This window comes from Castanea sativa, chromosome 3 (assembly GCF_040712315.1).
Source record: "Castanea sativa cultivar Marrone di Chiusa Pesio chromosome 3, ASM4071231v1".
NCBI classification, from domain to species: domain Eukaryota; kingdom Viridiplantae; phylum Streptophyta; class Magnoliopsida; order Fagales; family Fagaceae; genus Castanea; species Castanea sativa.
This window is the reverse complement of record NC_134015.1, coordinates 15,044,120-15,114,826: the sequence shown is the minus strand read 5'-3', so window position 1 is coordinate 15,114,826 and position 70,707 is coordinate 15,044,120. Positions and strand designations below refer to the sequence as shown.

Genomic DNA, 70,707 nt, shown 5'->3' with positions numbered 1-70,707 from the left:
TGCAAGTTACACCTTGTTCCCCACGTTCAACGGTGAGATGAACATCCAACGGTCCTCATTACCTCCTGAAAATTTGGGCGGGAAGAATCCAATTTCGAGGCCGCCTCCCGCACGTCATGACGTTTGGAAATCTGCGCCTTCATTCATTTCTTCAGGATTCAATCACATCAGAGCGTCAATCATCATCTTTTCACTCCAGAAACCCGTGAAAACTAGCATAACTACAAACTTGTAAGTCCTTACTTTCTCTACTTTTTTCTTGGATTCTGTCCTCAGCTTCCTTTTTAACCACATTCTTTCTTAAAACTTGCCCTTTCCTTTCTCTTAGATGGGTAGATTTAAGTGTTTAGTTGATACTGCCGCTGGGATGGAAGGCTTTAGAGCCAAATACCATATTCCCAGTGACGTGGGTTTGAAATACTGTCCGGCAGAAGCCGTAGGTGATTCTAGGAAAACGGGAGAGGTCATTATCCCCATGATTGCCTTCATAGAAGGTGGGATGACCCTCCCTATGAGAAGCGTAACTAGGGAATACCTTCGCAATCACAGGTTGTGGCCAGACCAGTGCGCACCCAATGTATTTAGGGTTTTAGGAAGTGTCGACACTTTAAATGAGCAGTGAGCTTGAACCTCACCTGGCATGATGTCGTCTTCATGTATGAGTGTCACAAACTTACAAAAGTAGGTTACTACATTAAATCCCGGTCTAGTGTAGTTAGGCTGATTTCCTGTCTGTCCAAGTCTAATAAAGGCATGAAGGACGACTACCTCATCGCCTCAGGCAACTGGTATGATGGCCCTCACTGCCCAGTCGTATGGGGAGACTCAGGTGTGACTCTTTAGGAGTTAATTTCTCTACCCCGAACTTCAATCTTAAAATCTTCTATTGTTTATTTCCTTTTACACATTGTCCATTTCGATTTCTCATATGCATTGCAGATCTGACCATACTTGGCTTTTTTGGTATTCTTTCTTGCAGATAAACAACTCGTGCACCCCCGTTTGAGCCACTGCAACGTTGTTGATCTGAACCGCATACTGTGCTTAGAAGTATTTGTGAGTGAAGACCTGCAACTTAGAGCGGCTCACTTAATACTAGGGTACGACCCAATATCCTCGGATTTCCAGGAGATAGAGAACGCGATTATCGCGGGGGATAGGAGGCGTAAGAGGATAAACGTAGCAAGGCTGCACTTTCTTGCCGACCACGACATCCCCGACAACCCCAACACCATCCTATACACGCAACCTATCGCGGCGATCCCTCTCTCGACGCACTCTCTTGTAACTGCTATTCCGGAGGAGCAAGTATCCTCTTCGCACACGTTGGACGACGAGATAGACCGGTTTCAGCTCGAGGACATTGAAAGACCCCGAGGGAACCAGTTTGTCGTGCTATCTGACGAGGAAGAAGAGCCTGCCAAGGCCTCCGGAATTGTAGGCTTAATAGTTGCCCATCCCGACGACGATTCCGAGGAGGAGGAAATGGACGTGCTCAGCGGCCTTCTAACTAAGAGAGGCGAGAGAGTCACCCAAAAAAGAGCGGGAAGGTCCCAAGTTCCCCCGACCTTGCCACCTCCCCCTTCTCCAGCTGATCCTAAACCTCCAGTTGAGGAGCCCAAGAAGAAAAGGAAGGGGGAGGCCGAGGAGGCTGGTGGCGAAAAACAGAAGAAGCCAAGACAGCAGCCACAACAAGCCCAGTAGCAGAAACTGGACAAGGGCAAGGGACGTGCCCGTTCAGTTGAAAATGGGGAAATTAGGGATATGGCCGAAGTGTGCCGAGCACCGGCTACCTGGTCTCCTGACTTGAGATTGGACGGAGCACCAATCTCTTGCCAGTCCAGCATTAGGGCACTCTAGCAAGGCCACACCCACCATCTGGCCGAGGCGTTGGAACGTCCCCTTCTGCTGCCCAAGGATATGGATGCCTTGGAAAAGATGAGCTAGCCTCAGTTGTTCCTTTCTTTAAAAAGGGACTTAGCCCTGGTATGTTTCTCTCCGTGCGTATACTTCGTTCTTTATAATATCTGGCTATTTGTAAATGTTTTACTACTCCTAACCCTTTAATACTTTGTCACAGGCCGTTCAAGAGGTCTTTGCTGCTGAGAAGTTCGTGGAGGATTCTCGGAAGAGGGCTGGAATGGAGCAGGAGATTCGTCTGGAGACTGAGAAGTCCTTAGGCCAGGCCCTAACAGAAAACGAAAGACTCTCCTCTTAGTTGGCCAACTTAAAAAGAGAAAGAGACGGCGCCGAGGCCAATCTGAGAACGATGAGGACTCAAGTGGAGGGGCAGCGCAAGCTTCTTCATCAAAAGGATGATGAGCTCTCCTAAGCCCAGAAGGAACGCTCGGACTTGGAGAAGGAGCTTGCGCGAATGAAGGAGGAAGCTAGCACCTTTAAGCATTCTTTAGAGGCTGCGAAGTAGGCAAGTTACAAGGAAGGGGTAGCTGCAACGGAAGACCAGCTGACAGAGGCTTTCGAGGCCGTGTGCCGAGAATACTGTCAGCAGGTCTGGGGGGAAGCCCTAAACGTAGCAGGAGTTCCTTCAGCCTTCGAGCTGAGGAAGTCCGAGAACATTTGGCTTCCCTTGGACATATAGGAGATAGAAGAGGCTCCTGCTGCTGCTCTTGCCCTTGAGGCAGTTCCTCCTGCTCTTCCTCCTGTGATCCCAGCGCTCATTCCGGATCTTACAGAACCTTCAGGTTCCAATAAAGAGAAGGAAGGGAGTGGGGGTGCCGAGAAGGGCCTAAGCCAAAGTGTGGAACCTATCATCCCTCCAACCACTACAACAGACAAAGGAAAACAAGTTCTGTCTTCCTTTGAGTTGGAATTAAAAGACGCTGAGGCTACCAGCACTTCTCAGCAAGATCCTCCTCCTCAAGCTTAGGGTCATGCATAGGACTTCTTTTTCTCTGTACTTAGAATTTTCCATGTAATGATGTATATCGACATAATTAATGAAAGACAGTTTTATTTGATTTTGATCTGAGTTGTGTTTATTTCATCTTTTCATCTTTATGCTTACCATAAAAGTTCTTATTAGCACACAGCGAAAGAAAGACTGAGATAAATAAGTCCACTTTTAGTAGTTAAACAATTAAAACTTTAAACAGCAATACACATATTTGCCTTGTGAAGTAAAGCGTTCAAGAACCTAACAAAGACTAACCTGGTTTAGCTGGTAAGCAGAGCCTTATTTTGCAAACCCATGTGATACTTAGGACTTGTAATCTGAAATGCTAATTTTAGTAAAGTGTGGGGTCCAAGGATCCTACCTTATCAAATTTCTGCCTGACATTTAAAGATATATAACTTAAGACTCCATTTTAACCACGATTTTATTCAACAAACAATCAGATATCAATCTTAACAAGGTGTGGGGTCCAAGGACCATACTTAACCAAGTTTCTGTTTGATATTTAGTAATATATCAATTTCCACTAAGTATGTGATCCGAGGACCATGCATAACCAAGTTTCTGTTTAACATTTTAGAACAGTAACTTAAGATGTTAATTCCCCCAAAGTAGAAAGTCCGAGGACCCGGCATAACTAAGGTTCTGTTTAACAAATAATAAGATATCAATTTCCACTAGATATGTAGTCCGAGGACCATACATAACCAAGTTTCTGTTTGACATTCCAGAACAGTAACTTAAGATGTTAATTTTCCCAAAGTAGAAGGCCCGAGGACCCGGCATAACTAAGGTTCTATTTAACAAATAATAAGATATCAATTTCCACTAGGTATGTAGTCCGAGGACCATACATAACCAAGTTTCTATTTGACATTTCAGAACAGTAACTTAAGATGTTAATTTCCCCAAAGTAGAAGGCCCGAGGACCCGGCATAACTAATGTTCTGTTTAACAAATAATAAGATATCAATTTCCACTAGGTATGTAGTCCGATGACCATACATAACCAAGTTTCTGTTTGACATTTCAGAACAGTAACTTAAGATGTTAATTTTTCCAAAGTAGAAGGCCCGAGGACCCGGCATAACTAAGGTTCTGTTTAACAAATAATAAGATATCAATTTCCACTAGGTATGTAGTCCGAGGACCATACATAACCATGTTTCTGTTTGACATTCCAGAACAATAACTTAAGATGTTAATTTCCCCAAAGTAGAAGGCCCGAGGACCCGGCATAACTAAGGTTCTGTTTAACAAATAATAAGATATCAATTTCCACTAGGTATGTAGTCCGAGGACCATACATAACCAAGTTTCTGTTTGACATTTCAGAACAGTAACTTAAGATGTTAATTTTCCCAAAGTAGAAGGCCCGAGGACCCGGCATAACTAAGGTTCTGTTTAACAAATAATAAGATATCAATTTCCACTAGGTATGTAGTCCGAGGACCATACATAACCAAGTTTTTGTTTGACATTTCAGAATAGTAACTTAAGATGTTAATTTCCCCAAAGTAGAAGACTCGAGGACCCGGCATAACTAAGGTTCTGTTTAACAAATAATAAGATATCAATTTCCACTAGGTATGTAGTCCGAGGACCATACATAACCAAGTTTCTGTTTGACATTTCGAGAGTTGTAATTGATAAGTCCATATACATTTATAATTTTAACCACAAATGACAAAAGTGCCTTTTATTAATAATAATACCTTCGAAGGTTGTTTACATTCCATGGGCGTTGTACAACTTTTTCATCTAAATCAGCTAGTCGGTCCTAGTTTTCCTCAAGCTGGGTTTCTTGCAGTACCTACAACCTTTCTCAGAACCAGATCCCCAGGCGTGAGTGGTCTGAGCTTCACATGGGCATCATACCCTCGTTTAAGCTTCTGCTGATAATAAGCCATTTGGACCATAGCTGTCTCTCGCCGTTCCTCAACTAAATCTAGGCTCTTCTCCAGGAGGCCGTTGTTATTTTCTGGGCTAAAAGTACTCGTCCTCAATGTGGGGAAGCCAAACTCTAAAGGTATCACCGCCTCGGCCCCATAAGTCATAGAGAATGGCGTTTCTCCTGTGGATCTGCGCGGCGTAGTTCGATACGTCCATAGAACGTGTGGTAGTTCTTCTACCCATTTGCCCTTCGCATCGTCCAGCCTTTTCTTGAGTCCACTAACTATAACCTTGTTAACGGCCTCGGCTTGCCCGTTTCCCTGAGGATAAGCTGGAGTGGAGTATCTATTTATGATGCCCATGTCACCACAATATTTCCTAAAAGCTCTACTATCAAATTGAACGCCATTGTCCGAAATGAGTGTATGTGGTACACCAAATCTAGTGATGATGTTTTTTCAGATGAACTTCTTGGAATCGATATCCCTAATATTTGCCAAGGCCTCAGCCTCTACCCATTTGGTGAAGTAGTCGGTTCCCACAAGCAACCACCTTTTGTTTCCCACAGCCCTCGGGAATGGTCCTACTATGTCCAATCCTCATTGAGCGAAAGGCCAAGGACTGGAGAGAAGGTTAAGGACTCCTCCAGGTTGATGGATGTTAGGAGCGAACCTCTGGCATTGGTCACACTTTCTTGCATAGTCCTGAGCTTCCCTCTATATTGGGCCACCAATATCCTTGAGTTAGTGCCCTGTGAGCTAGGGACCTTCCCCCAGTATGGCTCCCACAAATTCCCTCATGCAGTTCTTCCAAAAGTGCCTCCGTTGATCGGGGGTGCACGCATAACAAATATGGTCCGGAGAAGGACCGTTTATACAATTTCTGATCCTTGGACAACCAGAAACGCGGTGCCTTTCGACGGATCTTGTCTGCTTCAGACTTGTCATCGGGAAGAATGTTGTTTTTCAGAAAAGATATCATAGAATCAATCCAATTAGGTCCAGGCCTTATCAAATGGATCCGGGCTGCCCCAACAGTGGTAAGAGCTAGCGCTAGCAAATCTTCGACAAGGATAATCCTAGGCAAACCCTGAGCCGAGGATGTCGCTAAGGTAGCTAAAGAGTCTGCATGTGTATTCCCACTTCTAGAAACGTGAGACAAGATAAAGGAATCAAATTTGGATTGTAAACGTTTGACCTCAGTCAAGTATTCTTGCATCCTGGGGTCCCTAGCCTCCATGGTCCCTGTCACCTGGCCGACCACTAATTGAGAATCCGAGAGCATGTGAACTTCCTTTCCGCCCATCCTATGTACCATGTTCATGCCGACCAAGACTGCTTCGTACTCAGCCTCATTATTAGTAGCCGAGAACGCCAACCTTAAGGATTTTTCGAAGACAATCCCTTCGGGGGATATTAGGACGAGTCCGATGCCAAACCCTCTCTGGTTAGCTGCCCTATCAACGAATACGTTCCAAGTCAAAGGTCTTTCGTTTGTAATCATGCCAACTGATTTCTCATCCATGTGTGATTCCTTCAAAGTTTCTTCCAACAATGGTTCAATAAACTTTGCCACCAAATCTGCAAGAACCTGGCCCTTTACCGAGGTACGTGGCCTGTATTTGATGTCAAAGGCTCCCAAAATAGTTCCCCATTTAGCCACCCTTCCAGAGTAGTCGGCACTACGCAACACTGACTTAAGAGGCAGTTGGGTCAAAACTACAACGGTGTGGGACTGGAAATAATGAGGAAGCCTCTGCGTGGCATGAACTACGGCTAGAAGTGCTTTCTCCAAAAGCAGATAACGCACCTCGGCATCATTCAGCGTCTTGCTGACGTAGTAGACCGGTCTTTGCACCCCACCATCGTTCCTTATGAGGACCAGGCTGACCGCATGGACTGCTATTGCCAGATACGCAAATAGGACCTCATCTACCTCAGGCCGAGACATAATGGGTGGCCGGGAAAGATATTCCTTAAGTTGTTGGAAGGCTACAACGCACTCTTCGGACCATTGGAACCCCTTCCACTTATTCAACAGTTGGAAGAAAGGCCTGCATCGATTAGCTGACCGGGAGATGAACAGGCTGAGAGCGGCGATCATTCCGGTTAATTTCTGAACTTCCTTTGGATTCGGAGGTGGCTGTAAGGTTTGAATGGCTCTGACCTGTGCCGGATTCACCTCTATCCCTCTATGAGTGACCATATAACCTAAGAACTTCCCAGAACTCACACCAAAAGAACACTTCGAGGCATTAAGACGCAACCTGTACTTTCTAAGTACTTGAAAAGTGTCGTCCAAATCTTTCATGTGCGCAGATATCGCCTTGCTCTTCACTACCATGTCATCCACATATATTTCAATGGTCTTTCCGAGTTGCAATTCAAACATCCTGGTCATCATCCTTTGGTAAGTAGCCCCGGCATTCTTCAACCCGAACGGCATCACCTTATAGTGATAATTCCCTGTTAGAGTAATAAAGGCAGTTTTCTCCTGATCTTCTGCCGCTAGTGGAATTTGGTGATAACCCTGGAAGGCATCCAAAAAACTCATCCGAGGATGTCCGACTGTGGCGTCCACTAGCTGGTCAATGCAGGGCATCGGGAATGAGTCCTTTGGGCAGGCTCTATTCAAATCTGTGAAGGCTACACATACTCGCCATTTTCGATTCTTCTTTTTGACCACGACCGTATGCGCCAACCACTCTGGATAAAAAACTTCCTTGATAGCCCCAACCTTCTTGAGCTTGAGCACCTCCTCTTTAACGACTTCGGAATGCTCCTTCGAGGAACGCCGAGGGGGCTGCCTTCTAGGAGGAATAGCAAGATTGACGTTCAAATGATGACAAATGAAGATTGGGTCAACACCCGGAGCCTCATAGGGGTCCCAGGCAAAAACATCGATGTTGTTCTTTAGAAACTCCACTAATTTCATCTTCTCCTGGTGTGGTAAACATATCCCAACCTGGAAGAACCTTTCGAGATCATCGGATATTAAAAACTTCTCAAGGTCTTCGTATACGGCCTCCTCTGCTGTCACCACGTCGGGCGCATCCAGAGTCGTTAATTGCTATAGGTCTTTCACAGCCGAGGTCGAGGACTGCGCTTCGGTCTGATGCAACACTGCAGCCGATATGCATTGCCTGGGCATTAGTTGGCTGCCGAGAATCTCTTCAATGCACTCCCTCGAAGGGAACTTCACCTTAACATGCAAGGTGGAGGAAACGGCCCCCAAAGCGTGCAGCCAGGGCCGGGCAAGGATGGTTGTATATGGGGAGTATGCATCGACTACAATAAAATCAACCTCAACCGTCTCCGAGCCAGATTGCACTGGCAACCGAATCTGTCCCTTTGGTATAACGGCCTTCCCCTCAAAACTTATCAACGGTGAGTCGTAAGGGGTGAGGTCCTCTAATTTCAACTTCAACCCCTTGAACAAGTCAGGATACATGATATTCGCGCCACTGCCTTGATCAATCATCACCCTTTTTACATCATAATTCCCTATCCTCAGGGTGACCACTAGGGCGTCGTCATGGGGTTGGATGGTTCCAGCCTTATCTTCCTCTGAAAATCCCAAGACAGGCACATTCAACTTCGATCTCTTGGGCTTGGAGCCCCACCCCTCGGCTTGGGAGTGTAAAACTGCCATCACCCTAGTGGGACATGAGTCAGTCCTGCCAGGCGTAGCGAAGATAACGTTGATTGTTCCCAAAGGAGGCCGAGATGAATTATTCCTCTGATTATTCGAGCCAGACTGACTGCCCTGTCCGCTAGGTTGGTACAGGTGCTGCTTTAATTTTCCTTCGCTGACGAGCTGCTCCAAGTGGTTCTAGAGGGTTTGGCAGTTCTCGGTAGTATGACCCACGTCTTGATGGTACTAACAAAAGAGATTCTGATTCCTTCTGGCAGGATCCCCCGCCATCTTACTGGGCCATCTGAAGTAGGGTTCCTTACGGACCTTCTCTAGTAGCTGGTGCACCGGTTCTCGGAATACAGTATTAACGGTCTGAGGTGCCGTCGAGCCAGACTGACCGGAGTAATCTCTTCTCGGCTTGTTGTTGTGATATCTGTCCGACCTGAAATCCCTTCTCTCCTGCGTGATAACCTTCGCCTTACCCTTCCCCTGCTGTTGGTCTTCCTCGACCTTTTTGTATTTGTCAATACGGTCCATGAGGCGACGTACACTCCGTACGGGTTTCTTGGTCAGGGACTTCCTCAAGTCATGATCGGTTGGAAGACCTACTTTAAAAGTATTGATCGCCACCTCATCAAAATCACCGTCTATCTCGTTAAACATCTCCCAATACCTGTCGGAGTATGCTTTCAACGTCTCGCCCTCCTTCATAGCCATAGACAACAGCGAGTCCAACGGTCGAGGAACTCTACTGCATATAATAAACTGTGACGCGAATGCTCTAGTCAGTTCCCTGAACGAACCTATAGACCCTGATTTGAGACCGTTGAACCACCTCATAGCAACAGGTCCCAAGCTAGAAGGGAAGACTTTGCACATCAAGGTCTCATTGTGAGAATGCATAGCCATTCTCTAGTTAAAGTGGCTCACATGTTCCACCGGGTCGGTCCGGCCGTTATAGATGGTGAAGGTGGGCTGGGTGAACCTCTTGGGGAGCCTCCCATTCTCAATTCTGCGTGAGAATGGCGATTTGGAGAGCTGGTGCAATGCCCGACTCATGGCATCATTCCCCAAGCCCCTGGAGGGGAGCTTCCTGCTCTTATGACCTGATAGGCCATCCTCTTCGCAAGAGGATGTTCTGCTGGGGGGCGACCATGATCTCGAACTGTAACTACTTCCCCGGGATTTCCCGGAAGAGGTACTGGATGAGGGTGAAGCACGCCTCCGCCTGACGTGACGCAGCTTCTTCTTAAGGTGATCAATCTCCTTCTGCATGGCTTTAGCACCATCTTCATGGGCGGTACTGTCCCCTCCACTGTGAGTATGATTCGTTCTAGGATACTCGGTGTGAACGCTACCCTCTCGATCCCTCCAGCGCTCAAGACGCTCGAAAAGGTCCTCAGGTTGCGATCCTTGAGATTCTGCATGGTGTGAGCCTAAGCCTGCCATGGTGTTCGAGTTCTCCCACGCTAGATTCCCCACAAACGGCGCCAATTGTAAGTGCACAATTGCACCTGGACCCAAAAACACACGTGGGCTCAGGCCCAATGAGCCTTAAACAATGAAATTTGTAGAGTGTGGGCTCACAATCTAGTTTAGTGATATTCGAAACTCGATGAACAGGCTAAAATATTATAGTGTTTGCAAATAAAAGACAAACGGGACAAAATAAACCTCCTCGGACGTTAGCCGAGGACAAATTATATATTATTTCTCTTTTTTCCCTCAAAGATCACAGTTCTTAATATTTGTCTCCCCTTTTCTTTGCCCTCTTTCCTCCTTAAATACTTCTTCTTCTTCCCTCTTTATCCACGTGTCACACAAATCAGCCTATTAGACACCTGTCCCATCCACCACCCTCTGAATGTCTTTAAATTATAGCAAGAAGACTGAAATCTACTATTCAGGGGTCACTCCCCCATTAATGCGGCCAGAGAGGTAGGTGCAGGGTCTTTAATGTGGAGGTAGTAGCCTTTTTCTAAGATATTTCCCTCACATCGTTGCGTTTGGAGGGTGCTTAAACCCCCCTCTTAACCAACGGTTTTTTCGGAACTCTGCCTTGATCTTTTTGGCGAATCCCAGGGTCATCGTGGGTCTGTCCGAGGAGCTATTCGTCCTCGGATGAATCTTTGGACTCTCGACTCATGGGCCAAGCTACAGTTCTAAGAGACTTTTAGTCTAAAACAAACTAGCGTCCATCAACAAAGCCCGAGGCCCAAATACTTACTTAGGTCCTTTTAGTCCCCATAGATTTATTTAAAGGGCTAGGTTAAGAAGTTGTTTGTTTTTGTGAAATTGATTTATTGGGTTTTTTTTTTTTTAGCTTTGCTATTGATAATTTTTTCTTGTTAGGCAAATTTTTTGGGGCTTGTATATTTAGATTTTAGATCTATAACTTTTTTTTTTATGGCCTTTTAAATTAGGAAAAGTGCTAGACTTATACACTTTTTTACAAATTTATTGATGTGGTAAGTAGTTATTGGTAAGTAAAATTTGTGACTATAACTGTGGGGGGTAAAAATGCTTAAATAAAACGTTTGGGTTGTGGGCCTGGTTAGTTGATACAAGTCTGTCCAATCAGAGTCCTCTAGGCCCACAGGTCAGTCCGCACTATAATGGTCCGAGGAGTTGTCCGCAGAGGAGTATCTCCTCGGACAGACCCAGTAAAGGCCATGGGACTTGCTAAATGGTTTAGAGACAGAATTTTGAAAGATCTGTTGGGTAAAGGTGTAATGCAAGCACCCGTTAGAAGCAGGAATGAGTGAGAAATATCTGAGGAAAAAGCTGCTACCACCGCATTAAAGGCCCTGCATCTACCTCCCTGGCCGCATTAATGGAGAAATGACCTCTGAACAGTAGTATTCAGCCTTCCACCTATCGTTTGAAGACTTTAAGAAGGTGGTGGATGTGACAAGTATTTGGGAAAAAGATTTGTGGTACACGTGGATGAAACATGGAAGAAGAAGAAGGATGTAAGAAGATGAGAGAGGAAAGAAAAAAGGAGGCCCTCTCTTTTGGAAGCTAAAATATTGTAATCTTTTGCTTAGAGAAAGAAAGGCTATACAAATTGTCCTCGGCTTACGTCCGAGGAGGGTTTTTTGTTACGTTCATCTATTACTTGCATAGACTGCGGCATTCTAGCCTGTTTATCAAACTTTCCAATATCCCTAATCTAGGTTTCAAACTCATACTCTACAAATTTCATTGTATAAGGCTCTTTGGGCCTGAGCCCATCACTCGTTTGGGTCCGGGTACAAATTGTGCACTTACAATAACAATACTCTTAAAAGAATTAATGGTATTTTTAAAGGGGGCAAAGTTTAATTTTATAGAACAAAAATTGCTAAAATTTGTACTACATATTTACTAATATTTTAAAAAAAAAATGTGGGGGAGGGGGCATTCCCCCCCACCTCCCCCAAAGCCCATGAGTGGCTTCATCCCAGTTTATGCTAGTTGCAAACCTATGTAATGCATAGAAATAGATAATTATTTTTTAATTGTGGTAAAATATATAATTTGTTCTCTAAAATGTTTTGAAGATAATTTGTTCTCCCTAAAAATTAAACAATCTTTAAAGTTATTTTCTATCTTTCTATCTCTACCAATATATCATTTTATAGGTATAAGTTCTTGTTGAATTGGGGGACAAGTGTCGAGATTCAAATTTCCAAAAGAGAGTTTCATATACATACACTTAGATTAAGGTATAATAGATTTCTATCTTAAATAAAAAATAAAAAAAATAAAAAACTTCCGGTTCTTATATAGTTTGAAGTTAGGTGAACACTTTACACTTTAGCTGTAATTTTTTTTTTCAATAAAATTTGATAAGAGATACACATACAAATGAAAATAATAAATCATTTTTATATAATACTTTTGAACATTATTAGTTATTTTAATTGTTATCTTTCCATTGTACAATTTCATTATCTACCATGTCTTTTTGATGAATTGCTCTTTGATTTATGAGATTTTATATTAATTTTCTATGATATATTTTTAATTTCCTAGTAATAACTTTATCAAGAAATCTTATTTGAAAATATGTTTTTTTTACTCCTCTCTTTTTTTCCTTAAGATTTTCATATCCAAATTTTTATTTTTGGTTTTATTGTTAAAGATATTTACAAATAAAAGAAATATCATCTACAATATAAAATTATAATATGACAAGAATAAAATAAAATTTAACATGTAGCACAACAGAATCTAAGTAGCAAACTCACTATTGTGACTTCACTTAATCATTAAATCACCCATCACCATCAATCAACAAAAAAAAAAAAAAAAGTGGGATTTAACACATAATTTGATGAATTAATATTGACTACTCAAGATTATTTTATATGTAGAAAATCAAATATTATGATTCAAGCATAAAATTTAATCAAAAAAATATTATGAAAATTTCTTATTTTTTAAACAAGAATTTTAATTTATCTAGGTAAGACAATGCATAATGAAAAGAAAGCTAAAATCAAATTTTCAATTTTGATTATGTTGTTGAGAGAAGGAGGAGGAAAAAGGGATTGTTTAGTGTAGGATTGTTTGGTTTGTGGTCATATGAGAGATTAGATTATTAAAGTTGACAATCTATTGTACAAAAGAGTTACTTACAAATGTCCATCTATCTTGCCGAAAATTGCAAATGACCCTCCCTAAGTATCTTTTTAAGAAATTTCATAAAGTTGATTGTCATTTTTTCTCTCGGATGGTTCATTCGTTTTTCAAAATTCTAGAGCTCCACCATATGCAAGAATTTCATATTGAGTTTGATCACGCATCAAACATGAACCAATGTTGCCGTATTTATTAATTTTTTTTAAAGAATAAGTCTTTATTTTTACGTCTAATTGATTTTATATCTAGCCTTGGGGATAAGAGCATGTGAGGTCTCTTATCCTAATAAATTAGGCAATGAAACATTAACAAACCAATAAAATAGGTTTGGAGGTTCATTTTTACCATATTTTTACTTAGAGAAATGTTATGTCCACAATATTTTCAATACAAATCATAGGTGGCAAGTTGTTGATTGTTGTTATGGGTGAGCAAAAAAGTAATTTAAGTTGGAAATTCAAATTAAAACCAATAACAACTTACTACCTATGATTTGTATTGAAAATATTATGAAAATTGTGTGAATGGAGCACCTCTCTTTTACTTATCCTCTATAAGTCTAACAATTCACAAGACAATCTATTATTAAATAAGTACCTGTTTGGATACAGCTGATTCTGCATTTGCATTTGCGTTTGCGTTTGCGTCTACGTCTGCGTTTGCGTCTGCGTTTACTTCTGCGTTTTCATTTTTTTTTTGAGAAGCGTGTTTTAGACATGAGAAAATGGGTCCAGTGGGTCCCGTGCACTATTCACGGAACCCACAAACCTCTTTTTTCAAAAAAACTTTCATTAAAAATGGGTCCCAATACACTATTCGCACATTTAAACATTATTTTGCTACTGTATTTTCAGTTTTCAACAAAATAAGCGATATTCAAACACAGGTAAACTTTAACAACCACATAAATAAATAATAGAATTAATTACCAAAATTTGTGCACTGCACCAACCTATTTATTGATCTACAAATATTGGTGTGGTGATTAGTTGGTAGATGCTAGAGTATTCCACAGGATTACTATCCTTTCTCATCGCTCGAAAATGACTATAGATCATTTTATGGGTGCTATTGCGGAGGTATGTACAAATTTTGAATTATATATATATATATATATATATATATATATATATATATATATATATATATATATATATATAATTATGTTAATGTTTTTCAAATTTTAGTCTGAAAAAATAAGAGTTGGCCCCTCAAATATTTGAATTAGTCCAATAATACTCTAAAAAAAAAAATTGGTTTAATAGTTATAGGGATATAACTTTATTCTTCACAATTATATTTTTTATTGTAAAATTTGCTCTTATATTTGTTAAATATTTGATAAAGTTTGACATCAAACATATTTGAATCTATCTTTTTCAACCAGTTATGTGGCGATTAACAAGTCATTGATTTATTAGAAAAATTTTGTCACTAAAACTATAAATGAAATGTGTCTTTAGTTATCATATAATGGGTTAGAACGAGATAATTTCAAATATGTTTAGAACCTAACTTATTCGTCCAAGTTTTGGATCATTTATGTTTTTGAGAATTTCAATAGTTGAATTGAAAGATTTTTTACTTAATTTATTTAAAATTTGATAATTTGTATTTAAAATGATTTTTTAAAGAATTTTACAATGAAAATTAAAAAATTGAATTTTATATTATGAAAAATAACCATTAAACATAATTTTGATTGAAAATACTAAGCTTTTCTTTTTGTTGGGTGTGTGTGTATATATATATATATAACTTATCAAATAAAATAGGGTGTGTATATATAATAAAAAAGCAGGTAGGTATATATATGGGCAAATTTTTTTAAATAACTATAAAATCTAAACTATATTATTAGTTAGCCAAGGTTTGAAACAAATTTGGTATATAACAAATCGAGTACACCAAACTCGATTTCAACCTCATTCGTAGCTGATGTGGACACCTGGTCCACGTCAGCATAGAAATCGAGTCCTGTGGACTCGAGTTCTGTGAAATAGAAAACGAGTCCTACGGACTCGATTTTGTACCACCTAAATTGAGAAATCAAAACGCTGAAGAAGAAAATGCTGAAGAACCAGAGATCAAAACCCAGAGATCAAAACGCCGAAGAAGAAATCCAGAGATCAAAACACCGAAGCAAAACCCAGAGATCAAAACGCCAAAGCAAAACACAGAGATCAACAACGAAGAAGAAAGAAGCAACAATGCAAATCGGATTGGGCGCCGAATCAGTCGTTGGAAATCAGATCGAGCGTGTGGTTTCTCGCCGCCGCCGCTCTAGTGGAGGAGAAGAACACGTACCCAACAACCCAGGCGCCGATTCTGACCAAACCCAAGCGGTGAAAACTTCATGCGATGGAAATTGGATCGTGGTTTCTCGCCGCCGCTCAGTGGAGGAGAAGAATGCGTTGATTTGTTTTGGGTTTTGTATTTGGTTTTGTTCATGGGTTTTGGGTTTGGGATTTTCAGAAATGGGTTTGGATTTTGAGAAATGGGTTTGGGATTTTGAGAAAAATGGGTTTGGGATTTTTGGAGGCTTGGCAGAAAGGAAGAAGATGTGAACAAGACCTGAAATGGAGAAAGAAGGGAAGAAAAGAACGGGACCTGAAATGGAGAAAAAAGAAAAGAAAAAAGAACGAAGGGAGAAGATGATGAACAAAATGAAATTGAGTCCTAAGGGCTCGATTTCTATTTGACAGAACTCGAGTCCAATGGACTCGAGTTCTATGTCTACGTGGACCACCTTTCCACGTCAGCTACAAATAATGTTGAAATCGACTTCAAAGTAGTCGATTTAGCATTCGAAAATCGAGTCCAAAGGACTCGATTTGTTATATACCAAATTAGTTTCAAACCTTGGCTAACTAATAATATAGTTTGATTTTTATAGTTATTTAAAAAATTTTGCCATATATATGTGTGTGAAACTTGTCTTGATAGATATATTAGTGATACAATTTCTCTCTCCAAACAAAAATTCCTATCTCCACCCTTGGTGCTGTAGTTTTAAAGATGACTACTTTCAGCATAAGATAAATGATACCACCAAAGACCGAAACTGCTGCACACGATTAGCAATGGAGCTGCTCCCTAATCCCAAGTAGCATCAGACACTTAGTGAACTTAAACAATCACATAAAATAAATAATAGAATTAATTACCAAATTTTGTGCAGTGCACCATCCTAATAATTTCTCTACAAATATTGGTGGTGATTACTGATTAGTTGGTAGATACTGGAGTATTCCATAGGATTAGAATCCTATGCAAAACCGCGTGGGTCTCACTTGTGCTACAGAGTGTGAAAGTGTGAATTCCCTCCCGTCTCTCTCTGCCAGCATCAACACGTATATGAATGTCGGTCACTTTACTGAGTCATATATTGATGATCCTAGTCAATGCGTCATTTGCATCCAGGAGTTATCTGCGTCCAAATTGTTTCCTCAACCTTCATCGATCTCTTCCAAATTTTCATCTCATCTATATTTCTTTCCTTCTTTCTTTCAGCTCTTCCCAACTATCTACTCAAAAATCCTAATGGCTCTTATAACCAGCAAAAGAGTCACCCACCAACGCAAAAACTTTGAAGTCTTCTTAAGTTTTAGAGGTGAAGATACCCGCCTTGGTTTTACGGGTTATTTGTATCAGGCTTTGGATCGTAATGGTATTAAAACCTTTGTTGATGATAAACTCCCAAGGGGAGAAAACATTTCTAAGGAACTTCTCAAAATTATTGAAAATTCAATGATTTCAATAGTTGTATTCTCTGAAAATTATGCATTTTCCACCTGGTGTTTGGATGAACTTGTCAAGATTATTGAGTGTAAGAAGAATGACCAGATGGAGGTGCGACCAGTTTTTTACAACGTGTATCCATCCGATGTACGTAACCAAAAGGGAAAATTTGGGGAAGCCCTAGATAAGCATCAAGAAAAATTTAAGGATAATAAGAAGATTCAGAGATGGAGAGAAGCTCTACATGATACAGCTAATATATCAGGTTGGCACTACAATCAATGGTATGTGTTTAATTAACAAAAAGATTATATCCCCTCCAATTTTAGCCGTACATGAGATTAATGGCATTTATTCAATTTTGTGGTTTAATTATGTGACTTTTTTAAAATTAAAAAAAATCGTTAATGGATTTTTTTTTTTTTTTAAATTTAAATGTCATGTGTCCTATATTTTGATTAAAATGGGAGGGGTGTGTTATGATCACCAATTTTATGTGATTTATATGGTTTTTTTTATTTTTTATTTTTTATTTTTTTTTAAGATCATTGGATTTAAAGACAACACTTGTGCTTTCATGAGTTTTACTTTTAGTGGCTTGTTATGCTCATTAATTTTACTGTTAAAGAACAGCTTCCACTAATATTTTAGTCTAGTTTTTTTTGGCTACATTATTTTTATTATTGTTATTATTATTATTATTTTTTTATTATTTCTTTTGGCTTCTTACTTTAACTAAGGAAGTTAGCAACCAATGGTATAAATGGAAGAATTTTAAAGTACTTGGGTCCAGGATGTATTAGACCCAAGTCTATCCCAATACTTTATTTTATGATCAAGACTTAGGTACAGTACTTAGGTTATGTTTCTTAGATTCCTCAGATTCTGTCATATGAATTTTTTCTCATAGGATGTAAGTATATTTTTAGGTTAAATAGCTACATGACTGAATCTTAAGAAAAGAACTTAAGGAACAACACTTAAGGTACTGTACCTGAATTTTGACCTTGTTTTACCTATTACATGGAAGTTTCTCCCACTTATTATTTATTTAAAAAACTTGTACCCAAAATATCTTAATGATTAATTTCTAAATTTTCGTTCTAGTAAATATAAGCTATCACCTAACTGGATTTTCCATCCAAATCATTATAGATGGCTAAAACTATTTGGACAAAAATTAGGTAAAGTACATTAGGCTCCTCAACAAAATTCAAACACATGGTTTTATTGACCAATAAAGCAAAAAAAAAAAAAAGTTATTTTTTGTAATGACAATTAAATTCAATATAGTGTCAAGAGCCTTGTAGCTCAATTGGTTGGCACCTCTTGATATTTCTAATGATGACATTTAGGGTTCAAATCCCATCACCCCCACAACTATCGATGTATAAAAAAAAAAAAAAATCAATATACACCTAAGGAATTGTATCTACCCAAATTATATTCCCAAAAAGAAAAAAGTGCAAATGTAAGCCTAAAACCAAATTTTCTTGCGAAAATGAAAAATAAAATGCTAACATACTGATATTTATCAAACTTATGAATTAGTTCATGCCATATGCTTTCATTGATAGTACTTCAAATTTAATGCACAAACTGAACTTCTTGAATTTACTTGGCAGCTACCCCGAATCCCATTTTATTCAAGACATTGTCAAAGAAGTCTCAAATGCTAGATTAAATTGCTCGCCATTATTTGTTACTAAATATCCAGTTGGAATAAATTCTCGTGTAAAAGCCATGCTTTTAGATATTGAGTCGAATGATGTTCACATGGTAGGGATCTATGGCCCTAGTGGAATAGGTAAGACCACAGTCACAAAAGCTATTTTTAACAGAATTTATGATCGTTTTGAAGGATTTAGCTATCTAGAGAATGTCAGAGAAAACTCAATGACAAATGATGGGATAATCAAACTACAAGAGACACTTCTTTTTGAGATCTCAGGGGATAGAAATTTGAAGGTGGACAACAAAGATAGAGGAATCAATGTTATAAAGAAAAGACTATGTTGTAAGAGGATTCTTTTAGTTATCGATGATGTAGATAATTTGGAACAAATAGAAAATTTGCTTGGTGAATCTGATTGGTTTGCTTATGGGAGTAAAATCATTATAACTACAAGAGACAAACAAGTGCTATCTAGTTTTGGAAAACATCATTCAATCCACAAGGTTCAGGAACTAAATAATGATGAAGCTCTCGAACTCTTTAGTATGTATGCCTTCTGTAGAAATGAACCTAAGGAAGGTTATTGGGAACTTGCTGACCAATTTATACACTATGGCGAAGGTCTTCCATTAGTTCTAAAAATAATGGGTGCTGATTTATGTGGAAGACCTAAATGTGAATGGAAAAGTGCATTAGATCAATATAAAGAAATTCCTAACAAAGAAATTCAGAAAAAACTCAAAAGAAGTTATGATGGATTGGGTGAAACTGAACAAGATATTTTCCTTGACACTGCATGTTTCTTTAAGGGACTCGATAAGGATTATGTTGTAGATATACTAGAAGGTTGCAATTTATACCCAGTTTATGGTATTCAAAAACTTATTGATAAGTGTCTTATAATTGTTGATCAATTTAACAAATTGATGATGCATGGCTTAATACAACAAATGGGCCGGGAAATTGTTCGACAAGAATCACCAAAAAATCTCAAAAAACGTAGTAGGATATGGTGCTATGAGGATGCTGTTAGCGTGCTAATTGAAGATGAGGTATAAGTAATTTTGAATCAATTCTTCCTTCTTCTTCTTCTTCTTCTTCTTCTTTTTTTTTTTTTTTTTTAATACATGGTAGATGCAATGAATTTTCATCTTCAATGTTTTTTAATTTTTTTTTTATTGTGGATGAAAATTCAAGTTTAGTAGTATGCTTTGTTTTGGTCTAAAATTAATAGTTATTATAATTTTGATCAGTTCTATTGTAAGATGTGATTCACTTAGCTTTGTCCAACTAGGGATCGGATGAAATTCAAGGCATAATGTTGTGCTCGCCTGAACCAATAAAGAAGCAATTCAAAATTGGATTTTCTAAGATGAAGAATCTCAGGTTGCTTATAGTTCGCAATGTACCCATTTATGGAGATTTTGAATATCTTCCTAATGCATTAAGTTTGCTTGATTGGAGTGAATATCCTTCATCTTTCTTGCCATCCTCCTTTTGTCCTCAAAAAATCGTTGCACTTAAGATGCCACAGAGCAACATTAGATTGGACAAGCTTCTCAAGGTATGAATGATCATTTGTATTTATAACATAGTATATTTTAAAATTTGTTGAAGCTGAATTCAATTTTTTTTGTTGTTGTTGTTGTTGCAGAGCTTACAATCCAAAACCCTGAAATATATGGATTTTCGCTCTTGTGAATACGTTACGAAATTACTTGACTTATCAATGTCCACCCCAAACCTAAAAGAATTGGTTCTTTGTGATTGTAATAATTTAGTGGAGGTTCATCAATTTGTTGGACGTCTTGATAAGCTTGTAGTGTGGGACCTCAAGGGTTGCTCTGAACTTCAACTTCTTCCAGATTGCCTCATGATGAAATCTCTTGAATATTTTAATGTTTTATACTGCTCAAAGCTTAAGAAGTTCCCTAATATTCATCCAGAGATGAAAAGTTTAAAGTATTTAGAAATGGGAGAGACTAGTATTGGTGTGTTGCCACCATCATTTGGGAATCTCACTCGGCTTAAGACCATACTCTTCGGTTCCTATGACCATTTGTTACATCTTCCAAGGAGCATCTATGAATTGCAACATCTTTCCGATCTTGGTCTTTATGGCACTGTCATATTTCCAAAGGATTTCAGATATATATTTCCAAGCTTGATCAAACTAACACTAAGCTTTTTTGAAATTCGTTCAGAAGTAGATTTTATCTTGACTTCGTGTTGCACCCGCACATTGAAATATTTATACATATACAATAGCAATGTTGTTACCCTCCCAGAAAGAATTATCGATTTTACCAGATTACATACGCTTCATATTGAGGGGTGCGAATTGCTTCAGAATATTCCAAGTCTTCCACAAAGCATAACAAAAGTACATGCATTAAACTGTTTATCCTTGGATTCACAATCATCAAGCGAATTATCGAATCAGGTCTCTCTCTCTCTCTCTCTCAAGCTATGAAGAAACAAATATGATTACTAACTGCAATTTTCTTAAAAACTTACTAATTTAATGCAGTTCGGAGAAATTTTAGGACATCCACCACAAACAGAAAGTTTTTCAAGGTTCGGAGGGTTCAAGAAAACCTGCAGGCACATCTTCCAAGAATATGCTTTCGAGAATGTTAAATTTAAAAAAGAGGATTTGAATTCTGATGAAGATGAGAGTAACGGATTATGGTTATCCTCCTCTGACTTCTCTGTACTTGTAACTGAATTCCATAAACGTGAAACTAAATACTTGAATTCTGATCTTGAAGACACTAGATGTGGCTATGAAATTGTTGCACCAGGAAATATAATTCCAGTGTTGTTCGAGCATCAGAGTGGAGGTTCCATATCATTTTGGATTGGATCAGAATTTCACACACTTGCTCTCTGCTTTGCTTTTGGTATGCCGAAGAGAATTAATTACAGTTATGTTTGTAATGTCCACATTTCCATCAATGGTTTCAAACGGGAGCTCAAAGCGCAACTCTTTGAAGAAATGAACATTGGTCATCTGTGGTTTTATTATATACCTCAAAGCTCATTGCAGCAGCTATTCAAAGACTTGAATCTAGGTTCCAGGAATTTTGTTAGGGTTTCATGTAGAATCTCTTGTTGGACTAGTGAAAGCACAAAATTGCCTCCTACCATTAGAAGGTGCGGGGTTCGTGTAATCTGCAGTTGCAGTAGAGGACAATTTTGGTGGTGAGCTTGATAGGGTATGTCTTTAGTGGATCTTCCCTCGATAAATGATGAGTGTCTGACTATTCCCCTGGGCATGCGCAGTTCTCCTATTCTATACACGCTGGGTTATTACGTGGAAGAATTCCTTGAGGTGATCTCTAGGTGTCGACAAGAGGTTTCAAACCCAAGATCTCATGAATATCATGAGACCTAGGGCACCACTACGCCAACCCCTTGAGGTTTGTTTTGCATTGTTGAATGCCAGAGTATCTCCCCCTCCTTAGTTACTTTGCTTTATTCGCGTCTTTGGGTGTGTTTGTCACTTCTCTATCTCTCTATCTCTCTTTCTCTGTACTTTTTTTTTTGTCACTTTCTCTTTCTCTGTATTAATAGGCTCATTCACGTGGGGGAATAACTCAATTTGAAAACATAGTAATGCAAACAAAAAGCAGAATTAATGCTACAATTTGGTCATTTGATCTGTTGCTGATTTCAATTTCTTTTCATGGTCAAAAATTTCTCAAATTTTTTCAAGAAATAAGAATTAAGTTGTACAAGTTAAAGGACTAGTAAAGAGAAAAGGCAAAAGTTGTGATTTGGGGCAGCAGAACAATAAAATAAAACATTCACCCAAGACAAAAATATTTAATTTTGTTTGGCTGATTCCAAGCCTCATGAACAATTTGGATTACAACCACTCACAAACACAAATTCAAACAAAACCTGTCACAAACGCAAACTAACTTACAAACCTCACTACATATAATGTTTTAGACCAACAAGATCAACATCTAATTGATCATACTCAAAAAGATTACTCGGCTAAACTAGAATTATTGAATTTTTAGTTGAGCATATTTAATGGGCAAAGTGGGATTAGTTTGATATAGCTAGCTTGAGTGAATGTAGCTGGGAATATACAACTCCATAGGACACATTGACATATATGATAGCAATTGCAGACCAACACATGGAAAAAGATTTCCCAAATTTCAAACTTTAAAGAACTAATATATTTTCTAAGAGCCTTATGGTGATATTAGCTGGTTTCTTTTATGAGAAGAATTAGGATTTGAATGCCTCTCTTCCACTTGTTGTAACAACTGAATTACAAAAAACCAAAAAGTGCTGATATATTCCTGAACTGGTGCAGGTTATTCCTATTCATTGAAAAGTATGGCACTCAAAACATCCAAACAGGCTCCACAAGGTTTTCCAGGGAAAAGAGTATAGGACGTTGTTCTGTTTGCTTACTGAGAAATAGTAGGAAACGCCAAAACTGAAAAAGGAACTTTAATATAAAGGACGTTTCATTTTGATGTCATAGGATTTTGATTTTTATGAAAACCCAAACAACATATAACTGAATATTTCCCCCTTCCTTTTCTATTGGTCTTCTTGGGAAACAGGGTGTTAATATGTAGAATTTGAGCTGCTATTGTGCATGTCCTCTTTATTAGCTTCACTTCGATTACTGATTTGCATTTGAATTTTTATTTTGAAATTATATAATTTTTAGTTTAGAAATAGATAAGCAAAAAGTGCACATGCTCTATTAATGAATCCTTGGGTTTTCATTTTCTGAGAGACCCCCACAAATTTTATAATATGAAGGACTCAGTATCTTCATTTCTTTTCTCTTCAGCTTTCTCAGCAACTAAACAAAGGCTAATATTTAGTCTGTAGAACTTTAGCTCAGATTGGTATATGCATTGTATTTGCTTCTGTTTGAGTTTAAATTGTTAAACGAATTGGAAAAGGTGTGCTAATCTTATTAATGGGTTTCAGATATTTTTGTTGATTTTGAATGGATTTGCCACGTCTATAACTAAGGACTGGGTTGACTTATTGTTTTTATCTTGGAAGCTAGCATGACACTATGATAGGATGCAAAGGACTCTTACTAGAATGATAGTCCCAATGTTGTAGGGGAGAAATGGGCACCCAAACACCTGAAAGTTGTGATCGCACAAGGACAAACCGGACACCAGCAATGGAGTGCTATTGTATTGATCTTTTGTTAGATAAGGAGCATAGGAAGAATAGGATGGGCAACATATTCAACAAGAAGCTTGGACTGATATTCTGACCATGTTCATAGCCTATTTTGGATCCCCATATAACGAAAAGGTCTTGGAAGGTCATTACCCTAATTTATGGACTCAAATCAATGATGTAAAGAGTCTGCTTGATCAGTATGGATTTTCATGGGATGATACTAAACAAATGGTGGTTGCCAGTCATCATGTTTGGGATGTCTACATCAAGGTGCATTAGTTTTTGCTAATGTTTTGATTTAAACTCTACCTTTGGTGTTACAGGGAGTAGTGACTTGAAATAATATGTGCAGGCTCATCCAGAGGAACATTTCCAGGGAAAAAAAGCATTGATGAACTTCAATGATTTGTGCTTCATATATGCACATACAACAGCAGATGGAGGATACAGCCTATCAAGTCATGATATAGACTTTGACGATGACATTCAAGGAGTGAATATGGGTGTGTTTTTATATCCTGTCATGGATCAGCAGAAATGATGCATTTGTCATTGTCATTGGAAAAAATGCTATTGGTGTTTTTCTTAAATTGAACCTGTTTTGCATAGTGAATGATTTCGTTTTGCTATCTAGTTCTTTAATTATTTTTTCACTACTATTTTAATTCCAGAAAGTATGCATAAAACAAGAAAGAGTCATAAGCAACAACCACCCCCACCCCCCTTCTCTTGTGAGTATATCCAAAGATAGATGGACTCTATACTGTCTTCAAAATTTGTATACCGAATCTCACTTATAGCCAATCTCTAGGCAGTCAACCCTTGTCTGTTTCCACAAGAATGAGTAATGTGCTTACAGCTGATTCTGAACCTAATGATAAGACATGTTGCTGCTGCTTTGCAAACTTGTCCAGATTATAGGAGAAATAATCACCTTTACTCCCACCCACACAAAAAATGAGCACATCGTTCGGTTGGCTTTGTGAACACTTGATTGGACTGGTCCTGATGGTTAGTTTTCAAGAAGTGATTGTAATTTAGTTTATATCTTCATTTAGTAGCTAGGAACTAGATGCAGTAAGTGTTAGGTTCTAAAAGTTTAGAACAATTAGCAAATCGTGAACACAAACTTGTTTAGATATAAATCCTAGAGTCTATAGGTATTATTAGACAATACTCAAGGTAATTCAAGTCAAGATTCAAGAATAAGTAAGCTGTAAAAAGAAAAGTTCAAAAACTGCCTGGTTCGATCGATCAAAAGATAGGCTCGACCGATCGAAACACGTATCTGCAGAATTTTAAGTCAGCCTAAATAGCAGTTCAAGCCCATTAAAGATTAAGGTTTCAGATCTATTTCTTCTAGTATATAAAGGAAATCTTAAGCACGTTTTTTAAAAGGCTTTTTAGAGAGAGAAGAGTGTGCCTCTTTTGTAGATCTAGGGTTTTGTACCCAAAAGCTCTCTAGAGTCTTTGATAAGTTGTGTGTTGAATCTTTTGTACTATCTAGAGGTGTTTACCTTCATACACACACTTTGAACTATCAAGATCAAGATTCACATCAAGAACTTGATGGTTGTTTCAGTTGCTGCATAAAAAACTTTCAAGAAGATCTTAAACCTTTGAGTAGAGTCTCAAAGTCACAAGTAGGAGAACTTGTGGTTGCTGCAGATCAATGAAAGAAGTAGTTCGCAAACTCGGAGCTATCATGGGGTCATGGTAGTAAGTTTTCTACTCGAGGTAGCAATAGGATGTTAGTGGTCTAAGTCTTATTGTACAAACTTCAATTCTTTCATAGTGGATTTGCTTTTTACCTTGAGGATAGTTAGGTTAAATCCCCCTAGGTTTTTTACCGGTTTGGTTTTCCTGGGTCATTAGATCTTTGTGTTCTTAATATTTTCCGCTACTTTGCATGATATGATTATTTTGTTTTAACCTAGATCTGAATAATAAATCTAAGTATTCACTTGGTAAATTAATTAGGTTAAATCTAAAACTTTACAGTAAGATTGATTGAAATTATATATTAATATGTATTTCAAGAAGTATAATCTGTTTTTAATGAATAAAAATACTTTTACTGATTAGGTATTGCAACAAAAGCCTTGTACCAACATGTAAAGAGTGTTCAAAAACAGATTGGACACCAGCCATGGACCAATATATTGTCAGGCTTTTGCTGGACCAACTTAAAAAAGAAAATAAGATCCGTAATACATTCAAGAAACAAGCATGGAAAGGTCAAAGATATGCATACCTTGTTCAATGGAAAATTTGGCTCTAAATATGGAAAAAGTTTTTTAAACAGTGATAATAAATTAATGAAGAGTCTGCTTGAGGTTAAGGGATTTTCTTGGGATGAAATTTACCCATTGAAATTAAGGTTTGAAGTTATTGATTTTTTTTAAACAGTATGAAACTGCATTATTGTTTCATTTTTTTTTTTTTGTACCATATGCCTCTAGAATAAATTCTCTAATGTAATGACAGCTATTTTTGAAGTTCTAGGTAAAGAGGATTACAAATCCTCTGCTAATAATAATCCTTTGAGGATAAATTGGACAAGGGAAGTGGTCCATTATATTATGGTCCTTATGTCAGAACAGTAGCACAGAGGCAATAAGGTTGGTTGTACATACAATGCGCAATCTATATTATCTATTAGTGAATTGATTAATAATTGAGGACCATGTTAAAACTCTATGATTTTAACTGAAAGAATTATACCTTTCAGGCCTTGAAGCAGTTGCCAAGAGAAAATTTTAAAATAGCCACCAAATTTGGCATCCATAAACTAGAATTTCCTCATTACAATTGAACATTAGCCCTGAGTATGTTCACTCATGCTGTGGGGCTAGCATGAAGCGTCTTGACACTTGATGTGCAATACATTGATCTGCATTATTAGCATCAGGTAGACACAAAAGTACCCGTAGAAGAAACTGTAAGTGATTCTCGGGCCCTTGCAATCACATGCCTGCAATGCTTATCCATTTTGAATTATTTCTTGTTTGTAAATTGAAAATATCAAATTCTCTCTAAATTAATTATTTCATGGTAGTGATGGTGGGATTTTGTTGCCAAATTTCATTAGATACAACTTATTTGAATGTAGGTCAGTGAACTTAAGAAACTGGTAGATGAGGGAAAAATCAAGCATATTGCTTTTTCAGAACCCAGCCCAGAAACAATAAGGAGAGCACATGTTGTGCATCTCATCACAGCTTTACAAATGGAGTGGTCTCACGGACTGGACTCGTGATATCGAAGAGGAGATAATTCCACTTTGCAGGTTTTTTCAGTTCACATATGATGCTTTTAAAAAATTGTCTCTTGAATGCTTCCACGTTTAAGAAACCTTCAAAGAATACACCATAGACATGTTTTATCAGTTCTTGATGTGACAATGTGAAAATTTTGATTGAGAAATTGGATTGCATGTATCCTAAATATCTCTCCTATTTTTCTTCTATTCTTTCTTGAGTTTCTAATAACACTATCTTTTTTAAATGACTGCTACAATTAATAAAGAAAATTGTTCACTTTGTGTAGCTTTATTTCGATATATTTTAATTATCTATCCAGAAGCATGAGTATGCTCTCTTTGAATCTTGATGCTTTTGTGCATGTAGGGAGCTTGGCATTGGAATAGTTCAGTTCAATCCCCTTGGTCCTGGATTTTTTTTCGCTGGCAAAGGAGTAGTGATTATTGGTACATATTTCACCAATATTTTGTGTCATTTATTTGTTAGACTTTCAAATTGCCTGCATAATTTCTCAGGCAACATTGATATTTTTCTTTGAGCAATGATTCTTCAAGTTCGTTGAATAAAAATACCTACAAGGGAAAAGTCCTTGCAATTTACAAGCTCCAATTTCATCACTAATATTTGAGAATTTGCAACCAAGTCCCTGAAATTTTAAAAATTTAGCAATTTAGCTTTTCCATCTGCCTCGCTAATACCATAGATGACATTTCATGTTAAATAGTTAACATGACATGACTTAGATGAACTACATTTCATGCTTTCTTTCATAAAGAGTTTGATCTTCACTGATGTTTATTCAGTTGGGGCTTTAAAAGAATAATACATTGAAACATTAAATATTGGAATTTTTTCTTAACAGATTCTTCCCTAAACAAATTTTCATGCACTTGTTATTAAGTTATTATAGAAGGAAAATTAGGGTACAAAAATGAAATTCATTTATTGATAAGGAAGAGTCACTTGAGATGGTTAGTCATTTGCAAAAGTAAGTGATTAACGCATTAATGAGAAAGAGTGATGATTCAACTCAAATCGCACATATTATTTGTTCATTTTCCTTGGACTTTTACATGTACAACTAAGATCAAGAACCTAGAGAACAATATTGACTCTTTCAGGGTGAAACTTACAGAAGAAGACCTCAAGGAGATATCTGATGCTGTAACAATAGAAGAGGTGGTAGCTGGTGGTATAAGCTTTCAAAACACGGATCATTTTCATTGGAAGTTTGCCAATACTCCTCCAAAAAATTAATTCTCTATTTACACATGAATGATGTCTATTTCATATAGACAATGTTTTGGTGAAATGAATGGCCAGATTTATGTTAAATAACTGGCTAATCATTCACGCTGCAAAATTAGCAACATTATTATGTAAACCTTTTTGAGATTGGCACCAATGTGGTTTCTCTATATCATGCTTTATTAGATATTTTGGCAGTTTGTTCCTCACTTTTTTTTGTTAGATTTTTTGGGAGTTTGTTCTTCACTTTTTTTTTTCTAAAAAATTAATCTTGTGAAATAAGGCCTTCTTTGTTGTTATTTTAATAATTTTTGGTCAAAACGTGGGCAAATTAACATATTTATAAACAAATGAAACGTCACTTAGAGTAATTTTTTTTTTATACAAGATAGAATTCTACTCCTGCCTAATCTAAGTGTATATGTGTGTGAAGCTCCCTCCTAGAGACTTGAACCCCGACTCTTGACCCTCACACCCCACAAGCTTTTATACTTCTAAGTTGCAATTTAACGTTAATTAATCATTAAAGGCAAAATTGTAGACCGCCAAAGCACGAGACACCAATGTTCTAGTAGCAGATTAGTGCCATGACATAATCAATGACGAAGGGAGATTGGCAAGTAAAAACCAAGTCCCTAAACTTTTTCAATCTATCCGAAGAACATTAGAACATGAACATGCATGCCTAAAAATAAGGGTTAATGAAAATAATGCATAGTGACATAATCAATGGAAGCTTTTTTTCTTTTTTAGATAAGATAGAAATTCAATCTATGTTGTTTGCTTCATGATGTTTTTTCTTTATTATTAGACTAAGAAATCAATTGGTTTTTGGTATTGGCGGGATTTGAACCCCAAATTTCTCATTCAACTAAAAGAAACTTTACCAATTGGGATAACATGAACCTACAAATAACACTATATATATATATTATAGTATTTAGTGTAAACTAGTTCCTATCAAAGCAAAATTAAGAATTAATTAATTTTGTGTTGATCTGCTTAGGGTGGGTTTGGATAGGGAGGTTGGCGTCTGCGTTTCATGTTTCAAACCTTTTTTTTTTTCCTGCGCACAGATTTCAACAGGAGACATGATGCACTGTTCACCACTGTGCGTGAACAGTAACCGCACAGTGGTGCACTGTTCATGTACTTTTCAGTTTTTTTTAATTAAAAATGGGACCCACAACATTATTCACACATTTAAAAATTATTTTGCTACAGTGTTTTCAGTTTTCAGTTTTTAGCTGTATCCAAATGGACCCTTAATCTGCAATCTACCCAAAATGATCCGGTGATTATTTGTGCCATTGCAGGATAACTTATTTTGAAATGAATTTATTTAGTCCACATGAAAAATTGAACTCCATACATGTCAATAGAATTCTTCAAACTTGCCAGTTGCCATCAGTGATGACGTTTTGAGCTTTGTTTCAAAACGTCCATATACTTTTCTTTGCCTAGTGACCTCACAGTAGCTTGTTCCCAGTGATCTTTACCTCTAATCTATTACTATATATATCTGAGACTTTAATGATAAGCGGAAAGGGAAACCATCCCAGAAAAAGATTCAGACATCGAAAATCTTGAACAGAAAAACACAGAATTTGAAAGATGGCAGGAGGGAACTGTTGGATAATTAGGTGTTTGTATCGCATACAAAACATACGCAGCGGAAATTTAGCGGATCTACTTCATACATAATCGATAACATGCACTATGTAAGTTTTAGAATTTAAGAACAAGAGAGTGTATCTTGGAGCGGTGAATTTCAAAACTGAAGATCAAAATTACTTTGGAACACTTTCAATCTTCACTCCAATTCCACTAACGCCCAAGATGTGTGGTCTCTCAATCAGTTTACTAAGGAAGAATGTCAAAGTGTCTAACACTAACATACACCACTTCGCAAAAGTGTTCTTACAATTCTCTACAGAAAATTCTGTATGTTGCTCCCTTTGTAACTGATTATCTAATTTGGCTGGCCTTTTGAGCCTTTCCAATTGGGTTCTAGTATGTGGCTTGGAGTGGGACCACAAAGGACCAATAAGACACTAGCTCTAATGAGCCTTGAGTTTTTCTGTCAACTCTTAACAAGTCCAAAGTTACCATTAACTATATTTAATACCACTTTATAAATATAGTTGTACTCTAAGCCTTATCTATAAATTATATCCCAAGACTTTATTATACATGCAACCCCTTCATTAAAATATTCGTAGTAATACAAAGTCATGAATAGATACTGCCACTTTGAAGATTACTACATTTTAATCCTTGAGTACCCGGTTTAATCCTTTATGTTATTCATCATATATTTATGAAATCTAATTTCATAAATATATACTTTAGTAACTCCTTACTAAAGTGGTTGGGCCCAACTCTCTGAATAACTAAATTCATTAAACTTATATCAAGGAAATATTTTATATCTCTGTTAAGAGATTATGAATTCCATCTTGAGAATATATGTTCCATCAACACTAAATGCGGCTGCCCAACATACTGAGGTTTTGACTGTGACTAATAGATCTTACTCCTGATATATCAAAGCAACCTACATCTCATAATCAGGTCCATTATTCTCTCAGGATTTAGAGTTGATGTAAATAGAAGTCGTGAGATTTATTATTCATTTGACAGTTGTTAGGAGAATAATAAATCTCACAGCAGTCCAGTTCAATATGTCTTAACTCTTAAAACATATCAACATACCAACTAGAAGTCTCCACTTCCATGATCAAGACAAATCATCTTAGTTGGTATGTTATAGTCTTCGCAGATGAAACGCCCAATTTCATCACTGACTACGAACTACATTTTGAGTTTACAAAGAACTTGTGATTTACATCTTCTGTGACTAAATCACATAAATCGCATACAATGCATCTCATGGACTATGATAATGTCCCATTAGTTTATTTAAAAATAGTCTTATATAATTAAACAATTTAATTATTTATGACATGCCAATAAATTGAATTTTAGGGCATCAACTCCAACAGGAACAAACTTCAAATTCCAACGGTGAAACTGGGCAATCAAGGCCTTGAGGTAAAACCCAATGGCATTCCTTGAATCCCATTTCAATATTTTTTTTTTTTCAAGAAACTTCCATTTTGTAGATATTCAATTCACAATTCTTTGAAAACCCATCTACAAAATTTGATCTATTTCGAGATTTTAAAGTTACAAGTATCCATCAACACTAACTCAATATTCATTAACCATTACTTTGAGTCTCAAATCATGCATATTTATTATCTAGGGTAAAATGCAAAACTGGCCATCTAAGTTTCTTCAAATTTCATTTCAGTCATTTAACTTTGCTCTTGTTCATTTTAGTCCTCTAACTTTTAAGTTTATTCAATTAAGGATTTTCCATCAACTTTTGTTATATGTTGTGATTAATTTTTCAATTTTATAAAATTTTCTTCAAATTTTTAAATTAAAAAAATTCAATTACTGATTGAAAATATTTTCCAGAATTTTTTTTCAAAATTTTTTAACAAAAGTTAATGAAAATGTCTTAATTGATTAATCTGAAACTTAGAAGGATTAAAATGAACGAAAGCAAAGTTAGAGAACTAAAATGAAATCTGAAGAAAGTTAGAGGGTCAGTTTTGCATTTTTGCCTATTATCTACTATTGTTAGAATATTCATGGGTAAGCAATGTAGTTATGTTGAGTAGTGAAGTCACACATTGGATACAAACAACTAAAATGAGTGTTTAACAAAACATAACTAGGCTCATACCCATAGATTTAAGCTTTTATGTTAAGTGATATCTCTATATGTTATATTAACTATACATTCGGCAAGTGTTCAACACAGAAATCACTAATTTTCTTATCCAAAATATGTTATATTAACTACACATTCGGAAAGTGTTCAACACAGAAATTCTAATTTTCTTATCCAAAAAAGCGAACTTCACTATCATCACAATTCTTTACCAAACTCTCACACTCAACCTTTACATTAACAAACATACAGGGAAATGACTGAACAAAAATACAATCAAATTTGACACAAAATTAAAGCCAGCAAAAACATAGTTCTAAATCAAAACTTTACAAATTTAAACCTTGAACTCTTTAGGTTTGAGTAGGGGGTTTAAATTAATATGGTATTAAAAGTGCAGGATTAAATTTAAAACTAATGAAACTAGAAGGTTTTAATTGTACCAGTCTTAAATTTTAAGATTAGATTTGAAACTTCCCTTAAGGTATAGGTTTTGATATTTAATTTTCTTTTTTTCTTATTTTGATATTTTGGGAGTTTTTTCCTCTCCTTTTATATATTTACTAGTCGGCACTTGTGCAATATGTGGAAAATTTTGACAATTTGTTTTGTTTTTATATTAAATGAAAAATAAAAATAGTAGATGAAACGTGTAAACTTTTGTCTTAAACCTTTTTTAATGATGTGATTATTTTCTAACAAAGTATAGTTGATACTTGATACAATATGTAAGATTTTCTAAATTAAGCTATCAATATTTGTTATTTGAAAGTGTTTTAAATTTAGTTTTTTTTCAAGGAAGCATAATGCATTTTACATTCAATTATTATATAAGCCAAAATATTTTTTAAATAATATAATACGTGGTTAGAATTTGTTTCCAGTGGTTCTTACAAACTGTTCACCCTTAATATATCTTGAATGACTTAAAAAGGACGCAAATAAAAGTAAATTCATTAATTATATTGAAAAAAAAATACAAGACTAAAACATAAGAAAAATGTAATTTTATTCAAAACATACCTACATTATGTTGAGAATATGACATAATTGTCAATGAAGTAACTTCTCTTTCTACACAAACCTCTCCTCCTAAAGCATCATTGAATTGTGTTAGGTTCTAAGACCTTACGGACTAATGTATTAGAACTTTAATGTGTATTTGTGTATTGTGTTGGCAAACCATGATCAAAACATAGAGTCAAAGTTTAGGCTTGCTCAAAGTATGTTTTGTTGTAAAGTTGAAATCAAGTGATTGTAGAAATTATTGGTCACACTCTGCAAGGCTCGATTCATTGACAATTAGACTTGATTGATCGAGATTCATGCAATTTGTTTTTTCTGCAGAATTTCCAACTCAGTCCAAGCTCGTTTGACATGTAGGGTTTTATGTTTTATGTCTCATATAAAAAGAAAAGCCATAGCTACGTTTTTAGGCTTTTGATATGCTGTGTGTTTGAATCTCTTGTGAGATCTAGAGGTATTTAACTTCATACGCACTTAAAGTTATTAAGATCGTGATTGATATCAAGAGCTTGGTGATCATTTCAGTTGCTACACAAAGAACATTCAAGAATATCAAGATTCACAAGTAGGAGAACTTGTGGTTGCAGTGGATCAAAGTAAAGAAGTAGTCTGTGGACTTGGAGCTATCACGTGGTCGTGGTAGTAAGTTTTTTACTCGAGGTAGTAATAGGATGTTAGTGGTCTAAATCTTATTGTATAAATTTCAATTCTTTCATAGTGGATCTGTTTTACCTTGAGGATAGCTAGATTAAATCCTCCTCAGGTTTTTTACCGGTTTGGTTTTCCTAGATCATCAGATCTTTGTGTTCTTTATATTTTTGCATTATATTTGTTTTACATATTGTGATTCAACCTAGTGTTAATTAACAAACTTTTTAATCAACTTGGAATAATATTAGGTTAATCATACTGTGTTAAGGGGTCTAAATCTCTACAAGTGGTATCAGAGCGAGTTAGCTCTAGTGTTTTAGATCTTTTGATCTAAGAGTTGATTCTTGACCCTTGCTGTCATGGAACACGGTCACTCTCTTGTGATCCCACCACACTTTGATGGAAACAATTATGCCTACTGGAAAGTAAGGATGAAAGCATTCCTAAAATCCATCGATGAGAGAGTGGTCAACTTCTCAAAAAGAAGCAGCCACTTTTAATAGCAAAGAAATGAATGCTACTTTTAATGCTGTTTCTATGAAAGAATTAAAGAGAACCTCTAATGTTAAGGTTGCTCATACTGCATGGAATATTCTCCAAACTGTGCATGAAGGCCCAAATGCAGTTAAGATAAATAAATTGCAGCTGTTAGCTACTAAATTTGAAAGTATTAGAATGTTTGAAGATGACTGTTTTGATGAATTCTATGCTAAACTGAATGACATTGTTAACTCTGCTTATAATTTTGGTGAAATTTATGATCAACCTAAGATTGTTAGGAAGATCCTTAGATCCTTGATTGGGGACTTTAGACCTAAAGTGACTGCCATTATCGAAAGTAAGGATGTGGACTCCATCCCTATTGATGAACTTGTAGGATCTCTCTAGTCCTATGAGTTAGACCTATCCAAGACAAACAAATCCAAATCAATGACTCTCAAGTTAGTTGATGATGTTGATGGTAATGGATATGATGATGAACTCTCTTCTATAGAGATTGCATATCTTGCCAAAAACTTTAGGTAAAAACAATAGAAGGACAAGAGGTAAAAACAATGCTGACTCTAGAAATTTTAAGAGGAATGAACTCACTAAAGTGAACAATACTGATAAATCTAAAGAGAAAGTAGATCAACCCTCTAATAATTCTTTGGGAAAACAATGTTTTGTTTGTTAAGGGTATGGTCATGTGAAATCAGAATGTCCTACATTCTTGAGATCAAAGGGTAAGCCTATGGCTGTAACCCTCAGTGATGATGAAGTTTTTGATCACAAATCTGGTAGTGATGAAGATGGAAACTTCATTACTTTCACAGCTACAGCTGTAGTTGATGAAAGTGTTGTGGTTGAAGAGAACCCTTCTGATGGGGAACTCTCTGAATGTGCTGATTTGCAAGAAGCTTATAATAAGCTATGCAAAATTGCTGCAAAAGATGCAACGAATGTTGATAAAGGTTTAAAGAAAATTGCTTCTCTTGAACTTAATAAGAAAGATTTGTTATTGAAATTGCTTGATACTAACACTTTAATTGATAAAGTGAAGACTGAGAACATGATGTTGATTGAAAAGTGTAACAACCTAAGAAAAAGAGCTAGCCACATCTGCGCTATACCTCAAAAGGATTAGTCACAATTGAAATTCCTTGTAATTGTTAATAAAGCTCAGATCTACCCAGTAAATACCCGATGTGGGACTCATCACACACCCACACACATCACACAATCAATCAAATTGGGGCATCACAATCTCCCCTACTTAAATCCCTAACGTCCTCGTTAGGGCCCACTTTGTGGGGTAGTGTCTCTAAGCCCACACGGGGTTACTGGGCCGGCTCTGATACCATATGTAACAACCCATGAAAAAGCGCTAGCCACATCTGCGCTATACCTCAAAAGAACTAGTCATAATTGAGATTCCTTGTAATTGTTATTAAAGCCCAGATCTATCCAGTAAATACCCGATGTGGGACTCATCACACACCCATATACATCACACAATCAATCAAATTGGGGCATCACAATCTCCCCCACTTAAATGCCTAACGTTCTCGTTAGGGCTCACTTTTTACGGTAGTGTCTCCGAGCCCACATGGGGTTACTGGGCTGGCTTTGATACCATATGTAACAACCCAAGAAAAAGTGCTAGCCACATCTGCGCTATACCTCAAAAGGACTAGTCACAATTGAGATTCCTTGAAATTGTTAATAAAGCCCAAATCTACCTAGTAAATACCCGATGTGGGACTCATCACACACCCACACACATCACACAATCAATCAAATTGGAACATCATAATCTCCCCCACTTAAATCCCTAACATCCTCGTTAGGGCTCACTTTGTGGAGTAGTGTTTCCGAGTCCACACGGGGTTACCGGGTCGGCTATGATACCATATGTAACAACCCAAGAAAAAGCGCTAGCCACATCTGCGCTATACCTCAAAAGGACTAGTCACAATTGAGGCTCATTGCAGTTATTAATAAAGCCTAGTTCAACCTAGTAAATACCCGATGTGGGACTCATCACACATCCACAGACATCACACAATCAATCAAGTGTGGGTGTGTGATGAGTCCTATATTGGGTATTTACTGGGTTGAACTGGGCTTTATTAACAACTGCAAGGAGCCTCAATTGTGACTAGTCCTTTTAAGGTATAACGCAGATGTGACTAGCACTTTTTCTTGGGTTGTTACATATGGTATCAGAGCCGGCCCAGTAACCCCGTGTGGGCTCGGAGACACTACCGCACAAAGTGGGCCCTAACAAGGACGTTAGAGATTTAAGTGGGGGAGATTGTGATGCCCCAATTTGATTGATTGCGTGATGTGTGTGGGTGTGTGATGAGTCCCATATCGGGTATTTACTAGGTTGAACTGGGCTTTATTAACAACTGCAAAGAGCCTCAATTGTGACTAATCCTTTTGAGGTATAGCTCAGATGTGACTAGCACTTTTTCTTGGGTTGTTACATATGGTATCAGAGCCGACCCAGTAACCCTGTGTGGGCTCGGAGACACTACTCCACAAAGTGAGCCCTAACGAGGACGTTAGGGATTTAAGTGGGGGAGATTGTGATGCCTCAATTTGATTGATTGTATGATGTGTGTAGGTGTGTGATGAGTCCCACATCGGGTATTTACTAGGTAGATCTGGGCTTTATTAACAATTACAAGGAATCTCAATTGTGACTAGTTCTTTTGAGGTATAACACAGATGTGGCTAGCGCTTTTCCTTGGGTCGTTACAAAAAGATTAAGAAATTGGAACTAGAATTATCTGTTGCTAGAGAACAAACTAATAGGTCTGCTAATTCTAAACTTGATCACATGTTGAGTGTTCAGAAGTCTCCTTTAGAAAAAATTGGTGTAGGTTTTGTAGAAAGCATCTTAATGTCTGAAACTCATTCCACAAATTCTGTTCCTTCTTCTGAGCCTCGTAAGAGTGAAAGTATCATACCAGTAGAAGTTATAATACCACCTAGGAAAATTAGAGTTGATCTTAAAGAGACCAAGCCTAAGAATCTTAATCTACCTAAGGATAAGTTGCATGATAAACCGGTGTGAGTTTGTCATTTTTGTGGAAAAACTGGACATATACGTCCAAATTGTTTTAAGTTGCAAGCTGCCAAGCGAGCAAATAAGCCAAAAGTATATGTGCCTCAAGCATAAGATCCTATGGTACTTATTGGTGAACTAGTAAAGGTTTTGAACTTTTATACCAATCCTGGAGTTTGCTCAGAATTCTCATGTGAATAATAACTCCAATGCTAGAGTTGCATCTAAAAAGTTTTGGATGTAAAAGGCTCAATCTAATTGAGTCATTGAGCCCTTTTGACATGGTCCTTGTGCTTCATCTATTAATTTCTTGTGACCATTTTTTTCTTAATGTTTTGTTTTCTTTTTGCCTTTAGGAATTGCATTGCATTATATTCATGCATTCATGTTAGGTTTTTTTTAAAAAAAAATTTTAAAAAAAAAAGAGAAAAAGAAAAGGGAAAAATGTGTTTTTCTTTATATATCTTGGATTTCGTAATCAAGATTGGTCATAGTATTTTTACATAACATGCTTGTGTACCTTGTTTAGCATGGATGAGCTTAATTTTACTGCACTTTGCTAGTTTTGGTTGTGTAGTGCATGTTGTGTGGGAATTGTTCATAGTTTTTGGTCAAATGATTTTAATTTTGAAGTCACATGCTTTTGATTATAAGGACTAAAAAATCTTAAGAGAAAGACATAAATAACTATCTCACTACTGTTTACTAACCAATCATGAACACCTTAGTGCATATCATAAGATTTTGTGCTCGAGAAAGTGTAGCATATGCACAAAAAGAACATAAGATGTAGCCTCGGTTATAATAAATTCAAATAAAATAAAATTGGTGTGTATATTATCTGGCTTAAATATCAATTTAACAATGAAATAAAATTGGTGTGTACATTATGAGGCAATAAAAGAAACTTCCATGATTGCAAGTTTGTTTTCTAGGAGATGTGGGAGTTATATGATGTAACTCTTTAGGTGATAGTCACTTTCAAATTCATGTGATGAATTCTATAGAAAATGTGATTGATTACTATTTACTTATCACCTCACATGTATCTTATGCTTTTGCTAGTTGCACACATTATACAAGTTGTTCCTTGCTAAACTTAGTATGTGATATTGTGTGTGAATGTGTTTTGGCCATCCAAGATTATATGTTCCTTGATATTAATGCAAAATATGTTTGATGTTTGGTTTTTGAGGACAAAGTGTGTGCAAATTTCGTTTGTGGAAGATCTGGGTTAAAATCAACTATTTTTGAAAATCTTTTTATCTTATTCTCATGCATTCCATTCATGAAACATTGAGTTTTGAGAAGTTTCTACATTAAAATGCCTTGTTTTTCAAAAAATTGATTTTTCAAGATTTTTGACCGATTGAATCTGTCTCTCAACCGATTGAAAATGCGATAAAAAATAAGGTTTGAATTTGCCTGGCTCGATCGCTACTCGATTGATGCTGGATTGATCGAATATGTTTTTCGATCGATCAAGGCTTATTTTCGACCAATCGAATTTCGGTCAGAAGGTTTTTTAAAAGGTGACTTTTGTGCTCATCACACTTTTCAGACTTTTTCAAAAGTTTCTTTCACTATTCCTCCTTGATCGATATGATCCAAGCCTATTTTGTTATTTTCTTTCTAAATTTTCTCAAGTACTTTTGTCTCCAAGTGCAAGTCCTTTTTACCCCTTCTTTTTCATTAAAATCACATTTTTCATGCATTTTTCATTGGGATTTTTGAACCTAAGAGATTTGGGATTTTTGTGTTTTCAATTGTTTTTAATCAAATTTGTACAATAGGTTTTTGTTCCTAGATTATCTACACTTGGTTCCCATGTTTTAATTTGATTAATTTTGTGATGTCGGAAAAATTGGAATTTCTAAGGCTTGAAACTTTAAGAAATTGGGGATTTTTTTTCAATTGGGCTAAAATTGATGAAATTGACTTTTGTTATTGGTAAATTATGTCATTATATGATGTTATATAACTAATGTAATGATAAATTGATCAATTTGTTGTTCTTTTTGAAAATGGGTTTTTCAAAAATTTGGGTTTCTGCTCTAAACCTTTGGGTTCAAGTCAATTGATGTGTTATGAAGTTAAATTGAACAAATTTTAATGCATTAGAGCATGCATCATATGTGCATTCCTTACATGCATCATATAGATTTTTTTTTTCTTCTACTCTCTTAGCACAATGCTTAGGAAAACTAGGGTCAACAAGAAAACCTCCACCCCCTCTATCCCAGCTTTTGATAGTGATAGGTTTCAAACTGAGAAAAACCAAGAGACCTATGAGAAACTAAACATTTTTAGGTTAATTTGGGCTGAATGTAAGGTTGTTGTTGATGAGTTAGTTCCGGAGATACATAGGAACGTTGAGTGTAGGGGCTGGTTACCACTCTTAGAGGTAGAACATCCTCATCCGGCTGCTTTGATTAGAGAGTTCTATTTGAACATCTCTGTCCACTCTGATGCTTCCAACACTCAGTATGTGAGGAGTTGGATAAGGGGTGAGGAGTATGTCATTACACCCCATGTAGTGGCCTTTGCTCTTGGTGTACCTTTGGTACAATAGCCCATGCACCCATACACTGAGTCCCCTCCTCTTGATGACATCATGTCTTTCATTATCGGTACCACCATTAGTTGGGGTACTGATCCTTGTATCACTTCTCATGAGCTTATTGAGCTCAGTTATTTGTTTTTCCGGATTGCTTGTCATTCTATTTGGCCTATCTCTCATTTTCATACCATTCCCATTTAGAGATGTGCATTTTTGTATGCCTTAGTTACTGATGCCACTATGATTTTTCCTACTCTTTTTATTTGATCTGTTGTTGAGGTTCATAGGAGTAGTGCGAAATCTCATAGTCTTTTCTTCCCTGTTTTTATTCTTAGGATTCTTTTAGACTTAGGTTTATAGGATTTTCTAGTGTCCGAGCCAGTACATATCATAGTTTCCATAGGTGCCACCTTTCTTTGGCAAAGAGCAGCTCAGATGAAAGCTAGCTCTAAACTCCTTAGAGTTGAGTCTTCTACAGGTGAATCTCGACCTCCTACATCTAGCGACCCCACTGCTGAGGAGTATGTTGCTCCTACCGCCACTGTTGATCCTCCACCTTCTTCTAGTGATGCTTCTATACGGAGTTTGTTGGATACGGTGATGATCGTTTAGGCGGCTCATGGACAGATTTTGGTGGATGTGCTTATTAAGCTTCAGGCTTTGCAAGAAGATTTGGCGAGTACTAGACATTCTTCTCCACCTCCATCTTTTGATGATGAGTCTTGATTGCCTTTTGGCAATTCGTCACAAAAAGGGGGAGTACATATGCATTTGACGCATTTGGTATGGGAGTTTTGGGTTTTTGTTAATAGGGGGAGTTGTTTTTGTTTTGGAGCTAGATTGTATCTAGGTGCTCCCTTGATGTATTTCTTTTTATTTGGCTCATGATGTATTTATCTTTATGAGTTGTATATGTTAGAGGGAGATACTTTGTTTTATTTTTCTATTATTGTTTCTTGTTTCACATATGATACATTGGTTGTTGATTTATATTATGAGGTTATTCATGATATGTGTTTTATTTTATGTGTTGTGAAATCAAGAATTTATTTTGTTTTACATGTATTTTCCACACATGCGTTTATGTGTTTGTTGAAGTGTTTCAGGAATATACAGGTTAATTCAGTCGTGGCTACTCTCTACACTGGCAACTAATAGATAGTAGTTAGGTTGAATTATGTTTAGGGCATTTTAATTTTAAATGGGCTGTTTTGTAACTTTGAGCATTTCATATTTGTGATGTGTTTTGTCACAAATTGCCAAAGGGGGAGATTGTTAGGTTCTAAGACCTTAGGGACTAATGTGTTAGAACTTCAATGTGTATTTGTGTATTGTGTTAGTAAACCATGATCAAAACATAGAGTCAAGGTTTTGGCTTGCTCAAAGAATGTTTTGTTGTAAAGTTGGAATCGAGTGATTGCAGAAATTATTGGTCACATTCTGCAAGGCTTAATCAATCAAAAATTAGACTCGATCGATTGAGATTCGTGCAGTTTGTTTTTTCTACAGAATTTCCAACTCAGCTCAAGCTCGTTTGACGTGTAAGGTTTTATGTTTTATGTTTTATGTCTCATATAAAAAGAAAAAATCTAGCTACTTTTTTAGGCTTTTGATATGCTGTGTGTTTGAATCTCTTGTGAGATCTAGAGGTGTTTACCTTCATACACACTTAGGGTTATCAAGATCGTGATTGATGTCAAGAGCTTGGTGATCGTTTTAGTTGCTGCACAAAGAACATTCAAGAAGATCAAGATTCACAAGTAGGAGAACTTGTGGTTGCAGTGGATCAAAGGAAAGAAGTAGTCCGTGGACTCGGAACTGTCACGTGGTCGTGGTAGTAAGTTTTCTACTCGAGGTAGCAATAGGATGTTAGTGATTTAAGTCTTATTGTAGAAACTTTAATTCTTTCATAGTGGATCTGTTTTACCTTGAGGATAGCTAGGTTAAATTCTCCTTAGGTTTTTTACCGGTTTGGTTTTCCTGGGTCATCAGATCTTTATGTTCTTTATATTTCCGCATTATATTTGTTTTACATATTGTGGTTCAACCTAGTGTTAATTAACATACTTGTTAATCAACTTGGAATAATATTAGGTTAATCATACTGTGTTAAGGGGTCCAAATCTCTACAAATTGGACTGAATGGATTGAAGTGAATCGAATAGACAAAACTAGGTCGAAATTGATTGAATATCCGAATTTACTGAATATCTATGTGCACAATTTTCATAGGTTTTACACAATTAGCATATCATAAGATGGTTTGGATATTTGATATCCATACCTTCCAAAGAGATTTGTGTACATCAACATCCATAATTTTGTTATTCGAAGGATATTTGGACATCTAAAATCACTTTGAAAATCAAAGCACCATACTCGTTAATAAACTCTTGTCATAAACCAACAACATGAAACCCAAATGGCTAAATGTTATTTCCAAAACCAAATAAACCCACACCATTAATCTAACTAGTCGTAGACCCACGCGATGCATGGGAATATACACAAATATTATATAATAAGGTGTAATATATAAAAAGTAACACTTACATCAAGCATTATCAATTTATTAAAAAGATTTCTACAAGTATTTTTTATCTAATGAAAACGCTTCCATGACAGATTCTACAGCCATAGAACCCACTTCAATTCCAATTGGACCTCTAGTAAGTAGTCTCTACTCTAGCCAGCCAACAGTTGGGGGAGAGGGAGAAGGAAGCTAGAAGCTGAAACCACTGTTTGTTTGGTACATGGATAAATTTTTCATGGATAATGTGAGAGACCGCGCCCCCGGCTCGTTTTTTATAGAGTGTTGGGCCAAATCCATGTGAATGGGTGGAGTCGTGTTATTGCCTCTCAAAATGGAGGTTTAACTAGTTATATTTTCCCCTTTAGATTAAGGGTTTTACAATGGAGTCGCTACTTATTTAATTATTGGAAAAATAAGAAAACCAAAATTAAAAAAATCCTCATTTTATTAATTTTCAATTGAATTTACATTGATCATAGGAAAATTACATGGGTTTGGTCCTAGATACAATCTAAGATAAACTACATGGTTTAGTTTCCTAGTTACAATCTAAAAATTGAAAATTACATGGATAAGCATTGATCTATCAACCCTTGACCTAAGCTCGGAGGCTATGTTACAAGGTGGGAAGGTGTTAGGCACCCACCTTACCCGGTAAAACTGGTCTTCTAAACTATGGTGGCCAACATTCATATCACATCATCCAATATGTTATCAATCAATTTGCATGTTGAATTTAATGTGTGTGAATGTGATAAACCCTAATTCAATTTATTAAGCATTGCATTTGGATTTGAAAAATAAATTCTAGTGAATGTGTGTGGATGGTGATATCCTAGATTCAAAGATTTGAAAGAATTATTAAACAAACATGTTTTTTTTTTATATTTTTTATTTGGGTTTAAGATCAAAACTAGTGTTTATGCATGAACATGTGATGAACAACCAAGAACATATGAATAACACATAAGAACATTCAAACATATTCAAGAGAATTTAAATAATTACTATCATGCTTTAATCTTAAACTCTCATCATGGAAACACAAAAAAACAATTAGAAAAAGGGATTATACTTTCATGCAAGATCCATATGGTCGATGAGGAGACTCTTAAGGGAGGTCCTAAGGGTGGAGGAAAAGAAGAGTTAGGAGAGGAAGAATGAGTCTCACTCAATACCTTGAGTCTCAAGAAGACCAAGATATGACAAGACTACTCAACTTCCTAGAACTCAAGAGAGGAGAAGAGAGGGGGGTTTTGTGTCCTTTGGAATGAAGGAGAGGGGGGGTTTATGTAGTAGTGGTGGAAGAAATATGAATAGAAGGCCATTAATGAGGGTTGATAAAAAATCATGAACCTAGACCTCATTTTAGCCTTGGGGGAAATCTGGAGTATTAAATGTAGAGATTGGTGGGAGTGAGGAGCAAACCAAAATTCGGTTTTCCCGTAGCTGCTGTAACAGTCTGTAGATCCAACTTCGAAAAATCATATCTGACTCAATTCTGATGGGAATCATCTCGTTCTTGTAAATTGAAGCCCCGGATGTCTAGTTTCTGGAAAAATTAACCTCATTCACAGATTCAAAATATTCTGAGAGATATCGATGAAATAGTGAGCAGAGGTCATTTGTTAAAAAATGGTTTCAGCACAATTAACTTTAATAGGTCCCAAATTAACTCCCAATTAACATTAAATGGCTCCAATAACTCCTATTTCAGACTTAATTAGTTCAAAATTTACTCTAATTAAAATATAATTGCACAAATTACTCATTGAATAATTAATGTCTAACTATCTAATTAATTAGGTGTGTGCAATCCTACCATAAAATGTAGTCCTAACCAATCAAATTATGATACATCATTGATCTCAAATTGATTATACTTATAACCAATTGAAATCAATTTTTCATAATCACATATAGTTGGACTCAATTTGTGATAGTGCATTTCAGCCATTAAAACTTGATTTGATGATAACTTTCAATCTGGTGGTCCGATTAGGGCTTATGACCAGTCGATTTGATCGTTACAACATCAAGATCATTTTGGTGAAATGAAATTAAGGATCTAATGACCAGAATCAAGATGCATATTTTCAAGGTAAAATTACCCTTTTACCCTCCATGTGAGGTTAAATGTGGGTTGCAAAATAAGGTGTCAACAAAATGCCCCTCATTGGCAGAGCTAGAAAAGTGAATGTCAATGTATGAAAGAGATACCTAACTTTGCAATCAGCATTTAACCGTGGTGAATGTATGATGCATGCAGATAAGAATGCAAACCATCATGTAGTGGATCAAAATGTGCACCGAATCTCCGAGGAGATTGCCTATGTACCTCTTAGTGAGAGGATCAGGTCCAAACGCAGTTCATACATGCTGCCTTTTTTTGTTATTTGTTTTTTTGTTTTGTTTTGTTTTGTTTTTTAGTTTTTTTGAAAAAAATGAGTAGAAGACATGCTTACCAGTGGTCACGACAAAATGAGGATTTCATTCGTGATCTTGAATTTTGGACATGCTTCCCAGAGGTCCGATGGATTGAAGTTTGGACGTTCTTCCCAGAGGTCCGATGGAATTGAAGTTTGGACGTTCTTCCCAGAGGTTCGATGGATTGAATTTTGGACGTGCTTCCCAGAGGTTCGATGGATTGAATTTTGGACGTGCTTCCCAGAGGTCTGATGGATTTGAAGTTTGGACGTGCTTCCCAGAGGTCCGATGAAATTGAAGTTTGGACGTGCTTCCCAGAGGTCCGATGGATTGAAATTTGGACGTGCTTCCCAGAGGTCCGATGGATTGAAGTTTGGACGTGCTTCCTAGAGGTCCGATGGAATTGAATTTTGGACGTGCTTCCCAGCGGTCCGATGGATTGAAGTTTGGACGTGCCTCCCAGAGGTCTGATGGAATTGAAGTTTTGGACTTGCTTCCCAGAGGTCCGATGGATTGAATTTTGAACGTGCTTCCCAGAGGTTCAATGGAATTGAATTTTGGACGTGCTTCCCAGAGGTCCGATGGATTGAATTTTGACGTGCTTCCTAGAGGTCCAATGGAATTGAGTTTGGACGTGCTTCACAGAGGTCCGATGGATTTGAGTTTGGACGTGCTTCCCAGAGGTCCGATGGATTGAATTTTGAACGTGCTTCCTAGAGGTCCGATGGATTGAAGTTTGGACGTGCTTCCCAGAGGTCTGATGGAATTGAAATTTGGACGTGCTTCTTAGAGGTCTGATGGATTTGAAATTTGGACGTGCTTCCCAGAGGTCCATTGAAATTGAATTTGGATGTGCTTTCTAGAGGTTCGATTGAATTTTGGACAGAGGTCCGATGGATTGAAGTTTGGACGTGCTTCCTAGAAGTCCGATGAAATTGAATTTTGGACGTGCTTCCCAGAGGTCCATTGAAATTGGATTTGGACGTGCTTCCCAGAGGTCCATTGAAATTGAATTTAGACGTGCTTCCCAGAGGTCCGATGGATTTGAATTTGGACGTGTTTTCCATAGGTCCGATGGAATTAAAGTTTTAGACGTGCTTCCCAGAGGTCCAATGGATTGAATTTTGGACGTGCTTCCTAGAGATCCGATGGATTTGAATTTGGATGTGCTTCCCAGAGGTCTGATGGAATTGAATTTTGGACGTGCTTCCCAGAGGTCCAATGGATTTGAATTTGGACGTGCTTCCCAGAGGTCCGATGGATTGAAGTTTGGACGTGCTTCCCAGAGGTCCGATGGATTGAAATTTGGACGTGCTTCCCAGAGGTCCGATGGAATTGAATTTTGGACGTGCTTCCCAGAGGTCCGATGGATTGAAGTTTGGGCGTGCTTCCCAGAGGTCCGATGGAATTGAATTTTGGACGTGCTTCCCAGAGGTCCGATGGATTGAATTTGGACGTGCTTCCCAGAGGTCCGATGGATTTGAGTTTGGACGTGCTTCCCAAAGGTCCGATGGATTGAGGTCCGATGGATTGAAGTTTGGACGTGCTTCCTAGAGGTCTGATGGAATTGAAATTTGGACGTGCTTCCTAGAGGTCCGATGGATTTGAAATTTGGACGTGCTTCCCAGAGATCCATTGAAATTTAATTTGGACGTGCTTCCCAGAGGTCCGATTGAATTTTGGACGTGCTTCTCAGAGGTCCGATGGATTGAAGTTTGGACGTGCTTCCCAGAGGTCTGATAGAATTGAATTTTGGATGTGCTTCCCAGAGGTCCGATGAAATTGAAGTTTAGACGTGCTTCCCAGAGGTCCGATAGAATTGAGTTTTGGACGTGCTTCCCAGAGGTCCAATGGAATTGAATTTTGGACGTGCGATGGAATTGAAGTTTTGGACGTGCTTCCCAGAGGTCCGATGGATTGAAGTTTGGACATGCTTCCCAGAGGTCCGATGGAATTGAATTTTGGACGTGCTTCCCAGAGGTCCGATGGATTGAATTTTGGACGTGCTTCTCAGAGGTCCATTGAAATTTGGAAGGCATTGTTCATACCGATACTTGTGGGCCTTTTACCCTAGTACCTGCAAAATAAATATTTGCAATTAGTAACAGAGTTATTCATTGAAAAGACTTTGGCATTCCTGGCGAATGCCCCTAGTTTGGGCTATCTTCCATGCTTCGATGAATGCTGAGGGTGGACAATTGACTTGATGTTGCACCACTAGAGAATATGGAAAAGGATCATAGCTTTCTGTTCCTTGAAAAAGAATTTAGTGAAGATTTTTTTTTTTGAGACTTTTGATATATTTTTTTTTTTGAAAGATTTGGAAATCCTAAATTTTTTTGAAAGAATTGAAAATCTTGAATGATGTTTTTTTTTTTTTTGAAAGCAACCTAAGAAGTACGAGCCCAATGCCCTTAGTCCCAAGGCTTTTTGAATATTCTTTTCTTTTCTTCTCTCTCCTTTTTTTTTTTTTGAAAGATATGGAATTTTTTTTTTTTGAAAATTTTATCTTTTTATTTTTTTATTATTATTTTATTTTTTGAGATTTGAGGATTTGTTCATTATCAAAAAGTAAAGAAGATGAAGATGAAGATGGAGTAAAATTGATGAAGATTTATTCATGATGATTTTTTTTTTGGAAGACCTATCCTTTGAATGAGATTAACTTCGACTGGAAGTTGATGCGGATTGCTGGATAAATCCTTGCTTAATTCCTGCAAAAAGATAATTTCAATTAGCAATGGATTTATTCATTGAAATGAATTGGAAGTACTTACCCAATGCCCCTAGTTTGGGGCATATTCCATGCTTAAATTGAAGTTGAATTCATTTGATGTTGTGAGCATTGGGGAACATGAAAGAAGATCATGGTCCGCCATCCTTGGTTCCTGCAAAAAGACTTTCTTTCTCTAGCTTGTTAGAAACCAATTACCATGAAAACATTTTTTGCTAATGTCCTTAGTGTGGACATGCTTGCAAACAAATGGATTAATGCCTTAAATGAAAACATACTTCCATGCAAGAAGAACATATTTGCACACAATATAAATAGGCCAATGCTCCAAATTTAAACATGCTTAATGCAAACAAATGGGCTTAACCTAACATGCACCCAAACAATTTCGTCACATTGTTTTGACTTTGTTTTCCAAAGTTGTTTGGGTGATTAGGATCAGGCCTCTGCAAGGCTGCCTACGTACCTCTCTCATAGAGGATCAGGTCTAGACGTAGTTTAAGAACTAGATTTTGAAAAAGAATGATTTTTTTTTTCTATATATATATGAAAATGAGATTTCTCTTTCTTTTTTTTTCTTTTTTTTATTCTTTTATTTTATGAACAAGAGGCAATCCCTTGAACAACCATTTTGGCAAATCAAATTGTTTAAGAATCAAACAAATCTCTTTGATTAGGAAGTATCAAGATCATTAAACTCATGTAATCAAATTTGCTTCTTCCTTTTAAACATCGTCAAATTGAGTCTTCAAAGGCAATCATGAAATGAAATGTGATAATATTTATGAATCACATTGTTGGGTGCAAACAAGGAGAGTGCTCCAAGTTTGGAAGTTCTTTTGAGTTATTTTGAGGATTTGAGAATTTGAGAAATTTTTTCCTCGGACATATCATCCTGTGGGGTTTGACAATTTTAAGCATTTTTCCTTTTTAATTCAAGAGAAAATATTATTAGGTTTAAGATGCACCTACAATTAGCAAGACTTCAAGGAGGTCTTATTCATGGGTTGTAATGTAGGCTGGGTTTGGGTTATGAAATGAAAGTATAAAAGGCTCAAAATTCCCTATGATGTTTCCCCCAAGTATGCATTACTCAAAAATAAAGTATTGGAGGAGTTTTCCCATTTTTTCTTTGTCATCTTCTCACTTGTCTTTATTAGTCACTTGTATCAACATTTGTTTTTATGCTCATTCCTCTTGAATCATACCTCTAGACTTTCATCTTGTAAAATTCTTCCCTTTTTAGTTTGCATCCTCAAGTTTCCAACTTGGTAGAATTTTCCAATTTTTTCTTTTCTTCTTCTTTTCTTTGGCCATAACTTTTGTCTAGACCGCCCTTTTGGGTTTTCAGCCCAACGGGCTTCTTTTCTTCTTTTTTTTTTTTGGCCCTAGCTTTTGCCTAGACGGCCCTTTTGGGTTTTCAGCCTAGTGGACTTTTTTCTTTTTCTTTTTCTTTTCTTTTTTTTTTTTTTGTTTTTGTTTTTTTTTTTTTTTTTGTCTTTCATCTCTTGATTGAATGAACTTTTTGGGGATCTTTTGCCTCCCTTGTTTTCTTAGCTTAAGTCATTTTGATGCACTCTTTAGACTTCTTTCTTGCCTTGATGCACTTGCACCTTTCTATGCTTGATGATTCTTTTCCTTTTTTGATGAACCCTCTTTTAGATGAATCTTGTATTCCTCTAGGCACGATGAATTTTAGGCTCTTCAAACTTGATGCACACTAGAATTTTATTTCTATTTCCTTGATTGTGTGGAACCTCCTTTTTCTTTGATGATCTCTTGTCTTTAGCCTAAAGAATTCTCCACTTGTCTTTCATGTCTTCTAGGAGAGATTTATCAATTAGCTTTAAAGCTACCAAGTTGAGTCCTCTTCAACATGAGATTTAAGTATGCATATCTTGATTTTTCCCACCCTAGGTTTAGATTTTAGTGGGTTCATGGGAAAAAGAGGCTAAATGTTTGATGGCTTAAATGGGCTAGCAATGGATGATGAACATTCTAGGTAAATAGGAAATAATTTGGTTTAACCAAAAATGGCCTCCTATCCCTAGTAATGCTTGCTTGTAGGCACAATGACTTAAGCTCTTCTAATAAATTCATCTTAAAAGAAAAAGTATGAATGCTCTAATGTTGTGAAACAAAAGATCTTTGAAAATTGGATCGAGTGCATGGATTATTGGGATTTTCTGATGGATGGATTCTTTTTGATTGCCTTTTAAGACCATTTCTTCTTATATTCTAAGTCAAGTAGCAAAAGTCTTTACATGGATCAAATGAAAGTAATCATTCCTTAGTACAAGTAGAATGCTCAAGCCTTTAAACATTAAGATTTAGAAAATGGTTTGTCCATGGGATCCTCATGTACCGTTTTGAAAAAGAGACTTTTTTTTTAATCTTGAAAGGAAAAAAAAATTGGATCTTTTTGAAAAAGTCACTAGGAAGTTCAATGGCCCTAGTTCAAAGATTTTTTTTTTTTTTAAAAATGACTCAAAGGCCTAATGCCCCTAGTCCAAACACTTTCTCATTTGAAACTTTTTCTTTTTCTTCTTTTTTGGAAAGATTTGGGAATCTTGATTTTTTTTTTTGGATTTAAAAAAAAAAAAAAAAATATATATATATATATATATATACATGAACAAAGTACATCAAATGGATTTTTAGAATTCAAAGAAATATAGAAACATGGAATACTTTAAGCTTAACTATGATGTTGCAAACCAGATGTGTAGTGAGGCAAAGTTGGGCCGCTTGCTTCTTCTTGGTCCATTTAGGATGCTTGAGACTTTGTATGCTTGAACCTTAATTATGATGAAATGGCTTGGGCTTGCACTTGGAAGGCTTGAACCTTGTGAGCTTTTGGCCTTTGATGTTGACCATGTCTAAACACCTTCAACGGGCTCAAATGTTGGGCTTAGACTCATTCAAGAAACGATTTTGGGCTTCCATGCCAAGTAGAATTCAATCATAGGCTTTTGGGCTTCAGTTCATTCATAACATACAAGGTTCAAACAATTATGATGGGCTCAAGCGTTGGACTTGGGCACATCATGGTTCAAACAACGGCCAAACACATGCATAATGCAATGCAATTTACATGGACCGACCTAAAGGTAGGTTCTATGGGCCTTTAAAAAATGGGTAGAAGGTAGGTTAAAGGTTCCCACAAGCTAGGACGTCGTACCTCCCAACTTGTGGCGCCAGGAGCGCCGCGTTGGTCCAAACAGTACAGTTTGTCCCTATGAACCACCATGGCATAACCATGATGATCCTTGTCACGGTGGGTGGTAGGTTCACCGCTGGGTATGTGAGTCTCAGAAAGACCACAATCCACGGCTAATACTACCAGGCTTCCGGGGCTAGCACACAAATAAAATAAATTTCATTCAAGCAAATGATGCATGACATGCAATAAAATGACATACTAGACATATTATATGCAAAAAGCAATTAACAAACAATGGCATGGTTGGCCACCATAACCTAATTGAAACTTAGCCCTCAATATACCCAGTGGAGTTACCACTGTGAAATACCACACCCCCAGCTCGTTTTTTATTGAGTGTTGGGCCAAACCCACGTGAATGGGTGGAGTCGTGTTATTGCCTCTCAAAATGGAAGTTCAACTAGTTATATTTTCCCCTTTAGATTAAGGGTTTTACAATGGAGTCGCCACTTATTTAATTATTGGAAAAATAAGAAAATTAAAATTAAAAAAATCCTCATTTTATTAATTTTCTATTGAATTTACATTGATCATAGGAAAATTACATGGTTTTGGTCCTAGATACAATTTAAGATAAACTACATGGTTTTGTTTACTAGTTACAATCTAAAAATTGAAAATTACATGGATAAGCATTGATCTATCAACCCTTGACCTAAGCTCAGAGGCTATGTTACAAGGTGGGAAGGTGTTAGGCACCTACCTTGCCCGGTAAAACCGGTCTTCTAGACTATGGTAGCCAACATTCATATCACATCATCCAATATGTTATCAATCAATTTGCATGTTGAATTTAATGTGTGTGAATGTGATAAACCCTAATTCAATTTATTAAGCATTGCATTTGGATTTGAAAAATAAATTCTAGTGAATGTGTGTGGATGGTAATATCCTAGATTCAAGGATTTGAAAGAATTATTAAACAAACATGTTTTTTTTATATTTTTTATGTGGGTTTAAGATCAAAACTAGTGTTTATGCATGAACATGTGATGAACAACCAAGAACATATGAATAACACATAAGAACATTCAAACATATTCAAGAGAATTTAAATAATTACTATCATGCTTTAATCTTAAACTCTCATCATGGAAACACAAAAAAATAATTAGGAAAAGAGATTATACTTTCATGCAAGATCCATATGGTGGATGAGGAGACTCTTGAGGGAGGTTCTAAGGGTGGAGGAAAAGAAGAGTTAGGAGAGGAAGAGTGAGTTTCACTCAATACCTTGAGTCTCAAGAAGACCAAGATATGACAAGACTACTCAATTTCCTAGAACTCAAGAGAGGAGAAGAGAGGGGGTTTTTGTGTCCTTTGGAATGAAGAAGAGGGGGGTTTATGTAGTAGTGGTGGAGGAAATATGAATAGAAGGCCATTAATGAGGGTTGATAAAAAATCATGAACCTAGACCTCATTTTAGCCTTGGGGAAAATCTGGAGTATTAAATGTAGAGATTGGTGGGAGTGAGGAGCAAACCAAAATTCGGTTTTCCCGTAGCTGCTGTAACAGTCTATAGAGCCAACTTCGAAAAATCATATCTGACTCAATTCTGATGGGAATTATCTCGTTCTTGTGCTTAAATTGAAGCCCCAGATGTCTAGTTTCTGGAAAAATTAACCTCATTCACAGATTCAAAATATTCTGAGAGATATCGATGAAATAGTGAGCAGAAGTCATTTGTTAAAAAATGGTTTCAGCACAATTAACTTTAATAGGTCCCAAATTAACTCCCAATTAACATTAAATGGCTCCGATCACTCCTATTTCAGACTTAATTGATTCAAAATTTACTCTAATTAAAAGATAATTGCACGAATTACTCATTGAATAATTAATGTCTGACTATCTAATTAATTAGGTGTGTGCAACCCTACCATAAAATGTAGTCCTAACCAATCAAATTATGACACATCATTGATCTCAAATTGATTATACTTATAACCAATTGAAATCAATTGTTCATAATCAAATATAGTTGGACTCAATTTGTGATAGTGCATTTTAGCCATTAAAACTTGATTTGATGATAATTTTCAATCTGGTGGTCCGATTAGGGCTTATGACCAGTCGATTTGATCGTTACAACATCAAGATCATTTTGGCGAAATGAGATTAAGGATCTAATCACCAGAATCAAGATGCATATTTCCAAGGTAAAATTACCCTTTTACCCTCCATGTGAGGTTAAATGCAGGTTGCAAAATGGGGTGTCAACAGATAATAGGGAGAATGGTTGGGTGGAATATATATATATATATATATATATATATATATATATATATATATATATATATATATATATATAGGTAAAGCTCAAAGAACGTTCAATTAGAATTTGAAATTATAATATAATTTTGTGACATGTATCTAAATTTATGTTGGGACCACACCATAATTATCCACTTGAGTTTATGCCATGTGTCCACATAAATTTTTTAATCTTTGTGCCAAGTGAGTTAATGAGTGCAAAATACTAAAAATATAATATTAATGAACTATTTTTAAAAAAAAACAATCACATATACTCAATAAAAATCACCACACAACAAAGATCACCACACGTTTTTTCTCATTTATCCATTGACTGTCAAATTGCCCGCATTCTTTGATTAATGCATACTTCAAGTTTATTGAATAAAAAAGGAGGCAGTTGGGTGGCGGGTAACTTAAAGACACCCCTAATGTTAGGGAGCAAATTAGAACTTCTAGTAAACTTCAGGAACCAAAATAGTTGTATTCGCTTTTTTATTTTTTATTTTTTTATAAGTAAATCAATTTTATTAATGAAAAGCTATACAAGTACATAAGAAACTTGGGGTATTTTTCCAATACATCTAACAATTCCCCTGAAAAGTCAAAAGTACAACGAATCCATGAAATCATATAGAGTAGAATTTATCAAGACTTTAACTTTATCATGTCTGTAGATAACTCCTATGCCTCAAAGGTCCTCTTTTTCCTATCCTTCCATACTTGCCACATTACACATTATGGAACTATATTCTATGCTATATTTCTTAAAGAGTTAGACCTTAGCCACTGTTTATTTAGTTGGCTTTAAAAGAATTATACATTGTAACATCTAATATGTATATTTTTTTCCTAAAGCAATCTCCACTGAAGAATTTTGATGTAGGACAAAATCTACAATTTAATTTTTGTAATTATTTAAATTTTGGTATTTTTATGTAAAAAACGTTATTTTAGGTTTAGGTGATTTATTTCCTTGTTTTTATGTGCTTTTAATGTTTTTTAGTTCAAATTTGGTTCCTGTTATGATTAGGTATCAATTAGGAGTTATTTTAGAATATATTTTCTTGTTTGCAAGTTTTTCAGAGCCCTTAAATAGACCCCTAAATCTGTACACTTTTTTTGGAGAATTATTCAATCAATAAAATTCAAACTTTTTATTTTCTAGTAGATTCCAGACCCTTTCTCCTTGTGGATTCAAGGACCCTAGTGGACTCAACGAACCCTCGTGAATTCGGGGTCATTTTTAAAAGCAAACATTTTTTGTTTCTTGTTTTTCAGAGATAGATGTGTTCTGCTTCTTGACGTTTCCGCATCCCGCATCAGTTGGTATCAGAGCTTTGACTTATCCTGGTCTTGTGGCTGACGTATGAGAAGGAAGCAATTTTGGTGACAAAAAACTTACCAAGTATTACGTGATGTACAACTAGCACTCACAAATATCTTTGCTAGGATGTTGTTGATGGAGTATGGAAACAATAGGGATAACTATCGCGGAGACATAACTCACGGGCAATCTATTGGTAAGCAAATTTCATATAGGCCTTATAAGAGAATTGCAAGTTTTAATGGTTATTTTAAAAAAAAAGATTTTCTTGATTGGTTACTTGATTTATAAGATTTATTTGACTAAGAGAATATTTGTTATGAGAGAAAAGTTGGACTTGCTTTGTATAAACTTAGTAAGTATGCCTTACGTTGGTGGGAACGAGTACAATCTGATAGAATCTGACAAGGTAAAGACAAAATTCGTTCATGGCCAATGATGAAAAAGATGCTTGCTATCAAATTTTATCCTTTGGATTGTGAAGAAATCTTGTCGTATACAATACAAGATTATTATTGGCTAAGAATTTCACACATAAATTATTTTGAAGAGCCATATATTCCACCATTAAAGGAAGAATTGCATGTTGAAGTAAATATTGATCTTGAAGATTATGTGGAAGTTAGAGAAAAAAATATAGAGATTTTTGAGGAAATTAATGAATGCCTTGTTATAGAAGAAGAACCTAAAATCAAGATTGTCGAGAAGATTAATGAAGATCCTATTATAGAGAAAAATATTGAAGGCGAGATAGTAGAAACCATTAAAGAAGAAATTATAGAGGAAGTTGTCAACGATCTCGATGAAGTCAAGTTAGATGATTGCAACATTCAAGCATCTATTATTTTGGTGGGAGACACTGAAACAAAGTTTATTGATTTTATTGGAGTGGAAAGATTTGATGTGATTATTGACTCTTATTTGGTGAATATTGTTAATTGCATGAAGATCAAGGGACAAGAAGTTCAAGTTGCTCAATTGATGACTTTCAAGTTTGGCAAGAAGAGAAGGAAGATGAATTATTCAATGTATTTGTTCTCTTGGCTTGGAAGATTCCAGATTTCAAAGATGAACTCGAGGACGAGTTTGTTTCAAGTGGAAGAGTCTGATGTAGGAAAAAACCTACAATTTAATTTTTGTAATTATTTAAATTTTGGTATTTTTATGTAAAAAACGTTATTTTAGGTTTAGGTGATTTATTTCCTTGTTTTTATGTGCTTTTAATGCGTTTTAGGTCAAATTTGGTTCCTGTTATGGTTAGGTATCAATTAGGAGTTATTTTAGAATATATTTTCTTGTCTGTCAAGTTTTATGGAGCCCTTAAATAGGCTCCTAAGTCTATACACGTTTTTTGGAGAATTATTCGATCAATAAAATTCAGACTATTTGTCTTTTTATTTTCTGGTGGATTCTAGACCCTTTTTCCTTGTGGATTCAAGGACCCTTGTGGACTTAAGGAACTCTAGTGGATTTGAGCTTTTTTTTTTAAAAGCAAACGTGTTTTGTTTCTTGTTTTCCAGAGGTAGACGTGTTCTACTTCTTGATGCTTCTGCATCCCGCATCAAATTTTCACGTAAATGCAGCATTTATTTTATTTTGAAGTTATCATAATTGCTCTTTTTTGGCAATATTATGTTTTGTGGCTTAAGACTAGCTATGATCTATCGTATTGAGTTTTGAGCCATTAAGAATCAACATGATAATAAAATAAGCTTAACTAAAATAAGAATGTTATAGATAAGTTGGGAAAAGAAGAGGAAGAAGAAAGTGTACAAAATGAAGATATCCCTTTAAAGATTGGTGGCTTCTATTGATGCAAAGATAAGAAAGAGTTGCTTAAGACAGTTGGTCATTTACAAAAGAAAGTGATTAATACACCAATGAGAATGAATGATTTAATTCAAGCCAAGAGAACAAAAAGAAATAGACGAAGACCTTAAAAAACCTAAATAAAAGTAGTAAGAAAAGACATATTAACTATGGAGGTGATAGAGTATGATTTTGTAAGGATAGAATGGCATAGAAGAGTATATATGGCTAAGAATACACATGGTTGACCAAGTTCTTTAACATAGGACGAATGCAGAATGGATGCAGCAAAACAATTGAAGAACCAAAAAAATAAAAAGATAGATATCCTATGAGTAAAGTACTAATAACGTAACTTGCTAATAAGACTTAAAATAAAATCCAATTGACCAATAAATTAAATAAGAATATAAAATTTTCTTCACACTTCCTGCATTATTTTTTGGTTGAGAATTTATAGCCGACTCCAAAGTTTTGGGATTGAGACTTTGTTGTTAAACTTTAGAACCATCTTATATAAAGGATTTCAAGAATTTGGCATTTCCCCTTATAATATTAACAGTAGTAATAGTAACAATAAAAAAAATGTTTTAAATGAAATTGACATCCAGCTCTTCTTCTTTTTTTCTTAGTAGGCGTTGAACCCTCGTTTCCAAGGAGAAAATTTGGACAAGAACAAGACCATTTATAGTCGCACAGAAAACCTTGCTAGAAAGCACCAATGCTCTCCTGCTCAGCTAGCACTTGCATGGGTTTTCAAATAGGGACAAGACGAGATTATTTTCTAACAAAGTATAGTTGATAGTTGATACAATATGTAAGATTTTCTAAATTAAACTATCAATATTTTTTATTTGAAAGTGTTTTAAATTTAGTTTATTTTTTTGTTCAAGGAAGTATAATGCATTTTACATTCAATTATTATATAAGCCAAAATATTTTGTAAATAATTAATATAATATGTGGTTAGAATTTGTTTCCAGTGGTTCTTACAAATTGTTCATCCTTTATATATCTTAAATGACTTAAAAATGACGCAAATATAAGCAAATCTATTGCTTATATTAAAAAAAATACAAGACTAAAACATAAGGAAAATGTAATATATATTAATAGGTAAATATTAGAATTTGAAATTAAAATCCAATTTTGTGTTATGTGTCTAAATTTATGTGAGGACCACGCCATAATTATTAACTTAAATTTGTGCCATGCGTCTACTTAAATTTTTTAATCTTGTTCCAAGTAAAATTAATGAGTGAAAAATACTAAAAATCTAATATTAATGAACTATTTTTGATAGGCCAAAAATGTATTGACTCCTTTAGCAAATTAATTAATTATGTCAATTTAACATGCAATAGCGTGGTAGCACAAACAAATCACCACTCTTGAGAATCCATTATTATCAAAACAAGCAGTTACAAGTAAAAAGAATTCTAATACCTAATACCAACCTACAGTTGAACCCTTACCCAATACCCAATTGGACTTGTATTGTAGGGGCAATCTCTCCTTTCAATGCACGAATTCTAGTACGTGACTAACTAATGATGCACGGATCTCAGTACGTGACTAACACACCAACTTGAGAAAGATGTTGGCTGCAAAGTTCTTCAATTCATCAATATAAATATCAAGAAGTTCCTTAGTCACAAAACCCTTGGCGTAAAGACGCAGTAGCTTCTACAGAGAGAATGATGAACTAGGGCAATTTATGTCTTCGGTTACAATATGCATGTAGGATCCCAAAAACCTTGAGACAGCCCTTAAAATAATCCTTATATATGCTTAGGGTTGTGAGAAAAGAAACTTTACACAAATATTCAAAGATATGCATGTAATCAAATCTGGAAATTTTGATTTCGTAATTCTCAACAGATACATCTTCCGTTGAGCTTCTGTCGAGCTTCAACATTAAATCTCGATAGATAGGTTTCTGTCGAGACATCTATCAAGCTTTAATGAGTAGTACTTCTTAACTTGTTTCTTGGATAGATTTGTATGGTTTTAACACTTGACTTGAACAACATGTTTCTTGAAGTCTTAAACCATCCTACATCTATCCAATTACAAGTAAAGTGCGTTTCGCCAAAGGATTAGCCAATTACATCAAATATATCCCTAACAATTAAAAAAAAATCATATGTACTCAATAAATATCACCACACAATAAAGATCACCACACGTTTTATTCTATTAAAAATTAGGAAAAAATTATCAGAAGTAGTATTAAATGTAGGTAAGAATTTTAATATGTGACTAATTATGTTTATTTTTTATAAATAATTTGACTAATTATTTATATTTTTATGATAAATATTGTGTTTAATTTTAAATGTATCTATATGTATGCATGTGTTACATGCCATTTTTTTAAATAATAATTTGACTAATTATTTATATTTTTATAATAAAAATTGTATTTAATTTAAATGTATTCATGTGTTTGCATGGATTACATGCTAGTTAGAATAATTGAATGGAAAAAATTTAATAGCTTTTTTTAACATATGGCAAAGCTCACAAGTGTGTGTGGGGGTAGTGTCAAATAGTTAATGCCTAATTTAAAACAGAAAAGTTAACTAATGTCTTCACCACAATGATTTAGAAAATATTTTTTTTAATGTATTTTACAGAAAAAATAAAAAATTGATTTTTTAACCATTTTTTTAATATTTACCATGATAGTGATTAGTGTTATAATTTTATTTTTTAAAATAATCAATTAATAAATGCACACTCAAAATTATCAATAAATAAATAAATCCGCAGCCATTAACGGGCATTAATGCACCTAAAATTGAACCCCTACGGTTTTCTTTAAAATAAAAAGTAAAAAACTCAACCCTTTAGGCACATCCAATTCATTTGTTTAGAAACTTTAGAATTCTTTGAAGTCATATATCAGTGACGATGTTTTGAAACATTTCTTTTAAATTGTGCTTACTCTTTTAAAATCGTGTCACGGTTTTAATTATAATTGTAAAATAGTGAAATTATGTTTAGTGAAAAATGTTAAATTTAAAATATTTTTACAAGTTTTATGTGACAAATTGTTATTATTAGATATATATATATATATATATATATAAATGTGTGTGTGTGTGTGTGTGTGTGTGTGTGTGGGGTGAAATTGGATTAGGTCAACAGTCTACTATTTAAAATTGGTTATGAAAATATATTTAACACATATTTTATCTAAAATCCTGTATTAGTTGCGGTGGCATTATGTGTACCTTACACCGTTATGTAACTATCATTAGTGTTTTACTTTTTTCTTTTTCTTTTTTTTGGGTTCAAAATTAGTGTTTTACTATATCTAACACTTTTTTTTTTGGTTCAAAATAAATATAATGTTTAAAAACTAAAAACATGTGTTAAACACATGTACCAAACCAGCCCTAAATCATCTTAGCAACATATACACACAGACATTGAAAAGAAAAACACAAAATTTGGAAGATGGCGCAAGGGAACAAAGTCCAGATTCCAAGGCTGAAACTGGGCAATCAAGGCCTTGAGGTAAATTTCAACGCCACTCCTTGAATACCCATTTCAATTTTTTTTTTTTTCTTTTTTAAGAAACTTCCACTTTATAATTTGTATATGTTCAAGTCACATTTCTTTGAAATCCCACCCACAGTAACTCAACACTGATTGACTATTAAGTTTGAGTCTCAAACTCAAATCATAAATAGTTGAAAACTGATGATGAGTGTTGCCAAGTTACCTTTTTGTGATCATAAGCTGTGAAGTGTTATCATTATGAAAATAATCCTCTTGCCTATAGTACCCTGTATGTTAAAAGTATGGTGGGGACAAAGTTAACTAGTGTGTTAGTTAGAGACAAGGAACAGTGCATCATATATTTGAAATGAAATCTACGAAGCTGTTTAGTTTAGTCACATGCTATAAATTGAGAATAAGTTTGTAGAGAAGTGTTAAACTGTACCTATCTTGAGACGTTGCTGCAAAAATGATGTTTTCTACATTCATTTGTCGCCCTTCAACGAGAACTTACTACCACAGAAGGAATTGAAAGTCATCCCTAAGAAACACAATTCTATATTCAAGTCATAAGCAGTTAATGGCTTCGGTTTTGTAGTCATTTAACTACATACTTTTAACACTTCCCATCACTAGTGAGTTGGGATTTTAAATGAGAAGTAGAGTGGAGGAGACAAAGTTTGAACTCAGGATCTCATGCTCTGGTATCATGCTAAATTACAGATAGTCTCAAAAGCTTAAATTATTAGTGTTAAATATTAGCATTGATACACCATGTTGAATATGCTATTATAGATGCGGAAGCGAAAGCATAAAGTATAGAACACAATAACGCAAGAGGATTACGTGGTTCAGCCTAACGGCCTATATCCACAGAGGAAACCCTAAAAGGCTACATCAATAATATATTAGAGTGTAGAACAAATCATGTGTTACAATGAACCATAATATGTGTATATATAGTAGACTAAACCCTAAACGAATAGACTTCTAGTACAAGTAAGAAACTTGGCTTGCACACAAAGTAGAATTAAGCTTGGGCTTATGCTAATCGGCTAATATATCTCTAACAATTAGAATATAGTAAATTTAATTATTTAACCACATAATTTTATGATTTAACTAGTCGCAAACCCACACGTTGTGCGTGATAATTTTTTTAAGATGATCTCATTAAATATTTTATTAATACTATAATTTTAGTTATTAACCATTGGTTTTTCATTAATTTTTAAGTTAATATAAACCGCAAATATTCCTTTTTTTTTTACCTTTACACACACACACACACACACACACACACACACACACATATATATATATATATATAATGTGAATCTTTACGTATACCTTTAAGAAAACTCTATATATTCCATTTCTTTGGATGCGTAAAATTATAGACCACTACTCCATAATGATAGTGGCTGGTTAATTATATATATATATATATATATATATATATTAGTCATCTCATTTGCAACGCTTCTTACCATTATTGTATATTTACTAACTGATGATTTGCATAACAAAAACATTAAATGAGAGGTAGCATTGTTCATTAGATTTCCAAAAGTAATAGTGTACGAAAATTATATATATATATATATATATATATATATATATATATATATATATATATATATATATATTATAAATAAGGTTAAATGAAAGGTCAAAAAAGAAATTTTAAAATTTTCTAACTTTATTTCTTATGTAATTTCTACTACTATCAGAGAACATTTTTTTTTGTTATGATTAATATGGTTTCCATAGTTAGAGTTTGATTAGTTTTAAATTTAAATTTAGTACTATGATTGTATTTAGTTATTGATTTAATTTTTTAATTGAATTTAACAGTTTATTTTACTACACTGTAAAGTTTTTAATATTCTCCACACGATAATTTCTATTTTATTTTTTACTTATCCTTACAACCTCTTTGTTTTCCGATCAACGGTTACTAATTGACGTTTGATTTTTTTTTCTTTATCGACTCTTTATTACTTTGTATTGTTTTTTTTTTCTTTACCATCTCTCTCTCTCTCTCTCTCTCTCTCTCTCTCTCTCTCTCTCTCTCTCTCTCTCTCTCTCTCTCTCTCTCTCTCTCTCTCTCCATTGGCAACCTATCGTTATCCAAATTTGATGATGATTCTATGACATTAAATATGCATTATTAGTTTTTTTTATTTTAAATTTAGTGTTTCTAACTTGATTTGTTTTGTATTTCATTTTTCCTTTTATGCATTGGGTGCGAGAATTTGTTTCCCTAGCATTACTTCACTTAATAAGGACAATTTTATTTATTTAATTTAGGCAAAATATTATATTTTAAATTTTTTAAAATTAAAAAGGAGAGGAAATATAAATAATTTAATGATATATATGAGGGATGTGGCTGAATTTAAATGTTGAATAAAATTATATGAGAAAAAAAGTAAAAATAAAATATATAACAGTAAACACTAACTTATCCAAATCATTCTATGTAATATAATAATAGTATATTCTTGTATACTATCTTTAATTCTTTATAATGCAATATGATAACATTTAACAATCAAAGTGATAAAAAATAGAAAATTAAAAACTTAAAACACGAAACTCAATTTCATCAACCAAAATAGAATTCTAAAGAATACAACACTTTATCAAGCTAAAATAGAGATGTAAGAAAAATAAAAATAAAATCCACCAAAAAATTGAGGGAGAAAGAGTGGGAAATAACCCATTTTTTGTGAGAGAAAATTATGTAAAGAATAGAGGAGTGAATGGCAAATTTATACTAAGAGAATGATAAAAAAAAAAGAAACAAAAAAAGAAAGATAAAAGGAAAGAGGAAGAGTGATATTATAACTAAATTAGAGTTCTAAAAAACACAAAAATTTATCAACTTAAGCGGAGATGCAATAAAAATAAAAATCCTCCAAAACATTGAGAGAGAGAGAGATAACCCTTTTTGTGAGAGATAACTATGCAAAGAATGGAAGAGAGAATGACAAATTTATGGTAAGAGGAAGTGAATAAGAAGAGACAAATAAATGAAGATGAAGGGAAAGATGAATAATGATATTAAAGTAGAGGGTAGTGAGAAGATGAAAAGGTAAGGAAAGAAGAAAGATTGAAAAAAAAAAGTGAATGTCAAAAAAAATTATAGGAAAATTGGAAATAAAAAGGAAATACATATATATTTTAAAACCGACAAAAATGAATATGTAAAATTAATAATTTATTTATATATTTTTTTTGTAAAAACAAAGAATAAAAAAATAAAAATAATTATGTGGCAAATGATGTGGCAATGAGGTGGCGCAACAGGAGCTCAACAGCAATAAATGTTACGTTCCAACTTTTAGTAATATATAGATAGATAGGAGATAATCTATAAGGTTTGGAATAATGAACAACTATTGTGGCTGCAAGTTTAAACACGAATGACAGAGCAAGAGTTTAGAGCAATTTGATTATACTAGTTATGATTGAATTGTGTTTTGAGGTTATGATCCCTTGAGACTCTCATAATTCAATTGTGTTTTGAGGTTATGATGCCCTTGGAGCTCTGTTATGACACTACACTAAAGCAGCCATTTGTATTACCTCATAACCAAGTCAACATGATGAACTAAACAGATTGAGCTGATTGTTAAACTTTAAGATGAATTTTAAGTCCACAGGGATTTGTTGTTTTCTTGTGAAGACATGAGATTTGTATCGACACTATAGATGCCATCTCTTAAAGAGTCGTTACTATTCTTTTGCCAAGTATACTGAGAACATACATAGATACGCATACACCAATTTGATTTGGTGGGGAGATTCTGAAGTTAAGTGCCATTTTAAAATGTATTTGTAGGGTAATGATTAACACTATATAATTGAGACTACGGTCATGGAGAGTTTCTGGAATTAACAAACTCATGCTCCTTCATCTTTTCCATTTTCAGAACTTAAGATTTGCATGTTTTAAAGTCCTTCAATCTTGTGCTTCATATGTTGTCATGTGGGAGGCTTTGGAGAAATTAAAATTGATAGAAAGTATGGAGACTTTAAACCTTAGTAGTCCCATTTCTTTCTTCCATCAAGAGTCCCAACATAAGGTTGATTCTGCATAAATAATCTATAACCATGAAATCCTCTGGTTAATCTTTCCCAATGTTCAAGATGCATAGGTTCTAAGGATTTAAGGAATAGTTTTTGTACTAAAATATTTTGTTGCGCTCTGTTGGGGGCATAACAACTTGGGGAGATTCGAGTTGAGTAAATATAACATATATAGACAACATTTGACCCAAAAGCTTAAGCCTATGAATTAGAGCCTAATTATGTCATATGAACCATTCACTATTGCCATCATTATCCAATGTGGAAACTCACTACTTAACTAACTACAATACTCATGCATGAATATTCCAACACACTCTATTATCATTCTACTACATTTATTCTTACTTTTTGTTTCTCATTTCTTTGTAATTCTAAACTCTTCTTTTTTCCCCCCAGGTCTCAACGTTGGGGTTTGGATGTATGTCCCTGACGGGAGCCTACAATTCTCCTCTCTCTGAGGAGGATGGAATCTCAATAGTAAAGTATGCATTCAATAAGGGAATCACTTTCTTTGATACATCTGATATTTATGGACCCCATTCTAATGAAATTCTGATTGGAAAGGTAAAAGACACTAATATTTACTTTTACTAGCTCAAGAAGTCAAATGTTTTTGTTCCTATCTGGTAGTAAATCTGAAGATGGTCACAGATGTGAAAATTTTGTTAATACTTTCTACATTATCTGTTAGTTAATTGATCGAGGACCACGTTAAAATTCTGTGCTATTTAACTGAAAGAAGTTTATATCTTTCAGGCCTTGAAACAGTTGCCAAGAGAGAAAATTCAAATAGCCACCAAATTTGGCATCCAAGGATCAGGATTTCCTCAGGTGCAGGTGAATGGTAGCCCCGAGTATGTTCGCTCAAGCTGTGAGGCTAGCTTGCAGCGTCTTGATGTGCAATATATTGATCTGTATTATCAGCATCGGGTTGACACAAAAGTACCCATAGAAGAAACTGTAAGTGATTCTCTTGCTCTTTCAACTAGATGCTTGCAATGGGTGATTTTAAGAATTTTCTCTTGCTTTTTTGTAATTTAAAATTATTAAATTCTCTGCAAATTCATTATTTCAATGTAGATGGTGGGATCTAAGCGGCAGATATGATTAAATACATCTTATTGGAATGTAGGTTGGTGAACTTAAGAAACTCGTAGATGAGGGAAAAGTCAAATATATTGGTCTATCTGAAGCCAGCCCAGACACAATAAGGAGGGCACATGCTGTGCATCCCATCTCAGCTGTACAAATGGAGTGGTCACTCTGGACTCGTGATATCGAGGAGGAGATAATTCCACTTTGCAGGTTTATTTTGTTCACAGATGATGTTTTTTTTAATAATTTTGGCCTCATGAGTGCTTCCACATATAAGAAGATTGCACATTTTCATCTGTTCTAGATGTGGACTTAAATTTAGAGCTGCTTGTTCATTGCTCATTGTGTCTTCCCTTAGGTTTCAAAGACCATTATCTTCTTTGAAAGACTGCCACTATAAGGAAAATTTAATTGGATTTTAATTTTGTGTAGGCAGCTTTGATTTCATTATATGTAATTATCTTATCCAAAAGCATGAGAATGCTCTCTTGATGCCTCTGTTCATGTAGGGAGCTTGGCATTGGTATAGTTCCATACAGTCCTCTTGGCCGTGGTTTTTTTGCTGGCAAAGGAGTTGTGGAAAAATTGAATGCAAATAGCCACCTGGTACATATTTCACCAATAATGTTTCTCATTTATTTCTGGACTTTCAAATTTTCTGCACAATTCTTCAGGCAGTAATTGTTTTCGTTTTGAGCAACGCATACTTCAAGTTTATCGAGTGAAAAATTCCTACAAGGGAAAACACCTATTTTAGTTCTTGCAGTTTACAAGAAGTTCCAATTTTGTCTCTAATATTTGAAAATTTGCATACAAGTTGCTGACATTCTTAACGTTTTTCAATTAAGCTTTTCTATCTGCCTCACAAATACAATAGATGACATGTCACGTTAAATAACTAACCTGACATGACTTAGATGATGATTTGCCAATTGGAAGTCCACCTAGAATGATAGGAAGATGAGGAAGAAGAGTAATAACTATTCACAGAAAAGTGAAAAGAACAAAAAGGTCAGTATATGTTTCCAATTTCCAAATCATCACTAAGTTGTGCCACGTCATCTGTTGGCATTAGTTAGTACTTATGTTATCTACTCATTACTGCTCATCACTGACCCTCTCCACTCACTTCTGCTCTTCTCCTTTCCCACCAAACAACCCCAACCGCTCACCCAAAACTGGGGTGTTATCCACTTCAACCCATAATCTAGTAAACAACATGCAGGAAAGTTCCCAACCCAAAAAGAAGTTAGTCAGGTAGCAGGTTGATACCAAACCCAAACTGACTCAACTCGTTGACCTCCCTAATGTTAGGGAGAAAATATAACTTCTTGTAAGCTTCAGGAACCAAATTAGTTATTTTCCCCTCATTTTTCTATAAATAAATCAACTGTATTGATGAGAAATTATACAAAAGTATTGAAGAAACAAATGGGTATTTTGTCAATATATCCATCTTTTTGTTCCCTAGATCTCTTATCTCTATGTTCCTTCGATCTCTTTTATAAACTAAATCATCTCAAATATATCCACAAAAGAAAATAGCGGAGGACTTAAAATAACATTAGTAGTAAAAAAAGATATATTGATTAAGGAGGTGACAAAGTATGATTTTTGAATGGATACAATAGTGGTGAAGAAGAATACATATGGCTGACTCCGATTAGTTGACATAGAACAAACCAAAATGGATGCAGCAACAACTTAGGAGAGTCATGTATTGAATAACAAAAGTACTTTTGACTAAAGGAAATTTAAATAAACTACTAATAACCTTATTCACTCATGAGTCCTAAAATAAAATCCAATTGTCTAATGAAAGTACAATTGACTCAAAATTCATAAGACTAAATTAAAATGAACTTTTCTTCGCACTTTCTGCGTTTTTACTTTGTTCAAAATCTAGCCAACCCCAAAAGCTAGGGATTAAGACTTTGTTGTTGTACTATAAGAACCATCTTATAGAAAGGAATTCAAGAATTTGTGCTTTCTCCATAATAAAATAGTAATAACAACAATAAAAATTCTTCAAATGAAACTGACAACCAGCTTCTTTATTTTTTTAATTTTTATTTTCGACAAGACCATGCACCGTCGGTTCCTTGGAGAAAATTTGGAGAAGAACAAGGCCATTTATACTTGAATAGAAAGACTTGCTAGAAAGCACCAATGCACTCCTGCTCAGCTAGCACTTGCATGGGTTTTTAAACAAGGAGACGACATTGCACCCATACCTGGTAATTGGGTTTCATTTTTTGTTTTTTGTCCTGATTAATTACTTCTCAAAAATGTGCTATGTATTTAAGTTTTCAAAAAGAGAAAGAAAGGCGCTGAAGATTCTATTTCTTGTTATGAACACTATTATCTTTTGTGTGCTTCAAATTGAAATTAACTTCACTCCCAGTGTGCTCTTTTCCCCACTTAAGCTGAAACAAGTAAAATATAGATTTCCTGTATCTTATAGTGGACAAACTTGATATAGAAGTTAAGGAAATATATCAGAATTATCCCAATCCAAGTTACGTAACGATTTCCTGCCTCAAGTTTCAAAGTTTAGCATATAAATGGATATCAACCCACTTCATGGCTGGAAATTACATAGATATTGCCCGCTCTGATGTCATAACAGCGTTAAAAAAATTCAGATTTTAATTTCCTGTTAACATATTCATAAGCATAGTCCTAGGCTGTGATCATAACTAAATCAGATTTTATTATGGGTTACGGTTTGTGATCACAATGTCTTGAAGGTATCATTGACCATACGGCTGGCTAGTTAGTGACATTTTGCAGGAGTGGTGTTTTGATTTTGAGGAATAATAAGATCATGAGTCAATTGTGTGTTTTTTATATTAAAATTGCTAAAAAATATAAGCAGGTATGCTAAATATATAGGGAACTGTATTAAGAAAAAATCTAACGACATTGATCAAGGTTTAGCTGAGTTATTTACTTTTCATTGGAAGTGTTACATGAATGATGATGATGAAGCAGAGTGGAATTTTATTATGTCCCGTGCACCCTTTTGTACCTCCCACAGGCAGGAAACTTGAAATTTGATAATTAGGAAGAGAGGACTGCTAGTTCCGTACATAGTTTAAGGATGATTGTGTGTATATATCTTCCTTTCTCTTTAGGCAGGAAAGTTCACTAATGTTCTCATTTTCAATCATATTTATTTAGTATAAACAGTTGCTTTTGTATCAGAGCCTTTTGGAACTGTAGATTTTAAAAGTTGAGGCAAGTTGTGACTTTCCTTGAACTTTAACAGGGACAACTAAGATCAAAAACTTGGATGACAATATTGGCTCTTTGAATGTGAAACTTACAGAAGATGACCTGGAGAAGATAACTGATGCTGTACCAATGGAAGAAGTAGCTGGTGGTAGAAGCCATCAAAGCATGGATCATTTTTCATGGAAGTTTGCTAACACTCCTCCACAAAACTAATTCTCCATTTTACACTTTCATGGATATTGTTTATTTCGCTTGAATAATGCTATGTTTTTGTGAAATGAATGGCCAGATTTATGTTAAAAACTAGCTATGTCATTCACACCACAAAATTAGCAACACTATTTTGTAAACTTTTTGAGAATGATAAGCAATGTGTTTGCTTATATGTCATGTTCTATTGGATATTTTGTTCCTCAATTTGTTTTAGGGTAAATTACTTGCTAGACCATATTCTTTAGGAGCGGAAAATCTTGTAGTTTAAGACTTCAATTTTTTTTTTTTCTATTTTTAAGATTGTTACAAATTAAACATTATAATTTTGCTAGTTTCAAATTGAAGCCTGAACTTTTAAAATGATATCATTTTAAACATTGAACTTTTTAGGTTTGATTAGGGGGTTTAAATTGATATGATTTTAAAAGTGCAGGGTAAATATTTGAAACTAATGGAACTATATGGTAATGATATGAGTTTAAAAGTTCAGGTTCAATTTGAAATTAATGAAACTATAAGGTTTAATTTGTAATAGTCATAAATTTCAAGTTACAATATTAAACCACCTCTAAATATTGGGTTTTAAATATAACTAGTCGCTGACCCGCGCGATACGCGGGAAAATATGGTATGATTATTTTTTATCGGATAATTATGGAATTAATATATTATATTGTATATTATTAAATATTCAATATGTGTTATTTGAAATTATGTTTTAAATTAGAAATTTTTTGTAGTGTAACAAAATATATTTTGTAGTTAGGTATTATATATAGTGAGATATGTATGAAAACACAATGCAATAATTTTATTTAAAAAATATTGATAGTGTGAGAGCTATTAGATCAAGTTGTAACTACATAAAATTTGTTTATTACTATACAGATGTATGCGATTTAACTCTTATAGATATATTTTTCTAAAAAATATAGATCCACATCTCCTTCTTTCTCACAATTGAAACTAAGTGAAAAAGTAAATAAGGATAACTATCCAATAGATTATTATCAATAAATCATATATAATAATGTGGAAATATAAAATAAAATGCAAAAAGAAAAAAGAAAAAGTTCCTTAAGTATCTATACATAAAAACATTATAATAGCACAATGATGCTATAAAGTAAATTATATTTTATCTTATTCTCTTTTTGACATTTTTAGTAAAGATGATCAACTAAGCAAAATAAAAGCTTACCAAGAAAGTAAAGATTAACTAAAAATTTGATTGTGGAGATGCTAATTATTTGTAATAAAATGACCAAAATAAAAATAACAAATAGATTTGAGAAAAACATATAAGATTTCTAAAAGAAATTTACCAAACACATGAGATGCAATAATACAAAATTACTATCCTGAACAAACACATGGGATGCAATAATACAAAATTACTATCCTGAATATTTCTTTTACTTTTTTGATACTCTACAAATAAATAAAAAATTATTAACTTTTTGTCAAAGCATAGACTATAGAGCGATTACAAAATAACAAAAAGTCAGGAACTTATAGTAAAAGACTTTCTATACAAAATTCTAGTATAAGGGAGACTAATAGGCCCTCCACTTTCTTTAAGACATAGGGGATTATGAAAGACCATACATCCTTTGCCTACCTTTTTCTCTTTCTCAAATTCACATTACCAAAGAAGTATATGAAGCTAAAAACATTGTGAATATATCTCTGTTTAGTGGAAGTCCATTGGTAGGCACATTCAAATTTTTAGCCATGTATATTTTGTTTTGATATAAACTCAAATTTCTATTAAAAAAAAAAAACTACATATTAACCCAAACTAAAATTCAACCAAACCTATAAGAGTGATTTGTGATAGGAAATTTGAAAAATATAACAAAAAAATTAAATAAAAAAACCATCAACCTAAATTAGAGTTATAAGAAAGAACAAAAATAGAGAGAGAGAGAGAGAGAGAGAGAGAGAGAGAGAGAGTACTCACAGTTTTTGTGTGGAAAAAAAATGGATTGAATCGAATAAATGATATCAAATTTATACAAAATAAGATGGTGAAAAGAAGAGTTAAAATATAAAAAAGAGAAAATGATAAAGAAAATTTAACGGTAAAGTAAAGAGTAGTAGGGAGATAAAGAGGCAAATTAAGAGGGAGGGGAAAGGTTGAAGGAAGAGAAGAAGAGTTCTTTCCCCCCCCCCCCCCTTTAGAATAGGAAGATGAAAAGTTTAAATATTCAATTACTTGAAATTAGAAAGAAGAAAACGAAAAGTTGAAATCAATTTGGACAAATAAATATAGGTAAACATTTGCATCTAATGAATAGTAATGTTTGTAATGAATAGTAAACATGTGCATATATCCACTAAATGATAATGAATTATTCGATTTTAACAATTACTTGAAATTAGAAAGAAGAGAACGAAAAGTTGAAATCAATTTGGGCAGCTGAATAGTCAAATATTTGTATTTAAAACAAATGAATAGTAACATGTTGAATAGTAATGAAGAGCATCAACAGGTTTGTCCATTAACTATATTTAAATATAAAAT

General features: G+C 35.1%; 2 protein-coding genes and 1 pseudogene across 2 annotated transcripts; all 3 read left to right on the top strand.

Moving 5' to 3' along the window:
• Positions 1-16,522: 16,522 nt before the first annotated feature.
• Positions 16,523-28,353, top strand: LOC142627659 (disease resistance protein Roq1-like). The gene is made up of 12 exons (XM_075801532.1): positions 16,523-17,094; positions 18,436-19,537; positions 19,780-20,049; positions 20,140-20,928; positions 21,016-21,907; positions 23,535-23,936; positions 24,019-24,242; positions 26,166-26,287; positions 26,398-26,607; positions 26,779-26,955; positions 27,296-27,375; positions 28,051-28,353. Exons 1-5 carry the CDS (start codon positions 16,613-16,615, stop codon positions 21,691-21,693), a joined length of 3,321 nt encoding a protein of 1,106 aa, XP_075657647.1. The 5' UTR covers positions 16,523-16,612; the 3' UTR covers positions 21,694-21,907; positions 23,535-23,936; positions 24,019-24,242; positions 26,166-26,287; positions 26,398-26,607; positions 26,779-26,955; positions 27,296-27,375; positions 28,051-28,353.
• A 5,702-nt stretch (positions 28,354-34,055) lies between these two features.
• LOC142628567 (uncharacterized) lies at positions 34,056-34,487 on the top strand. Its single transcript, XM_075802637.1, has one exon. It carries the CDS (start codon positions 34,056-34,058, stop codon positions 34,485-34,487), a length of 432 nt encoding a protein of 143 aa, XP_075658752.1.
• A 25,002-nt stretch (positions 34,488-59,489) lies between these two features.
• Positions 59,490-68,180, top strand: LOC142629378 (putative aldo-keto reductase 1; annotated as a pseudogene).
• Positions 68,181-70,707: the final 2,527 nt, after the last annotated feature.

Bases quoted from the DNA above. Each gene is read 5' to 3' on its own strand.
- LOC142628567 (XM_075802637.1), top strand. From the start codon at position 34,056: ATGAGAGAGTGGTCAACTTCTCAAAAAGAAGCAGCCACTTTTAATAGC.
- LOC142627659 (XM_075801532.1), top strand. From the start codon at position 16,613: ATGGCTCTTATAACCAGCAAAAGAGTCACCCACCAACGCAAAAACTTT. The intron at 19,538-19,779 runs GTATAAGTAATT...TTGTCCAACTAG, and splicing joins GCGTGCTAATTGAAGATGAG to GGATCGGATGAAATTCAAGG. The intron at 20,050-20,139 runs GTATGAATGATC...TTGTTGTTGCAG, and splicing joins GATTGGACAAGCTTCTCAAG to AGCTTACAATCCAAAACCCT.